The following is a 72,089-nucleotide window of genomic DNA, read 5'->3' on the forward strand; positions in this document are numbered from 1 at the left end:
TCCAACTTCATCCAATTTACTGAAAAGCTCCTCTGTTCCAGGCTCTGTACTAGGTTCTGATCATATAGCAGTGACCAAAGTCACATCCCTGTCTCAAAACGTTTACATTCTAGTGAAGGAGAAAGACACAAATAATTAGAGATATTGGAGGGAGATATGAAGAAAAAGCAAGCAGAGTAAGGGTATGTAAAGTGATGACGGTGGTATTATTTTACCTTTTTTTTTTTTTTTGGCCACACCATGCGGCATATGGGATCATGCAGGATCTTAGTTCCACAGCCAGGGATCAAACCCGTGCCCCCTGCAGTGGAAGTGCAGAGTCTTAACCACTGGACCGCCACAGAAGTCCTAGGTGGTATTATTTTAAACAAAACAGTAAGGAAAGTCAATCTCTAGAGGTTACACTTGAGTAGAGATCTGAATAAAGTGGGAAAGTTCTGGGTGAAAAAGGAGTGGCTAGAACAGAATGGTGAAGTGAGGTAACAAGGGACTAAATCATGTACGTCCTTATAGGCCAAAGTAAGGAGTCTGGCTTTCATTTTGTGTGATATGAGATCACTGGGGAGAGGAGTATTGAATAGAGGAGGGATATGATCTGACTTAGATTTTCTAACAAGATCCCTCTGGCTGCTGTGTTGAGAATAAACTATTGGGGACACGGGCAAAGGTAGAAGGACCTTTTAGGAGGCTACTGCAATAATTCTGGCCAGAGTAAGGGTGGCTTATTGTAGGGTAGGGGTGAAGATGGTGAGAAGTGCTCAGGTTCAGTATATATTCTATATGTGAAATGAACATGATTTTGCAGTCAGAACAGATGTGGGCGTGAACAGTTGAGTGGAAAGGTTGGGTTTACAAGGGAAATCGGGATTATGGCTTCGGACACACAAAGTTGCCAATTAGACATTCAACTGGAGACGCTGATGCTGAAGAGGCTGTGGACGTCCCCTGCCGTATAAGTAAACATAAGGATTTTACAGCTATCAAGCCGTCAGTCACAGTAGCCACCCCCAACTGTGCACCCTGAGGGGGTTCAGGACGGAGAAAAACAGTTTACTAACCCTAGATAGTTAAGGTGCATATCAAAAGAATGATTTCAATGAGCCCAGACTCTTACATCTTCCCGTACATAGAAAAGTGGTAAATTCATTAACTTGAGATGTCTGGTTTTTCTTCAGTTAAGAGTAATCTTTTGATGTTAGGCTACCTGGGTTATTTTGTTTTCGTTTTTTCAAAAACTCCTATATATCCTGGCTCCTCCCTTACCTCTTCCCAGTAGGCCCTCAGAGCTATCTCAGAGGCTGTCTCCAGGTTTAAATCCTCAGCAAAATCCCGAAATAAAACACAATTCTCAACCTTTAGGTTGTGCTTTTTTTTTTTAGTTAACAAGGCTATGGCTTACATGAATCCAGAGTTCACAGGACTGAACAAAATTGCAGACAAACACTTGGGATTGGTCTGTGTGCAACGGCATTGAAAGCAATGAGCCTGGATGAGGCAATCTGAAAGTGCTGGACAGAATCCCACCTCCAGGAGCAGCGAAGGGGAGAAGAGGGGAGACTCGCTGGGTAACATGCTGTAATGGGGCCATGAGGGTTCCATGAGGGGCGCAGCTGCCTCAAAGACGAAGTGCCTGGGTCTTAAAGGGGCTCACCAGGAGCTTGGAGGCGGGTTGGAAACTTTCCAGGTAGAGGGATCCTCTTTTGCAATGACACCCGACTCAGGACAAGAGACAATGGGTCTGGAAATGGCGGAGGCCGCAGCTGAGGTCAAGAGGATCGCGCGCGCCGCCACTCCAGCCCACAGTGTCCTCGCGTCTCGAGGAACTTGGCCTCTCCGTGAATCTCCTCTCAGGCCGCGCGGGCACGGTGGCAACAGACCAGATCAAGCGCCGAAGCTAGAATTACTGAGGCTGCCGAGGCGTCCGAAACCGCCCACAGCCGGCCGAGTATCGCGAGAGCGCGGCCTCCCCGGCCCAGCATGCCTCGCGCCGCCGCCGCTGGTGCTGCCGCCGCAGCCGCCGCCGCCGCAGCCGCCGCTGCAGCCGCCGTGCCGCGGCTTGAGGGCGGGAGGCTGGGGGAGGGTAGCGGAGCCGGCGCTGCCGCCATGTTGGGTCTGAGGCGGCTGCTGTAGGCGCCTACGGAGCAAGCGGGCGTGCTGAGCGGCCACAGCGGCGTGGGATCTGCCTCTCTGCGAGCGGCCGGGAGCGGCGGCGGCGGCGGCGCCATGAGCGGGGGCACCCCTTACATCGGCAGCAAGATCAGCCTTATCTCCAAGGCGGAGATCCGCTACGAGGGCATCCTCTACACTATCGACACCGAGAACTCTACTGTAGCTCTCGCCAAAGGTATGCCGGGGCGGGCCTCTGGGTGTGGAGCCGGGCCTCTGGGTGTGGAGCCGGGCCGGGCGCTCGGGGTTGCGCCCGGCTCTCGGCCCGCAACCTCCTCGCTCCCTCCCTACTCCCTCCGCAGTCCTCCCGAGCGGGGCCGCCCCCTTCCCTCCTTCCGGGCCCAGGCGCCGCGGGCTGGGCCGGGCCGCGGCCTTCCCCGGGCTCCCAGGCTTCTGCCCCAAGGTCCGCGCCTTCAATCCGGGGACTAAGGACCGGGAGCTGGGCGGGCACGGCGGCCCTGAAGTCCGAGAACGGGCCGAAGAACACGGAGATACGCGTCTTCCGACTCCGAAATTCGGTCTTAGCATCAAACAAAGCCTGAGTAGTCAAAGAATTTCTCCGCCTAGTCTTAGTTTAAAGTGCTGATTTGTTGATTCTCCGGCACCCATTTTCTCGCGTTCTTAATTTCAATTCGCTGCATATCCCTCAGGTGAACTGTAAGTGATGTGCCCAAACTTTGGATTTCCTCTGCGACGCAGACAGTCTCGAAATGCCATTGGTACCATGGAGCAGATCACATCCCACTTGTCTCCTGTGTGGTACTTACCTGTTAGACCGGAATCCTTCTCCAAACCTGTTGTGCGACCATCTCTTTAAAAATGTTTGCTGCTCTCGTTTCGGCCTTGTTTCTGGAAGCCCGGGGGGAAGAAGTGTTTAAGCTTTTTCCGGGACCCTTGTTCACAAGGCAGATCTGAGTGGTCAGTGGGCGCTGACCGACCCCCATGCAGGCTCCCTGAGACAGAGTTCTGGGGTCGGGGAGGAAGTTGTTCTCCCCCAAATATTTAGCATCGCCACAGTCTTGTGGGTTTTGTTTCCGTTTACACGTCTGGGCTTTAGCTCCGCCGGGAAAGCAGGAAGAAAATAAACTTTAGCTCCTGATCTTGAAAGAAACCTCACAAGTTTTTGGAACACTTAGGAGAGGGAAGCAAGATAACTAAGGTATTGATAATTTTCGCAGCACATGGTAGAATTATAGAATGAATAGCATGGTAAGGAGAGAGGTACGGTGATAAGAAAAAATTTTTCTAAATCTATTTTTTTAAAAAAGATTAATCTTTGACCCAGGAGAGTCATTTCGCGGTATCACGCAAGTATTTAGTGACATTTTTTTTGGATTCTCTGGTACATCCTTTTTAATAGCACTCGTGTTGGGACAAATCTTATATCTGGGTAGGGAGCCTTATTTTATCTTAATTTTCTTTCCTCTCCCCTCCCACCGACCCCCCCGCGTGCATATTTAGCTGTATAATGTTTTAATTTTTGTGATTTTGTGAAATTGTGAAAAAGGTCCTCTAAAGTTCTTGGTGAGAGCCACATACAAGCTGAAAACAGTATTTCTCTTTAAAGTGGTTTAATAGCTTTTTAAAAAGGCATTGTTTTACCTAATCTGAATTTTAAGGTGTCTTGCCAGTTCCTTCACTCCTCACAAAGAAAAAAGTCTGTACATTGTAAAGATTTCTAATGTATTCATTTCAGTCTTTAACAAAAATCTGTATACTCTTTTATGCAAGAACCTAAAAAGTCTGTATTTTAATAACGATCCACATTTTTACAAATTATCCTTTCAACAGCTTCTAGGGTCAGTGAACATTTTGTTAGTCTGTAATAGTTAAAATCATATGCAAAACATAATTTGTCTTTTTTATCATGACTTGATAAATATGTTATATAAGTACAGCAATGAAAAGATTTTTTTTAATCATTGAATTTATGTCTCTACTTATGGCTTTGATATTTAACCCCACATACATAATATATTCTTTTTTCTTAAGAAATATGAGTTATTTAATGTGTAACAGAGGTTTGGGAATTTGTGTTTGCAAAAAATTGGAGTTATCAAATCTTGATATTATTCTACCTAGCGGTATCTAATCTAAAACTACTTTATAACTGTCCAGTCAACAACCGGGCACTTATTTCAAATTTCAAAATTAGAAGTGGGGTGTTTGGTCTTAAAATTTTAGAATTTACATGACTTGTTGAGTAATTTGATATCTGAAATTCCACCTTTTTCAAAATTTGGATGAAGAGTGGCAGTATAACAGATTGAAGCCAGAAGTTTATTCATGGATTTTAGAATACTGTATGTTTAGAATACAGTGTGTATTTGGATTTAGAGATCCTTGTTAACTCTTTTTAAACTATGGAGTGAGTTAATCTCTTTAACATTCTTAGAATTCTTTTTAGGATGTTAATTTTTTTCCCCTCTAGGGAGCTGTTTTTTTTTTTTTTTCTTATTGTGAAATATAACCACACATGTTGAAAAGATAAGTAGATAAACAAAGATCTTTAAACAAAGATCCTTGTAACTACCATCCAGGGTAAGACAGGCATTGCCAACAGCCCACAAGCCTTCCACCCCCTGCATCTTCCCATCAACTACTACCCTCTTAAGCTAGATATAAATGTTATTCTGACATTCATAGTTTTATCACTTAAGTTTACATCTCTGAATGATAGAGTTTTGTCCGTGTTTGAACTTTATATAAATGGAATCATCTTGTATATATTTATTTTGGCTTTTGTTGGGAGATAGTATTCCTTCATGCATATGATATGTTTATTAATGCAGTTGTTTTGGATATTCTGCAGTTGTTTAAATTGTTTACAGTTTTTGGCAATTATGAACAATGCCTTTGTGAACATTTGTGTTTGAGTTTACTGATGCATGTTTACGTAATTGTCTTTATGGTGTATACTTTGAATTGCAGGATCATGGGGATTGTGTGTCTTTATTAGATAATGACAAACAGTTTCCAACGTAGTTGTTTACTAGTTTTTATTTCAATTATTAGTACAGTATATGAAAGTTATAGTTGTTTCACATCCTTCAACAATAATATTTAGTATAAGGTATTTTATGTTTTAGTTCTATCCAATCTGGTGGGTATGTATTTGTACCTGGTTTTAATCTCCCTGATTACTGATGAGGTGAACACCTTTTCATATCTTGGTCATTTGGATTTCATCTTTTCGTGAAGTGCCTTTGAAATCTTTTGCCCATTTTCCTATTGAATTGCATGTTTTTTTCTAGAGTTCAATATTTAGAATATGAATCCTTTGCTGGATGTATCTGTTACAAGTATCTTTTCCCATTTAATGGTTTCTTTTGGTGAATAGAAGTTCTTTTAATGTAGACATGTTTATCACTCTTTTCCATTATGGCTAGTGTTTCTTTTCCTTTTTTTTTAAGGAGTTTTTCCCTATCCCAAGTCATGAAGTTACTTCGATTATCTTTTCAAAACTTTTTTATTCTGCCTTTTTGCATTTAGGTCTATAATATACCTGTAATTAATTTTGTATATGTTGTGAGGTATTTAAATCTTTAAATTTAGTAAGGGCATCACTTGGCTTATGTGATCCAGATTATAATTTAGATTCTTTACTTGGATGTTACTTACAATTTAAATCCATCTGGAACTATAAAATAGTCCTGAAATTTTGGACTATTTCTGTTTGATGTAGTATGTAATTAGGGTGACCATATGGCCTGGTTTGCCCTCGTGGAAAGTCCTTGTTTGTGCCTGTTATTCTGGCATAATGGTTAAAACATCCCTTTTCTCTCTTGAAAATGTTGCATTTTGGATAATAAATTGTATGGTCACACTGTATATAATCAAAAGCCCAATCCCAGAGGTACTGCTGAATGGGTGATGTCTTTTATTTTCTGCTAGAGATTTCACAGACTAGCTCTAGTTCTATAAAGTGAAATTGAGGTAAGTTTGATGAACTTTAATACTCAGTCTTCTAAATCAATGTCAGGAAGTTTTAAAGGCAACCTAGAAAGACTTTAATGTAGGTCTAAGTATGTTAGTAGATAACCTGGGCTGTAGTTTGTTTCTTATAGTCTTTGTCATAGCTCTGCATTTTTTTTCTTCCTAATACTGATCATGACCTACACATAATCATCTTTGTTTATTTGCATGTGTTTATTGTCTCCACCTTCGCTCCCCACGTAGAGTCTGAGCTCCTGGGATGAACGAATATTTATTAAATGAATGAATAAATGGAAGTTAATTAGCATTTTAGTTTATTAATCTTATAGAAGTCTCTTGGGGATATCTCCAAATTCCATGTTCACAATTGTATCTCTCTTTAAAATTAAAATACATAGGTATGTTCCCTCCCCCAACAGTAAGAAATTTTGGAGAATAGGGATATAAGAGGAAAAAATCTTATGACATGATTTAAATGACATTGTTGGGGAGACAGAGTTTCACCTTATGACTCAAGCTCAATTATAGTTTTCATTTAAAATTTAAGAGAAGAATCAGTTCAGGACATTTGAGGGAATTGCAAAGTGATGACATGCATCAATAGTTTGTGGGATACTTCCAATTGTATTTGCACCTCGGTTTGTGAATATGACGCCCAGACACATACTAGATCCTGGATACTAAGAGATTTTGCACAGAATGGAAGCTTCGTGAAGGCAGAGAGTTTTGTCTCATTCATTGCTCTATCCTCAGTACCTGGAATAGTGCCTGGCACATAGCAGACCCTTGGTAAATATTTGAATAAATGAAAAGGATACTTGTAGTTATTGAAGGTTTCTAATTATGGGAATCTCAAAGTTGGAGGAAGTTTACATTTCCTATAAGCATTATATACGTAGATTTTAAAAGTATTTAAATAAAATTAAATGAAATTCTTATGTAATATATATTTAGTTAGCTGTACCTGGATAATATACCCCTCAAGTGAAAACCAGGTTGCCACTGAATTAGGAAAAGAGACTTTGTGAAGAAGAATGATTATATAAGCCAGCTGCTTTAAAAATGATTTGTTTTTAAAATCAAGTGACTGGTGGAGGAATATAAAAGTGGGTAAATTGCTAATGGATTATTTCCTTACTCATGTGCTAAGTCTTGCCCATTGGCATAGCTTACCTACTTCTTGACTGTTGATTAGCCACATAGTCATAAACTTCAGAGAGTGCGAGAGTTTTATATGATGGATGAAATGCCTGTGAAGTGCTTTATTGATTTCTTGCATTCTCGCATGAGTTGGGGATCCAAATCTAGCAATTCACAAAATCACTACCTAGAACAGCAAAGATCCAGTGAAACTTAATGCTGCAATTTCTTTTGGTCGCCCTATTTAGTGAGGTTGCCAGAACTTGGAGCCTTGGAAACAGTTTGTTGTTGTTGCATACATAGTCCGCAGAAATTCTTGGTAATTCTGGGAGTCTCGGGTCAAGTGCCAAAAACTAACTGTACATTTTCCAGTGGAGTAAAATAAGCCATGACTTTCTGAATCAGAAGTAAAGAAAACAACGTAAAGCCTGAAGAAAATAATAGTAGAAGGAAGGAAATATTAAGAGTAAAGAGATCTTACCTGTGCCTGACACATAGCAAGAATTTTATATTTAACTCAGTGCCAAAGTAATAATAGCAGTAACTGTAGATAGTTTAACTTGAATTTATTACTCCATGATAGAAGGTGTTTTCTATAGAAACAATTTACCTTTTATTTTCTCTATGATGCTTTAAAGTAATACTTCAGTTAGCCATTTCAAAAACTGGATATCCTTGAAGTAAGTTTTTTTAATGGATGAAGTGTGAGTTAGTCTGTAAAATATTTTATTCACGAGGATTTTATTCTAGTTTTGTGAGGTGTTCGTGCCTGAAAGAAAATGTGACCCAAAAGGCCAGTTGGAATACTTAGTAGCTTTTTGACCTTGGACAAGTAATTTAACGTTAGCTTTAACTTCATCTTTTAAATAAGGATAATAACACCCATCTTTCAGAGTCATTCTCAGAATTAAATGAGATAATATCAAAAGTTAACTGTTGGGCTTCCCTGGTGGCGCAGTGGTTGAGAGTCCACCTGCTGATGCAGGGGACACGGGTTCGTGCCCCGGTCCAGGAAGATCCCACATGCCGCGGAGCGGCTGGGCCCATGAGCCATGGCCGCTGAGCCTGCGCGTCCGGAGCCTGTGCTCCGCAACGGGAGAGGCCACAGCAGTGAGAGGCCCGCGTACCGCAAAAAAAAAAAAAAAAAAAGTTAATTGTTTTATTGTAGGTGCTTAACAGAGAGTAGCTATCTCAGTGTTATTTCCAACCACTGTCTCCATCTTTGTCTAGGTACCCCAACTCCATCAGTCATTCAGATCTATTGTAGTCTATAGTCTGTTGATCTTACTACCTTTCACTGCCCCACACTCCCCTCATAACTTTACTTCCTGCTTTAATTCCACAAGGAGTTGTTACAGTCAGTACAGAGCATATACTGTCAATCCCCCTTTCCCTCTCCCACTTTCTTGTACAAGTGTCAACACAGACATGCTGGCCAATTTCACTGTACGTTTATGTTCACTAAGCCCAGCGGTCATGGCTACTTCCCATATATATATACTATATTTCCATAGTCCATTCGTTCCATTTTTCTGCATGACTATTCCATTCCTTGTTTTCCTCAGACTTCCACCACCTCTTCCCCCATCTTCACTTTCAGCCTGTGAACCTTGCTTCCTATTTAATTGAGAAGAGAACAGCAAACAGAAGAGAATTTTTATCAACTCATCCCACATGTACCTAGTTACCTGCATCTGCCCCAAACCTCTCCTTTTCTCTGGTCGATATAGATAAACTGTTCTCTCTAAGGCCACCCTTCCACTTGTGCAAGATTTCATCCCTTCTTGATGATTCAAGGACATTGCTCTAGCAGTTCTCTACTCTCTCTCTCCTATGTATTCAGTTTTTCTATCTCTACCAGATCCTTCCTGTCTACTCACAGATATGCTGTTATTTCACCCATCTTAAAAATAGCAACAACAAAAAAGCACTACTACTCTTAATGCAGTTCTTTGTTATCTACTGCCCCATTTCTCCCCTTCCCTTTGCACCAGAACTCCTTGAAGGAGTTGTCTACATTAAGGTTACCAAAGACTTCCATGTTGCTAAATTCAGTGGTTGGTTCCTATTCTCAGTCTACTTGACTGATCAGCAATATATGGCACAATTGATCTCTTCTTGTAACAGTTTTTTCACTTGATATTATCCTAGTTTTCTCTAATACCTCACTGGTTGCATCTCAGTCTCCTTTGCTGATTCTTCAACTCCTAAACCTCCAAATGTTGGAGCATGCCAGGGCTTAGTTCGTAACTTCACTCTCTTGTTCTCTCTGTCCTCTCTCTTTTTTCTTTTCTGTTGTTTACAAATTATTTCCTTATTTTATCATCTGCACTCTTCTCTTGATGACTCTTCTCTTCATGACTTCAAATACTATCTATAGATTACTGTTATTTCCAACCTGTACCCCTCCTCTGAACTCCTGACTTGTATATCCATCTGCCTCCTTAACATCTCCACCTGGAAGGATGTCTACTAGGCATCTCCCATTCAGCATGTCCCAAACCTGTTTCTCCATCTAATCGAATGACAACTTATTCTTTTAGTTGGTAAGATCAAAAACCTTTGAGTCATCCTTAATTTCTCTGCCTCTCACAGCTCATACGTGTTTCTGATTCTGTCAGCTCTAATTTCAAAATATATGCAGAATTTTACTTCTTACGACCTCTACTGCTTTACTCTGTTCCATTATCTCTCACCAGTCTATTCAGAGACATTCAGGGATTCCTGTTTCTTGTTTACAAGTTGACCTCTTAGTTGACTCTCTTTTTCCCCTAGTATTGCAGGGCAGGGGTGGGAGGATGTGTGGGTGGAAAATTTTCTTAGTGAACCTATCTTTTTGTTGATTACTTGGTTGGCTGGCTATATTGTTACAAATTCAGAGTTTTTTTTCTATGAAACTTTGAAGTTATTGGAATGTTGTGTTCTCACATGCTGGTGTTGCTGATGCCAGTCTGATTCTCGGTCACTTTTCTCTCTGGAAGCTTTATTCTTGAGTTAAGAAATGTTGCTACACTGGCATGTTTCTTTCCTGAGTGATTCTCTGTGGATCTTGTAAATCTTGAAAAAAAAACTTTTTTATTTTTTTAATTGGGGTATAGTTGTTTTACAATGCTGTGTTAGTTTCTACTGTACAGCGAAGTGGAGTTCCCTATGCTATACAGCAGGTTCTTACTAGTTATCTATTTTATACATATTAGTGTATGTATGTCAATCCCAATCTCCCAATTCATCCCACCCCTCCAACTGCCACTTTTCCCCCTTGGTGTCCATACATTTGTTCTCTACATCTGTGTCTCTATTTCTGCCTTGCAAACCGGTTCATCTGTACCATAATAAATTTACTGTAATCTAATAAATTTACTCTCTCTGTCTGACTCTCAGATTAGTTTCTCTTCCACCCCGGTGTTTTTTGTTTTGTTTTTTAATTCCTATTGGATACATTTATTTTTAATTAATTAATTTGCTCTTAGAAATATTTTTATATCTCTGTCTGTGGGTTATATGTTTGGAAGATTAAAATAGAAAAACCAACCACAAGGAAGAATGCCCAACAAAGCAAGCTTAGAGAGTCAAGATTAAATTTAGACTGCAGATTGGACATGCTTCTACTTTTTCTTCCTGTTTATAAGTCCTACTAAAACTACATGAGAAGGCCTTTTTTTAAAGACATAAACCCATAAAGGACAAAGTAGATTTGGAAAGGAGACAACAGCCACAAAATTTTGGAGGCTGAAAACAAATGGATGAGTTTAAATGTCTTCTTAGCAGTATTTAGAAAGCTGCAGACTAAGTAGGCAGTGGGTAAAGCCACAAAGTAAACCTGATTTGCATCCAAACTCCTAAAAGTCTCAGGAATTGGCATCATTATGTGCAATGGAAACAAGGACTATAGTAATTAGGGAAGATAGAGGTAAAAACTGGAAGATTAACTTGAAATTTGTTTCAACAGTGGTCAGATTTCCAAAGCCCGTTTTACACAACTGGATAGCCATTCCTTTCCAACCCTGGTGCTCTCTGGTGAGGGTAAACTAGAGGTTCTGGAGAAACCTTAGCACATATGGGAGCAGAGATACCTACCACACTAAAGACAGCATGGAGCACATGGGGCATAAGGGAAGCTTGTATCTGCCTGGTGCTTATTATATCTATTCAAGAGAATTACTGAGCGCCTACTATGACTATATGTTAAACACTGTGCTAGGTGCTAGTAAACAAAAGAGAGCAACAGAGACAAGGTTCTTGAGGACCCAGCAGCTAAGTTAGGGCCTGACAGATAGTCAGAATTAGCCACTTGAAGAGGATATCTAGGAAGAAGTGTCCAGTCCTTGGTCACAGGGGGTTTGCAGTCTGTCAGAGAAGTGAACAGAGACAACTACAACACAAAGTCCAAGATTTACCCTTACCCACAACACCTTGCAACTCACCTAAGGTAGGACCACACTAGTTGTCATTTAGGTCTTCAGATCAGTCAAGTTCCTTCAGATTTGTGGCCTTTTCACAAGGTTCTCTTGACTGGAATGTTCTTCCTTCTTACATGGCTGTTGAAGAAATGGAACAAAGCAACAGATTGATAATGAAATCACAAACGAAAGAGAAGGACTAACTGCTCTGGAAGGCTCAAGTCCCAAGGAAAATGTGTCAGATGACAGATTCAAGCACTCCGTCCCCTTTTATTTTGCTTCCACTGCTACATTTATCTTTGTTTATTCCGTTTGTCATTTGAATGACATGCGAACAAGTCTGAGTTTTCTTGGTGGATTGTAAGGAGCCACGGAAAGTTTTTGGCCAATGAAGTGATGTGTCAGAGTCCAGGTTTAGGAAGTTTATGCTGACAGCATTGTGCAAAAATTGAGGGTGAGGGACAATATGAGTGGACAATATTGAGTTCAGCTGGAATATTTTAAGAGTTTGGGAAAGAAGAAATACAGACCTAAACTAGTTAAAATAGAGAAGAAAGAGCAGATGCATGAGAAATTAGGAGAATGGGTTGGCCTTTAAAGAATTGAACAAGGAACAGGGAGGAATCGAATGATGGTACCTATAATGGTTCCTAGTGACCAAAATTGGGAATGGATCAGGAGGGAATCAGGTTTATACTCCTAGATTCTGCTTCAGTATCACCACCCCTGCAAAGCCTTCCTTGATTACCCTAGTCAGGAAGTGTTCATTGCATCTTCTGTGTTCGTGTTTTACCTTCTATTTTCTTTTTGTGCTTATCAAGCTTTTCTTATTTTTCATTACTAGACCTCAGCATCTTTCCCCCCCTTGTGTTCCTTGTGCATAGCAAATTAACTGTTGATCACATAAAGAATTATTATTTCTGAAAATTCTCCTCGGTCAGAAAATGTGTGGTTGAACTTGACATTTAATAGGAAAAGACAGTATGATAAATTAAGACAGTATTGAGAATATTTTATTCTCTCAGATTAGTAATAATAAGTATAAACAAATTTTCTTTTGCCATCCTGTGCTTTATAGAAATGTTTCAGGATCTACAATTTCAAAGAGGTCCTTATTTGTGTGTTTTGCATTATTACTGTTGTTTTGCATCACCATCTAAATTTTCAAATTGCTTTCTGGTTTTACAATTCTCTCTTCATGGCACTCTTTCTAAATTCTTATTCTCACTAGTCGTTATTCCCTTAAGCTCAGTCTGAAATTCTCATGGTTGAGCAAAGATATGTCTGAGCAAATCTGCATGTATTAGTAATCCAACAGGAGGAAGCAAGTGAAGTTGCAAGTAAGACTGAGCAAGGTCTCAAACCTATAATCGTGGAAGATGACATTGGGTTAAAAGAAAGGTATGGGTCTTACTTCCCCCAAGACTGCAAGGAAGAGGGGAGAAGATGAGTGAAGATAATGAAATGTATTAATGAAAAAGACAAGACCATTTGGAGTCTTTTTAGTCAAACAGGAGTTTACTTTTAGAATTGAGTGATAAGGAGTTGGTTTTAAGAATATGTTTGAAAAGGTGAGAGGAAAGTCATCTGGGCTGTGAACTCTTATCTTAGAGTCACCAATGACTGGCATGCGACAGTGCTGAGGAGATTGAGAATATTGTGGAGAGGTCAGTAGTAATGTCTCTATTAGGGATGACAAGTATATAGTGGGTACAGGAAGAGATTACAGAGGCTGGGGACAGATGTTTTTATTCAGCACAGTAATATTCCCTAATAGAAGGAAAGTAGTGTGAAGAATGGACCAAAGGAGAAAGTGCAGGTGTGCAGAAAGCGGAGGTTTGTGGTGACAGGCTGTGGTGTGATTCAAAGTCCAGGCCTGTGGAATCTTATTTTTTAAAGCTCCCCGCCCAAGTAAAAAAAATCCAGAGCCTGCTTACTACTGTCCTGCTGTCAGGGTCTGTGCAGGGTAGTACGTTGTAGAAGAGATAGCTTGATGAGTGAAGATCTTTTAATATTTAAAAAATTAAACCTTGTATTAAACCCTTATACAACAGCTATTCCAAATATATAGTATCTCAAATAGTTTCAGCAAAAGTTTATATATGATATTGGATTTGCACCAAGAACTGTACTTAAGGATAAATATCAGAAGGAGAAAAAAAATACCAAGTGCAGCTTTTAAATCCATGTGCTGTTTTTTCTGTTTGCCCATCCTATTGATGTCCAGCTATTTCTTTTTGCTGTAAATAGTCATTTTCCCATTTTATTCTAAGTAGGTTTATTGTGTAACTTAATTCAATTCCTTTGGTATTAAACAATGCTCAGCAATTTTGGAAATAGCTTATTTAGTAGCTTTTTCCACTGTGGAATTTATTCAAGAAATATTCAAAATCAAAACTACCATGAGGTATCACCTCACACCAGTCAGAACGGCCATCATCAAAAAATCTACAAACAATAAATGCTGGAGAGGGTGTGGAGAACAGGGAACCCTCCTGCACTGTTGGTGAGAATGTAAATTGATACAGCCACTATGGAGAACAGTATGGAGGTTCCTTAAACTAATAATAGAACTACCATACAAACCAGCAATCCCAGTACTGAGCATATACCCTGAGAAAACCATAATTCAAAAAGAGTCATGTACAACAATGTTCATTGCAGCTCTGTTTACAATAGCCAGGACATGGAAGCAACCTAAGTGTCCATCGACAGGTGAATGGCTAAAGAAGATGTGGCACATATATACAATGGAATATTACTCAGCCACAAAAAGAAACAAAATTGAGTTATTTGTAGTGAGGTGGATGGACCTAGAGTCTGTCATACAGAGTGAAGTAAGTCAGAAAGAGAAAAACAAATACCGTATGCTAACACATATATATGGAATCTAAAAAAAAAAAAAAAGTTATGAAGAACCTAGGGGCAGGAAATAAAGACGCAGACATAGAGAATGGACTTGAGGACACAGGGAGGGGGAAGGGTAAGCTGGGAGGAAGTGAGAGAGTGTCATTGACATATATACACTGCCAAATGTAAAATAGATAGCTAGTGGGAAGCAGCCGCATAGCACAGGGAGATCAGCTCAGCTCGGTGCTTTGTGACTGCCTGGAGGGGTGGGATAGGGAGGGTGGGAGGGAGACGCAAGAGGGAGATTTGGGAATATATGTACACATATAGCCGATTCACTTTGTTATGCAGCAGAAACTAACACACCATTGTAAAGCAATTATACTCCAATAAAGATGTTTAAAAAAAAAAAGAAATATTCAAATGTCAGCAATATGTAGGGCACTGTGTTAGATACTGTGGTAGTTACAAAGATACAGATCTTTGTCCTGAAGATCTTTCACTTTTAGAAGAGGTAGGTATATCCAATGGTAGAATACTGTGTGATTTTTAGAGGAAGAATGTGTTACTTCCATCTGGGAATATCACTGGTGGAGTTGTGTGATGGCTAGTGTTGTGTCAATTTGGCTGGGCCACAGTGCCCAGATATTTGGTCAGATATTCTGGACCTTTCTGAAGGTGTTTTTTAAACCAGATTAATATTTAAATTACTGGACTTTAAAGCATATTTACTCTCCATGATGTGGGACGTGGGTGGGCCTCATCCAGTCAAGTTGAAGGCCCTAACAGAACAAAGACTGACCTCCTCTGAGCAAGAAGGAATTCTGCCAGCAGACCACCTTTGGACTCAAACACAACTCTTCTCCATGTCTCCAGCCTGCTGGCCTACTCTGCACATTTGGGATTTTCACATGAGCCCGATTTCTTAAAATAAATCTCTCTGTGTCTGTGTGTGTATACGTGCATCCTGTTGGTTCTGTTTCTCTGGAGAACCATGATGAATACAAGTAGTATCCAAGCTGAAATTTAGGATAGGTCAGATGTGGGGAGGAGTTTTGGTAGAGGACAGAAAACCTGCTCCGTGTATGGAGAATAATGAGCTTGGTTGGAACTTAAGTTTGGGTAAGTGTCTGGGACCAGGTCTTACAACTGATACTTGACAGGAGTTTTAACTTTAAGACTACATCATGGGGATTCCCTGGTGGTGCAGTGGTTAAGAATCCGCGTGCCAATGCAGGGAACACGGGTTCGAGCCCTGATCTGGGGAGATCGCACATGCCGCGGAGCAACTAAGCCCATGTGCCACAGCTGCTGAGCGTGCACTCTAGAGCCTGTGAGCCACAACTACTGAAGCCCATGTGCCTAGAGCCCGTGCTCTGCAACAAGAGAAGCCACCGCAGTGAGAAGCCCATGCACTGCAACAAAGAGTAGCCCCTGCTCACCGCAACTAGAGAAAGCCTGCGCGCAGCAATGAAGACCTAACGCAGCCAAAAATAAATTAATTAATTAAAAAATAATATATATTTTTAAAAACTACACTATAAATGTTATTCTAGATTTCCATTTGAACTTAGCCTTAGTTTCACAACTAACTTTTGGACATTTCTTGAATAATTCAACCTTTTGTTTATTGCTCTCCCATTTTAGTATTCAACAGACTTATTTTTCTTCTTCATCAGTCAGTATTAGAGCCTAATTTATAATTTTTAGTTTGTGTCCAAAAGTTAAGCCTTGGGACTTCCCTGGTGGTCCAGTGGTTAAGACTGCGCCTTCCATTGCAGGGGGTGCAGGTTCAATCCCTGGTCAGGGAGCTAAGATCTCACATGCCTCAGGGGGGCTGAAAACCCAAAACATAAAGCAGAAGCAATATTGTAACAAATTCAGTAAAGACTTAAGAAAAAAAAAGTTAAGGCTTTTGGAAAATATTAATGTTATTTTGAGGATGGTAACCATACTTAGCTATGGACATATTTATCATTTAAACTTAGAAAGCTTTGGTATTTTATAATGGACGTATTGTATTGGGAATTTGGTCACTATAGCTCTTCCCTGTAGTCATGTACTGTGACTATGGGTATGGGTATTAATATACTGTTAACCAGGTTTGACAATGTGATATTTGAGCTTGCCTTGATTTAGAGATAGAGATATTTTAGATAAATGATTTTGCCAGAACTTTGACCCTATCTCTTTTTTTAAAAAAGAGTATCATGGTATACATTTTTATTAATAAATCTTTGCTATTTGTAGCCAGAGTGGGGAATTGATTATATTCTTTTAAGACTAATAGAAAAAAAAAAAGTATTTTCCCTACTTCCCCCTCTTTTGAACACTGGCCTAAAATTTGGGCTTTTCTAGTTTGGGGAATAAGAAAAACTAGAATACTTATTAAAGCAAGGTAACAACATGATGAAGTTGAGAATATAGAGGACAACCACACCTAGTTTTAACATTCTCATCCAACTATTATTATCATTTTGTGTATTCTCTTACCAGCTATATTTGTAGGGATGTGTGTGTGTGTGGTTTTTTGTTTTTGTTTTGTCTCACCGTGTGGCATGTGGGATCTTAGTTTCCGAACCAGGAAGACCAGGGCTTGAACCCGTGCCCCCTGCAGTGGAAGTGCAGAGTCTTAACCACTGGACTGCCAGTGAAGTCCCTGTGTATGTTATTGATGTGAAATTCATATAACATACAATTAACCATTATAAAATGTATGTATGATTCAGTGGCATTTAGTTTAGTCACAGTGTTGTGTAACCGCTACCTCTCCTTAATTTCAAAACTTTTTCATCACCTTGGGAAAATATTACCCATTAAGTAATTCCCTCCCCATTTCCCCGCCTTTCCTCAATAACCACTAATCTGCTTTCTGTCTCTCTGGCTTTTCCTATTCTGGATATATTATATAAAAGGGATTGTATAATAGGTGACTTTTGTGTCTGTCTTCTTTCACTTAGCATAATGCTTTGGAGCTTCTTTCTAGCTGTAACATGTATCAGCATTTTGTTTTTTGGTTGTTTTTTTTTTTGCGGTACACGGGCCTCTCACTGCCGTGGCCTCTCCCGCTGCGGAGCACAGGCTCTGGACCCGCAGCCTCAGCGGCCATGGCTCACGGGCCCAGCCGCCCCGCGGCATGTGGGATCCTCCCGGACCGGGGCACGAACCCGTGTCCCTGTGTCCCCTGCATCAGCAGGCGTACTCCCAACCACTGCGCCACCAGGGAAGCCCTGTATCAGCATTTTGTTCCTTTTTATGGCTGGATAATACTCGTTTGTGTGTGTGTGTGTGTGTGTGTGTGTAAAAAACACAATTTGTTCATCTGTTGATGGGCATTTGGTTTGTTTCCAACTTTTGACTATTATGAATAATACTACTTGAAACATTCATTTCTGTGTGGACATAGGTTTTTTATATATGAGTGAAATTGCTGAGTCATTCGGTTATTATATGTTTAGTTTTTTGAGGAACCACCAAGCTATTTTCCACAGCAGCTGCACTATTTCACATTTCTACCAGCAGTGTGCAAGGATTCCTATTTCTCCACATCCTCGTCAATATTTGTTATTTTCTGATTTTATTACTAAAGCCATCCTGGTAGTTGTGAAGTGGTATTTCATGTTGGTTTTGATTTGCATTTCCATAATGACTTATGATATTAAACATCTTTTCATGATCTTGTTGGCTATTTGTATATCTTCTTTTGAGAAGTGTCTCCAAGTTTTTGCTCATTTTTCATTGGATTGTTTGTCTTTAACAATTTGTTGAGTTCTTTATATATTCTACATATTAAACGCTTATATATGACTTACAAACATTTCTCTTATTTCATAGCTTGTCTTTTAATATTCTTAATACTGTTTAAGAAGGGGTTTAATTTTTATGAAGGGTTTAATTTTTATGAAGTCCAATTCATCTGTTTTTTTCTTCTGTTGCTGTTGCTTTTAGTGTCAAATCTAAGAATCCGTTGTCAAATTCAGGGTCATAAAGATTACTCCTATGTTCTCTTAATATTTTTATAGTTTTGGCTCTTATATTTAGGTCATTGACCCACTAAAAGAAAAATTCTGTGTTTCTCTTCCATTCTAGCTTCCAAATTGTGGATGGGTGGGGGGGTTTCCCACATCAATCAATTCTCCAACTCCTTGGGCACCAACTGGGTGTCCTACAATTTAACTCAATTCTGACACTGTCTATCTGAAGTTAGTGTCAGATACCACAGGTTAAGGGCTCAGTTCCATAAGACTTCCCCCCACCCACTTCCCACACCAGTCTCAAGGCCCAGCTTGTGACCTGTATTTTTAACCAACTGGTTATAAATTGGGGGTTGCCACAACCCCTTCCTTGGTTTGATCATTTGCTAGAACAGCACACAGAACTCAGGAAAACAGTTTACTTGTTAGATTACTGGTTTATTATAAAAGGATACAACTCAGGAACAGTCGGATGAAAGAGATGTAGAGGGCAAAATGTGGGAAGTGGTGCCGAGCTTCCGTGCCTTCTGTAGGTACATCACCCTCCCAGCACCTCCACATCTTTACCAACCAGGGAGCTCTCCAAACCCCACAGTTTACAGACTTTTATGGAGGCTTCACCACATAGGCGTGATCAATTATTAACTCAATCTCAAGTCCCTCTCCCTCCTTAGAGGGTGGGAGGTGAGGCTCAAAGTTTCAAGCTCCTTATCATAGCTTCGTCTTTCTGATGTCCAGCCCCCTTCCTGAAGCTATCCAGGAGTTCACCAAGAGTCTCCTCATTAGAGCAAAAGATGCTCTGATATCACCCAGGAAATTCCAAGAGATTTAGGAGCTCTATGTCAGAAGCCAGGGTCAAAGACCAAACATTAGAGCAAAAGATGCTCTTAGTACCTTTATCTCTTAGGAAATTACAGAAGTTTTAGGCACTCTGGCCAGGAGCTAGAGATAAAGACATATATATATGTATTTCTTATGATATCTTAATATCACACCCACTTAGGGATAATTTTTGTATATGGAGTAAGGTACGATTTCACCCTCATTCTTTCACATTTATCCAGTTGTCCCAGAACTTTTTTATTATTTTTTTATTATTATTATTATTGTAATTATTTTTTTTGCTGTACACGGGCCTCTCACTGTTGTGGCCTCTCCCGTTGTGGAGCACAGGCTCCGGACACGCAGGCTCAACAGCCATGGCTCACGGGCCCAGCTGCTCCGCGGCATGTGGGATCTTCCTGGACCAGGGCACGAACCCGTATCCTCTGCATCGGCAGGCGGACTCTCAACCACTGCGCCACCAGGGAAGCCCAGAACGTTTTTTGAAGAGACTGTTCTATTATCCCTGTTGAACAGTCTTGGACCCTTGTCTAAAATTAATTGGTCATAGATGTTTGGGTTTATTTCTGGACTCTGTATTCCATCCCATAAATCTATATGTCTGTCATTATGCCAATACCACACTATTTTGACTACTGTAGCTTTGTAGTAGATTTTGGAATCAGGAAGTATGAGTCCTCCAATGTTTTCAAAATTCTTTTGTCTATTCAGGCTCCCTTGAAGTTCCATATAAATTTGAGAGTTAGCTTTTCCATTTCTGGGGGAAGGGGGAAGGCCATTGTAATTTTGATAGAGACTGCACTGAATCTGTAGATCACTTTGGGTAGCATTGTAATCTTAAGTCTTCCAATCCATGAACCTGCGATGACTTTCCATTTATTTAGGTCTTCAGTTTCTTTCAGCAACATTTTGTAATTGTTAGTGTACAAGTTTTTTACCTCCTTGGTTAAATTTATTCTTAGATATTTTATTCCTTTGGATGCTGTTGTAAGTGGGCTTGTTTTCTTAGTTTCCTTTTTGGATTGGTCATTGTTGATAGGTAGAAACACGGCTGATTTTTGTGCTGATGTTGTACCTGTAACTTTGCTGACTTCATTTATTAGCTCTAGTAGTTTTTTAAAAAATAGATTTTATGGACTTTTCTATATATGGAATCGTGTCATCTGCAAAAAGAGTTTTACTTCTTTCTTATTTGGATGCCTTTTATTTCTTTTTCTTGCCTAATTGTGCTGGCTAAGACTTCTAGTACGTTGTTGAATAGCAGTGGTGAAAGTGGACATCCTTGTCTTGTTTCTGTTCTTAGGGGAATGTTTTCTGTCTTTCACCATTGAATGTGATGTTAACTGTGGGTTTTTCATATATGCCCTTTATCATGTAAAGTAAGTTTTCTTGCTTTCCTAGTTTGCTAAGTATTTTTACCATGAAAGGGTGTTAAATTTAACAACCGCTTTTCCTGCATCGATTGCAGTAAACCTGTGGGGTTCCCCCCTACCTTGGTCTATTAATGTGGCATATTACATTGAATTTTTTTGTGTGTTAAACCACCCTTGCATTCTTAGAATAAAATTCCAGTTGGTCATGGTTTATAGTCCTTTTAATGTACTGTTGGATTCAGTCTGCCAGTATTTTGTTGAGGGTTTTTGTGTCTGTATTCATAAGAGATACTGGTCTGTAGTTTTCTTACAGTATCTTTGTCTGACCTTGGTGTCAGGGTAATGCTGGCCTAATAGAATGTGTTAGGAAGTGTTCCCTTTTCTTCTGTTTTTTTGGAGAGGTTTGAGTAGGATTGATGTTAAAATGTTTAGTAAAATTCACCAGTGAAACTGGACGTGGTTCTTTGGAGGTTTTTGATTACTGGTCCAGTCTCTTGTTGGACCTGTTAAAGATCTGTTGAGATTTTCTATTTCTTCTTGAGTCAGTTTTGGTAATTTGTATGTTTCTGGGAATTTTTCTTTTTTGTCTAGTTTATCTATTTTGTTGGCATACGTTGTCTGTAGTATTCTCCTGAGTCTTTTAATCTCTGTAAGGTTGGTAGTAATGTCCTTGCTTTCATCTGATTTTAGTTATTTACATCTGCTCATCTTTTTCTTTAGTCAGTCTGGTCTAGCTAAAGGTTTGTCTGTTTTGTTGATCTTTTCAAAGAACCAATTTTTGGCTTTGATGATTCTGTTTTTCTGTTCTCTATGTTGTTCATCTCAGCCCTAATCCAGTATAATTTCCTTCCTTCCTTCTGCTGGATTTGGGTTTAGTTTGCTCTTTTTCTAGTTTCTTAATAAAGATCATTTGAGATTCTTTTAGTATAGCATTTATAAATTTCCTGCTTGAGTATGGCATTCTCTACATCCCCTGATTTTGGCAGGTGGTATTTTCTTTTCCAATTGTCTTCAGATTTTTCTTAATTTCCCTAGTGATTTCTTCTTTGACTTATTGGTTCTTTAAGAGTCAGTTTAATTTATACGTACTTGTGAATTTTCCAGTTACCCTTCTATTATTAATTTCTAGCTTCATTCCACTGTGGTCAGAGAATACTTCATAAAATTCAATCCTTTTCAATTTATTGAGAGTTGGTTTTGGCCTAAAATTTGGTCTGTCCTGAAAAATGTTCCATGTGCAATTTAGAATAATGTACATTCTGCTGTTGTTGAGGTGGGAAAGGATATGCTAACTCTTCTAAATGCCTTCACCAGCACTACTAGGGAAGCCACTTGTGCCCTGCCCTTGAGGGTTGAAACAATGGCCAGCCTCTGTGCTGGCCCCTCAGTGAATTTTCAGGCAGATCATGTCATACAACCCTAATTTTTTGGAGGACAGGATCCCTGTTGCCCACCTGGCATCAGCAAGCTGCACCAGAAACATGGGCCACTGTCCCCATAGCTGCCCTTGACAGAGATGGGAGATGATGAATGGTAATAGCCAGCCGCTCTGCAAAATGCCAAAATTCACCAAAGGTTACTGGCCTCTTTCTTCATTAGATGCTCCCTTGGATGCTACAGGCATTTGACTAGATTCCATAGTTCCACAAAGGTTAATTCAGACTGTTTGCCAGCCCAATAGTTGCTTGGGTGGAGGGACCAATTCCTGGATCTTCCTACTCTACCATCTTCCATGATGTCACTCACATATATATTTTTATTTTAGATAGTTGTAATCTTTTGAAAATAATAGTTTTATAATCAGCCTCATACATAGCATGTTTAATGTTATTGTATATTTACCTAATATACAATATATTATTGTATATCAAATATATTATTTGATGTAACAAATAATATAGCAGTCTATTTTGAAAAAAAGTGGACAGAGTTGTAGAACTCTAAGTAAGAAATTACATTTGATAAATAATGTTATATTTTGACCTCCTTCTTTAGGTACCTTTTCACCAGCACTTGCCCAGTAATTTCCAAACTGCTCTTTTTGATTTTATTTTCCAAGTCACAGAAGAAAATATACTGGAGGATAGTGGTTGCCAGGGGCTACGGATAGGAGGAAATGATACACTGTGGTTCAATGGGTATAAAGTTTCAGTTAAGCAAGGTGGTAAAGTTGTAGAGCTCTGTTTATAATTAACAATACTGTGATGTACACTTAAAATTTTGTTAAGACGGTAGATCTCATGTTATGTATTCTTACCACAGTTAAGAAAAATAGGGAATTCCCTGGCAGTCCAATGGTTAGTTAGGACTTGGCGCTTTCACTGCTGGGGCCCAGGTTCAATCCCTGGTCCGGGAACTAAGATCCTGCAAGCCAAGTGGTGTGGCCAAAAAAAAAGAAAAGAAGAAAAAGAAAATGAATGGAAATGATAGCATTAACAAAAATGCTGGTGAAGTATACCTAACAATGAAGTCGTCTGCCAGCTTGAAAGAAAAAAATGTAAGGTAGCCTGATGGAAGAAGGTATAAAAAAGAGTTGAATCTGCTGTTGGAGGCAATGAAAGAGTGCATCAGGATCAGGGAGAACCATGCGATAAGCACTTATAAGACTGATTACATAGCCAAATTGAGCCAAGAGGAAACTTGGGGTGATTGAACATCATATACTGTTACTCTGTGGCTTTCTGTGTTTAGCTGCTGCCCCCTAAAGTGCAATAAATAAATAAAAATAACAGGTTAAAAAACTTAGGGATGAAACAATGTGATTTTTGACTGTACTGACATAATTCCCTTACTAACCAGTTGCACATGAGCTAATTCATGTATTGAAATGTTTTGTAGCAGAATAGTACTAGTAATTTTCTACCTTTTCTGTGTTTGTCCGGCCTTCTCTCTTTCTACTCACAATGTCCAGGTTTCAACCTTCACCACCTCTCATTTGTTCTGTTATCTTCCAGACATGTGTTCCCTTCTGATTGCTCTTCTAATTAACTTATTCTTCATAATGCTACAAGAACTGTCTGTTGAAAACATTAAATCTGATCAAATCGGTTTCCATCATTAGAGCCTGTTTCTCAAACTCTTAGTGTGTGCAAATCATTCTTCATGGTCTCTGTTTTCATACTTTTTCATTTTCCCTCTTTTGCTGTATGGTAGCTTTTTTTTTTTAAGAGAACTTTTATTTTTATTTATTTATTTTTGGCTGCATTGATCTTTGTTGCTGCGCTGGCTTTCTCTAGTTGCGGTGAGCGGGGGCTACTCTTCATTGTGGTGCGTGGGCTTCTCATAGCAGTGGATTCTCTTGTTGAGGAGCACGGACTCTAGGCATGCGGGCTGCAGTTGTTGTGGCACAAGGGCTCAGTAGTTGTGGCTTGCGGGCTCTAGAGCTCAGGCTCAGTAGTTGTGGCTCATGGGTTTAGTTGCTCCGCGGCATGTGGGATCTTCCTGGACCAGGGCTCGAACCCGTGTCCCCTGCATTGGCAGGCAGATTCTTAACCACTGCACCACCAGGGAAGCCCGGTAACGGTTTTCTTCATACCATATTTTGGAAAGTATGCCTTTAGTTTTCAACTCTATTGTTGGTTACCTTTAGGACTGCGAATAACAAATTTTTAAGCCTACATATGTTAATTTATCAACTTCCCCCAAAATGTTATGAGGTGACTCCTACTATAAAAGATGAGTATTAATTTATGAATTTCCTTTTGTGTTTCCTCTGTTTCTTGTCATTTTCATCTCCCAATTTTTGTTAGAATACTGTGTGAAATAGGTACCATCCTAATTTTTGCAACACTTTGTAGTCTTTTTCAGAACTATTAAATTTACATTCTATTCTAGCACCTTAGTAAATTGTCACGTATATTTATGTGCTTAAATGGATTTGTTGTCCATCTCTTATTTTTTGATGGCACTGTTTCTGTGAGTTCTTTATTTTGATGTAGCAAAGGATAAGTCTGTATGGCTTATAGTGCACTAATTTTTCTTTTTCCTGGAAGTACAATGAAACCTGATCAAATTTAGGTCTTTATGTCAGGATACTTGTTATATCTTTAGTTACATTTTCTCTTATTTGTTCTGTTGTCTTTCTCAGAGACTGTTCTGCTTATTGTTGATATGTTTTATTAGTTCTGCTGTTATATTTGCCTTGTCTATTTTTTCTTTCCTTAACTATGCTACCTTTTCTTTTCAGTATCATTTTGATCATAAGAGTTTTATTTTTCTTGAGAATGTAAAGCAGTTCTTTCTGAAATTTTCTTCTGTTTCCTGTGATAAATATTAATCCTGAATGGATTTTTCATCTTTCTTTAGACTACATGGGTATAGTTTGAATGGTTTTGTTATGCCTTAGAAAGCCTAGTAGAGCTTCTCTTTGGTTTTGTAAATAGATGGAAGACCTTTAACCCCACCCCACCTGCCTGCAGCTTCAGGATGAGCTAATCTGTTACTTTGGAGGTCTGGGACTTTATAAAGCATTGTATGCTGGCGATAGTGTCGGTGCTAAGTTTAGGAGTGAGATTGACCTACTTGTAATTTTATTAGTCTTGCTTTTTCTATTCTTTTTGGCCTTCCTTTTGGTTAAAGGACAAGATGTAGGACCTTGTCACTTGCTCCCGCCCTGATAAAGTATTGGTCGGCCACCAGAGGAAGGGATGCTTCAGCTAGGACGTCCTACATCTTTTCCTTTATCACATCTGTGTCCCCGTCCACCTGGTTGGAGGGTGCCTGGGAAAATTGCTCAGCATGCTACATGTGGATTCTGGAGTTGGTCTTCTGGTTTGTACTAACTTATTCAGTATCTGAATGATAGTTTTTAATAAAGCTTTATGGTATAGGTTTGAGGTATTTTCCTGGTTTAAGGATATTTTAACTTTTTAATTTTCTTTAGTTTTTAGGGAGGCATATTCTGCAAACCTACAACCATGCCATCATCTTTCCTGGAAGTCTCATAAGTACTAGAAAGAATTTTTAGGATTTAAAAAAAGGCATTATTTAAACTGAAATCTTTATTTTCTATCTAGCTGTGGATCAATTCTGCAGAAAAATGCATACATTCAAAACTTTGCACAATGTTAAGGTGTTTACTTCCTCTAGGACACTCTTTAAGTGAATAATATCTGATATTGAAAACTTTCTTATTTGGAGTTTCTATAGGGATGTCAACATCAGAAGTCTCCTAAGATAGTGAACCTGAAACTTTAGTATTCATAAGAAACTCTTGAGGAATTGGTTTAAAATGCAGATTTCTATACCCTCTTCCCAGAAGATTTGAGTCAGTGGACTTGAGAATCTTTCTAGCTTACCCTGATGCAGGTGGTCCACAGTTCACCTTTGAGTAATGTTAAAATAATCAGATTTAATTATGAGATAGATATTTCAGGTAACTAGGGCATTTCAGGCTATCCCATGGAGCTGAATAGTTTGACAGCTGCTTTCCTTGGCTTCTAGAGGACGTACTATTCACCAAGATGGATATTCTTTCCATTTTCTTCTCTTAAACCCGAAGCTCAGTTTCCAAAACTTTGGGATTTTTGTAGATTGGGAAAATCTTCACATCTTCACTTACCACACACACACACACACACACACACACACACACACGAAATGCTGCCAGTTTTTTATTTTGCTGAATGAGGGCATTAAAAATAAATAACAATGAAGGACATTTTTAACACCTCCTCTTATCACAACCACCAAAGATATAAGTAAATAAAAATGTAGGAAGAACACAACCTCATAATACCGATAGTCTTGTTTGTTTTTTTAAAGATAACTTTTTTTTTTTTTTGCTGTGTTGGGTCTTTGTCGCTGCGCGCGGGCTCCCTCTAGTTGCAGTGAGCGGGGTCTACTCTTCGTTGCCATGCGCGGCTTCTCATTGCGGTGGCTTCTCTTGTGGAGCACGGGCTCTAGGCACGCGGGCTTCAGTAGTTGTGGCTCACGGGCTGTAGAGCACAGGCTCGGTAGTTGTGGTGCACGGGCTTAGTTGCTGCGCAGCATGTGGGATCTTCCTGGACCAGGGCTCGAACCCGTGTCCCCTGCATTGGCAGGCAGGTTCTTTTTTTTTTTAATATATAAATTTATTTATTTATTTGTTTTTGGCCGCATTAGGTCTTCATTGCTCTGCGCAGACTTTCTAGTTGCGGCGAGCGGGGGCTACTCTTTGTTGTGGTGCGCAGGCTTCTCATTGCAGTGGCTTCTCTTATGGAGCATGGGCTCTAGACGTGCAGGCTTCAGTAGTTGTGGCATGTGGGCTCAGTAGTTGTGACTCGCAGGCTCTAGAGCGCAGGCTCAGTAGTTATGGCGCACGGACTTAGTTGCTCTGCAGGATGTGGGATCTTCCCGGACCAGGGCTCAAACCCGTGTCCCTTGCATTGGCAGGCGGATTCTTAACCACTGCGCCACCAGGGAAGCCCCGCCGCCCCGCCAATAGTCTTTTAAATTGAACACATTTAGCTCTATGCAAAACCCACTGTTTTCCACTTAAGAAAAAGAATTTACTTAGCTACAAATTAATGAATACTTTCTTATGGATGGCATTTAAGAACTGCTCTTTAGTACTTGAAACAGTGCATTGTAAGAGGCACTACCTGAATACAGTGAGTAGACATGTATCTCATATCCTCTGTTTTCTCACCAGTTCGGTCCTTTGGTACAGAAGACAGACCAACAGATCGTCCAATACCACCTCGAGATGAAGTCTTTGAATACATTATATTCCGTGGGAGTGATATTAAAGACCTCACTGTTTGTGAGCCACCAAAACCACAATGTTCTTTGCCTCAGGACCCAGCTATCGTTCAGGTAACATAGTAAATTTGTCTTGGAGTTCAAGTAAATTTCATGCACATAACTAGCCTTGGATTTTGCCTCTCCTTGTTTTTTAAATTTTCTCGATTAAATGTTCATATAAGCTTATTACTGTTTTCTAGTTACCTGGATACCCAAAATAACTGGATAATGTTCTCACCCAGGTTTTTCTCTTTAGATAATAAGTTGGGACTAAATAGATTAAGAAATAGCTGAGGAATTAATTTTTATCATAAGATACTTTCTGATTTCAGCAATGGTTAAAATAGCTAACATTTATTGAGATCTGACTTTATAAGAAGCACTATTCAAAGCACTGCACATATAATAGGGCAATCCTCACAGCACCCTCTCAGCTTGGTGCCAGAGTTATTCTCATTTTTATAATCCTCATTTTCATAAGTGAGGAAATTGAAGTAGACCCATAATTCGAACAGACCCAGGAATTCTGGCTCTAGAATCCAGGATCCATGCCACTATACTATTCACACGTGGATCATATTACAAACCAGGGTGGTGATGGCTACTCTTAGGTAAGATGACTAAGTTTAACGAAAAAAATGCTAAATCACATTATATATTATATGTTTGTTACATAGTATACATGCAATGCAAAAACATAAAAGGATTTTAACATGTACGGATACGTTGTTCAATTCCCAAATAAAGTATTAAAGACGACGATCCTAAGTATTCTCATTAAGAGAAGTTTTTTTAAAATCAGTTAATTTATTTATTTGTTTTTATTTTTGTCTCTGTTGGGTCTTCGTTGCTGTGTGCGGGCTTTCTCTAGTTGCGGCAAGTGGGGGCTACTCTTCGTTACGGTGCACGGGCTTCTCATTGTTGTGGCTTCTCTTGTTGCAGAGCACGGGCTGTAGGTGCACAGGCTTCAGTAGTTGTGGCGCATGAGCTTAGTTGCTCCATGGCATGTGGGATCTTCCCGGACCAGGGATTGAACCCATGTTCCCTGCATTGGCAGGCGGATTCTTAACGACTGTGCCACCAGGGAAGCCCGAGGAATTATAAAATTTGTGTATTTTATTTAAAACAGAAACACATGATGTCTAAAAGATTGTAAATTATGAATTAAAGAAGATGTTCATTATAGTACCTGTTTATATGTTAATTGGAAGCACATAGAAGCTCTGAATTTCTACTAGAGCAGCAGAGGAAGCAGGTTAACATGAGTGTTTTTAGTTACTGGCATAGATGATTAAAAACTTTGTGGCCCCCATATGGTTTTCCTGCTGAATCCATTTTCTTCTCAAGTTTTTTTCTTGTCAAAAGTCTTTGGTCATTTGCAGTAAAATATGCTTGTTGGTTTTTTTTTAACTTCCTCTTTTTTATGCTGTGAGTGATAAAAATCTTAGGTTTTCACAAAACTGACTATTAAAATATATATTATCTTGCATAGAATGTGCCTTCCAGCTATTAAAAGGAAATACCTAATGAACTCTTCTAAAGAAAATATTAAGTACTATATAAAATTAAAATGGGGGAAAAAAAGAGAAAGTACCTTTTAACATTTACTTACTATTTTTCTGAGTATAAGATAAGCTTTTTAAGAAATAATAAATTTGGTTCTTGCAACATAAACTGGAGAAATTCTCTACTCTTACCTATCCCCTGCTTTTTAAGTCTTACTTTTGAGGAATTAAGTCTGAAAGAATCCTGAGAAAGTGCGAACTTCTTAAATGGAGGGAGAGGAGACACATTCTCATAGAAATAGCTGCCTACACCAAAGAGCGATGTTATCGGACTCTCATATCTTTTGATAACTCTCCAGAGAACAACTTATTTAATCAGTCAGTTTTATGGAATGACAATAACCTAGAGAGCACAATTCAAAATGATTTTTAAAAACTTCTTCCAACCACTGTAAATTTTGGCTTTTGATCTTTTGATTCATTCGTTCAGTAGTATTTATTGAATACCTGCCATGTGTCTGATACTAGCAGCAAACATACAGACAGGGTTCTGCCATCAGTGAACTTGTATCCTGGTGGCTGTTAGTACACTTCATATTTATATTATCAACATTTTATGTTAAGATAAATTAATGTATATGTATACATATTAATATATTTATATATATGTATTTTAGGTTTAGTAAGAAGCTTTTTATAAAGTGCTCTTTAACATAATAATAACTGTATTTAAAAGTGTAAGTAGTAAGTGGTTTTGTACAGGATAGTTTGTTTCTGCATTTCTTTCCCATAAATTTAATAGTATAGTGTTTTAATAGTGATTGAAAATAAGAGTAAAATCAAAAGTGAGATGTCTTACTTATGTCACCACCAGACTGAAACTTAGTACTATAACGAAATTTGGTTGTTCTCATATTTTTTCTTTAAGCAAAGTTAGTTTACTTATTCGGGTAACTTTTCTTCGGTTCTTTCCTAAATCTGTTGTAAAACTGAACTCAGAGGAGGAGTTCATTGTAGAAAAAAGCATTTATAAATCACATTGCGTACAATTGACACATGTATATAAATACTGCAATCAGGTTATTCAGCTGTTTTAACGTTAAATGCATGTTGCAAGTTGTTATAATTGCTTTTGTGTCTAGTAGTTGTAATTTAATAGTTTTCTTTAAAATGTAAATATCCGAATTTCTTTCCATTATGTACATATTGTTTAGAGCCTGGAAAATTAACCCATGATCTTTTCTTCAGTCTTCACTAGGCTCATCTACTTCTTCATTCCAGTCAGTGGGCTCCTATGGACCTTTCGGCAGGATGCCAACATACAGTCAATTCAGTCCAAGTTCATTAGTCGGGCAGCAGTTTGGGGCTGTTGGTGTTGGTATGTTGTGCTTTTTTCCTTTTTTTTCTTTCTTTTTTGTATATTTCCCTGTCTTTACCACAAAGATACATAAAACCACAAATTTTCAGGCATATTGTTTGGTGTTCCTTTTGTAGCCTATTATTTTAAAGACTTTATTTTAATGTCCTTAATGATTAGTGGTTCTATAAAGGCCATCTCTTAGAATGCTAACATTTAAAAAAAATCTAGATATATCCAATTACCAAATTTTATTGAATGTTATTTTAAATTTACATAAGATATATCCATTTAAAATAAGCATTTTTTCCAACATTGTGGGTTTTCAAAAAGGGAAGTAGAGATAATGCCATTATTAGGGAGCAATATCAATATATAACACTATAAGGAGAAAATATAGGAGGACTAGGCTAATAACAGTCCTATTTATGATTGGAGGACAAAGGTTATCATGTACAAAGGCTAGGTATAATCAGATCAGATTTTTTTGTGTTTATTTTTATAGTTGTGCATTTTAGCTCTTAAGTACACCTTCATTGAAATTTCCACAATAAAGAAGAGTTTTAAATCTCAAGCTCTAGCCCTTACTCTTTTTTAATTCCATTGAAATAATCACTTATCAGTTTATTTCACTGATCACAAATCCAGTTTCAGGTTTATCTTGAAACTCATTAGTATGTTAACAGGTTTTGTTAAAATTAATTCCTTTCTATGAATATTTTTTATATAGTTGTGACTTTCCAAGTATGTAAATGTTTTACTTATTCACAAAATAAAAAACAATGGGAAAAAAGTGAATCCAAAAATTGAATGAATACAAACAGAAACAACTATATCAGATAACATAACCACACAGAAATAAGAATTCAAGTAAATTTTTACACTCTTAGTAAGATATATTGTAGGAATAAATACAACTATTAAAAAAAACTTGACTTAGGGTTTATTATTGGTAGTGGTATTGGTGGTTTTAATTTTGAAACTATTTTGTATGTATTATAGGATAGGGCAAATGAGTAATATATTGATGTTGTTGAGAAATGGTATTCTTACCTTGGAGAAGGGAGATATAAATATGGAATGGGGAAAGGTAAAGAAGAATGCTGTGGTGGTGAATGTGAATTGGAGGTATGGGTGTGAACTCATTTTTTAAAAACTGGTTGTTTCCTGACTCTGTTCATAGAAAGGACCTGGAAGCAATGATACCCAGTAGCAAAGAACATGTATAAACCCAGTTCTTGCTTTCTAAATACCTCTCCTCCCTAAAAGGGATCTAGGCCCCTTTTAAAAAGAAGAGGAAAAAGAGGAAACAATGCTTTTAGAATAACACTAGCTAATAAATAGAAAGAGTGGTGGACATAGAAAATCACCATTTTGTAATCTCTAGTGAAATAATTAACAAGGATTATCAGTGGATGCTAAAATCATTGGGTGAATGGTGTTGGAACAGGATATTTAAACGATCTTAAAAGTATCATCCCACAGTTTACTTATTAATTCCAAAGGGAGAAAATGTGCCTTTATAATGGAGACATCTGATGGTCACCATCTTAATTAAGTCGTCAAGTTTGGCATTGCCATAATTAATGATTATATGTCTGCTGATGTGATGATATGGGGGAAGGGGGGTAAACAACTTCACTTCTGTGGTATTCTTGCTGAAAATGCAGGCTCTAATCATGAAGAAATTGAGATATATATTCAGAATGCCAGGCTCTTCAAAGGATTCAATGTTGTAAAGAACAGAGGCAGCGGGACTGTTTATTTTTTAATTGCATTCGATCTTTATTTTATTTTATTTTAATTAATTAATTTATTATTTATTTTTGGCTGTGATGGGTCTTTGTTGCTGTGCGTGGGCTTTCTTTAGTTGCGGCAAGCGGGGGCTACTCTTCCGTTGTGGTGCGCGGGCTTCTCATTGCGGTAGCTTCTCTTGTTGAGGAGCACGGGCTCTAGGCGAGTGGGCTTTAGAGCGCAGGCTCAGTAGTTGTGGCGCATGGGCTTAGTTGCTCCGCGGTATGTGGGATCTTCCCGGACCAGGGCTCGAACCCATATTCCCTGCGTTGGCAGGCGGATTCTTAACCTCTGCGCCACCAGGGAAGTCCTGGGACTGTTTTAGACTTGGGAAGACTGAAGAGACATAGCATCCAAATATAACATGTGATTGGATCACAAGTTTTAGGAGAAGTTGATAACAAAGAATGTTTTCGGACTACTGAGGAACTCTGAGTAAGGACTAAATGTTGGATGGTGTTATTGTTTATTTTCTTAGATGTGGTAATGGTATTGTGGTTAACCATATAAGAGAATGTCTGTTTTGGGGAGGTGATTTTGAAGTATTTAAGGGTGAAGAGGCAAACTGATTGTAGTCTATATAGGAAAAAGAGAATTGTGTATATCACAACATGAAGAAATGGAATAGGCGTGGCAAGATGTTAGCAGTTGGTGAGCTAGATGGAGGAATATATTGATATTCAGTGTACTCCTCTTTCAATTTTGACACAGGTTTGACATTTTTCAAATTTATTTATTTTTGTTGGGGGGTGGGTTGTAACCCAGACATTCATCCCTAATCAAAATTTAAATATTTACTTACTTTCAGATTTATTGTTGGATTGGTGAAATAGGGTAGCTTTGGTCCACATACCTTCTAATACTAGTCAAGTGAAGATCAATGTTGCTTATACATGTTAATCAAGATATACTCTACGTTAGTTATAACTGTTAGAATCCTATTCTGAGGATTCAGATAAGGGACAATTGCAAATTATATTATCCTTTTGAGACTCCTTTCACTAAGTTGAATAGTTAGCTAACATTTGGATTATTGTACTTACCTTCTACATTACTGTGAAGTTTGCATAACTTAATATGTATAAAACATTTGAACAGGGTCTAGCACAAAGTATCTACATAATAAATACTGCTTCTGCTATTCTTCACATCCTGCTCCTCTAATCAAAGTATTTTGTGGTGGTGAAATATATATTCCTTATAAATGCTTTTATCTAATTTTGATATTGGAGGTTGCTGGTTTAGTGTTCTTTGGGTGTCAAAAAGGTAGAAGGTTTTGCTTGTGCTTTCCATGTGGGTAGACTTAATTTTTGCAGTGACAGATTATTTTTTTTTGTTTTTTTGTGGTACGCGGGCCTCTCACTGTTGTGGCCTCTCCCGTTGCGGAGCACAGGCTCTGGACGTGCGGGCTCAGCGGCCATGGCTCACAGGCCCAGGCGCTCCGTGGCATGTGGGATCTTCCTGGACCGGGGCACGAACCCGTGTCCCCTGCATCAGCAGGCGGACTCTCAACCACTGCGCCACCAGGGAAGCCCTGACAGATTATTTTTGATTGTTTGATTTTCATACTGGCAGAACAATTTTTGGAGTCGCTAATTAGAGAACTATATATAGTATTTAGAAGAAGTAAAACAAGGAGGAGGAAAACTGTAGCATTGATTAAGGTGGCAGATGTATTTTAGAAACGGAATTAACTTAGATATAATTTGTGTTGGTAAAATTAAGCCAGATTTTAATTTAAGCCTCTTGTTTTCATTTTCTGTGCCTAATATTCTGATGTAAAGAGAAAGTTTAAATAAATCAAGATTACACTATTGCTGTTTGGGGGGAATTTTTTCTACTTTAATTTTCATAGTTTTATTTGCAATTTATATCATGAAGGGTTAATATCCTGAATATCTAAAGAGCTTCTAAAAATTAAGCTCTACAATCCAACAGAAAAATTTGTAAAGATTAGAAACTGACTTTGCCTTTTTCAGAAAAAAATAAATACAAATGGCGCTTAAACATGGAAAGATGCTTAAATCTTGCTCATGATAAGAGATATACAACTTAAGTCATCACCAAGACACCATTTCTCACTATCAATTTGACAAAAACACAAAAGTTTGAATATATTCTGTTTTGGCAAGATTGTGAAGAAAGAGATACTCTCATACTTTGTTTTTTTTAAGCTGATGCACAAATAATTTTTATGTACAAAGATTAGGTCATTACTGATGTTAATTAGGAAAAATTAATTATCTCACAATAAACTGAAGCATCAAAATAGCCATGACATGCTAAGCCTCATACTACTCTTGTGGGCAAGATGGAGGCATATTGGCTGAACATGGGTTCAGCCAGTGGGTACATTTTAGCTGCTTAAATAACAGAACCGTATTGGACAGTGATTCTCTTAGGTCTCTAGTGTTTTGTACACGTTAATTTTTAATCACTGAGTTTAATGAATACTTAACATGCTTATGAACTTTAAAGTTAGCATAGGGACTTCCCTGGTTGTCTAGTGGTTAAGAATCTGCCTTCCAATGCAGGGGATACGGGTTCGATCCCTGGTCAGGGACCTAAGATCTCACATGCCGCAGGACAACTAAGCCCACACACTGCAACTACTGAGCACACGGGCCACAGCTAGAGAGCCCGCATGCCACAACTACAGAGCCCACATGCTCTGGAGCCCACGCGCTGCAACAAGGAGCCCACGCTGCAGCGGAGGATCCCACATGCTGCAACGAAGATCCCATGTGTTGCACCTGAGACCTGACACAGCCAAAAATAAAATAAATAAATAAAGTTAGCATAAACCAGGAGGGTGTTTCATGCATTAAGGATGACAGACAAAGGATTGTTAAAGATGAACTTGGGGGCAATTCCCTGGCAGTCCGTTGGTCAGGACTCCCTGCCTCCACTGCAGAGGGCACAGGTTTGATCCCTGGTCAGGGAACTAAAATTCCTCATGCCACGTGGTACAGCCTAAATAAATAAATAATCTACTTTGGTAATGTATAAAGGAATTAAACATTCCAGTTAAAAAGCAGAGATCATCAAACTGAATTTTTTTTAAAAAGACCCTGCTATGTGATGTTTATAAGAGATGAATTAAAAGAAAGTTAAAGAACAGAAAAAGGCATGACATACCATACAAACACTGATAACAAGAAAACTATGTTAGGAAAATTAACATCAGACAAAGCAGCTTAAAGATCAGGAGTACTGCCAAAGATAAAGAAGGATTCTTCATAACAGTACATCAGGAAGCTGTAACAATCCTAGATGTGTATGTAACTTTTATAAAATAGTACACCAACACCAGCAATTGCAGAAAGTAGATTCTTAAGTAAATATTGATCAATCAATGGGATAGATCAAATCCTGGTCCATAAAATGAGTTACATTAAATTCAGAAGGATTGAAATCATATGTGGTATCTTCTCAAACCACAAAGAAATTAAATTTGGAATTAATAAAGATAACTTGAAAAATATACAAATAGTATATTTCTGTTTGCTCAATATAGAAATTGAGCAAACTTACAAAAATCACTAATGAAGAAGAAATCATAGGGGAAATAAGATATTTTTAAATATAATGATCATAAAGCACAGCATATCAAAATTTGTGAGTGGAGCTTAAGCATTGCTTAGGGGAAATTTCATACCTTTAAATACATATATAAGAAAACAAGAATTTTTTTTTTTTTTTTGCGGTACGCGGGCCTCTCACTGTTGTGGCCTCTCCCGTTGCGAGCACAGGCTCAGCGGCCGTGGCTCACGGGCCCAGCCGCTCCGCGGCATGTGGGATCTTCCCGGACCGGGGCACGAACCCGTGTCCCCTGCATCGGCAGGTGGGCTCTCAACCACTGTACCACCAGGGAAGCCCCCAAAACAAGAATATTTTAAAATCAGTGCTCTAAGCTGCCAGCTTATTAAGAAGCTAAAAAAAGGAAAGAAAATTAGCCCAAAAGTACTAGAAGGAAGAAAAAATTTAAAGCAGAAATCAAGGAAATAGAAACAAGTCAAAAATATGTATATAATATCATCAAGCCAGGAGCTGGTTCTTGGAAAAATTTCATAAAATTAATGAGCCCCTAGCAAGACTAAACAAGGAAAAAAAGAAGACTCAAATAGGGCTTCCCTGGTGGTGCAGTGGTTGAGAATCTGCCTGCCAACGTAGGGGACACGGGTTCGAGCCCTGGTCTGGGAAGATCCCACATGCCACGGAGCAGCTAGGCCCGTGAGCCACAACTGCTGAGCCTGCACGTTTGGAGCCTGTGCTCCGCAACAAGAGAGGCCCGTGCACCATGATGAAAAGTGGCCCCCGCTCGCCGCAACTAGAGAAAGCCCTGGCACAGAAACGAAGACCCAATACAGCCAAAAATAAATTAATTAATTTTAAAAAAATCAAAAAAAAAAAAAAAGAAAGTGTAGGCATCACTATAGATCCTAAAAGGATAATATGAAGATATTGTGAACAACTTTATGTCAACAGATTTGACAGATGAAATAGACAAGTTCCTTGAAAATACAACTTTCCTAAACCAACACAGGAGGAAGTACAGTCTCAGTATCACCCTGTTAAAGAAGTTGAAACTAATTTAAAATCTTCTGTAAAGAAAATTCTAGACTATTTGCTTTACTGATAAATTCTACCATTTAGGGAAGAAATAATTTTACCCATCTTACACAAACTCTTTGAGAGAATAAAAGAAGAACACTTCCTAACCAGATAACCAAGGCAAGCTGAGATACCAAAACCTAAATGGTATCTAAATGAAATCAATACAAGAAAATAAAATTATAGCTAATTTCCCTGAAGATATATGTAAAAATCCTTAACATAGTATTAGCAGTGGAAGCCAGCAGTTCATAAAAAGGATGTTACATAATGACATCTCAGGAATGCAAAGATGTTTTAACGTTTGAAAATCATTAGTAATTTACCACATTAACAGAATAAAGGAGAAAAACTGCAATCCCAAGAGATACAGAACAGGCATTTGGTAAAATTCAAACCCCTTTATCAACAACTAAGGAATAGGAGGGAATTTCCTAATCTGATCAGTGAAATGAAAAGCTTACACACAGGGTTTCCCGGGTGGCACAGTGGTTAAGAATCCGCCTGCCAATGCAGGGGACACGGGTTCAAGCCCTGGCCCGGGAAGATCCCACATGCCACGGAGCAACTAAGCCGGTGCACCACTAGTGAGCCTGAGCTCTAGAGCCCACAAGCCACAACTACTGAGCCCACGTGCCACAACTGCTGAAGCCTGTGCGCCTAGAGCCCCTGCTCTGCAACAAGATAAGCCACGACAATGAGAAGTCTGCGCACCACAACAAACAGTAGCCCCCGCTCACCGCAACCAGAGAAAGCCTGCGCACAGCAACGACGACCCAACAGAGCCAAAAATAAATAAATAAATAAGTAAATTTTTTTTTTTTTAAAAAAAAGCTTACACACATAATGGTGGGATAATGAATGCTTTTCCCTTGAGGTAAGGAATAAAGCGAAAGAATTGTCTTGTTTCATGTAGTGTTGTTCTAGAGGTCCTAGTCAGTCCAGTGAGGCAAGAAAAAAATAAATAAATAAAAGATTTAGAGATTGGAAAGGCAGAGCTAAAAATGTCATTATTTGAAGGTGACATGATTATGTATGTAGAAAATGCAAAGGAATATTCAAGCTACTGGAATGAATAAGTGAATTTAGCATAGTAAGGGAATACATGGTAAATATACAAAAATCAACTGTATTTTTGTATTCAGAACAGACAGTTTGGCAAACTGTGTGGCCTGTGGACCAAATCCCACCAGCCTCCTGTTTTACTGGAATACAGCCATACCCATTTATTTACATGTGGTCTGTGGCTACTTTTACACTACAAGGGCAGAGTTGTATAGTTATAACAGAGCATATGGCCTGAAAAACCTAGAATATTTTATTTACCATCTGGCTACTTGTAGATAAAGTTTGCTGATCTAGAACAAATTATTGGTAAATGAAATATAAAGTGCAACAAAGCTTACAATAGCACCAGTAACATCAGATACCCGGGAATGAATGTAACAAAAGATAGTATTTTAAAATCTCTATGTGGTTCTCAGTGGAGGGGAGTTCATTTTACCCCCCTCCCTCAGGGGACATTTGGTAATGCCTGGAGACATTTTTGTTTGTCACAACTGGGTGATACTACTAGCATCTAATGGGTAGAGGCCAGGGATGCTACTTAACATCCTACAATGCATGGGACAACCCCTCTCAACAAAAAATTATCTGGCCCAACACGTCTGTAGTGCTGAAGTTGAGAAAACTCTGCTCTACAATAAAAATCACAAAACACTGCTGAGAGAATTTAGAGATCTAAATAAATGGAGAGTTAATCCATGCTTATGGGTTAGAATATTCAATATTATTTTTATGATGACACTTTCCCCAGAATTGGTTTACAGGTTGAACACAATCCTGATCAAAATCCCATCACACTTTAAAACTAGAAATTGACATGCTGATTCTAATATTTGTATGGAAATACAAAATCTATAATAGCCAAACTACTCTTGAAGAAAGAGGAAGTTTGAGGTATACACCCAATTTCAAGATTCAGAACAGGGAATTATTGATATAAGAATACACAGATATACCAGGGTAAAGAATAGAGAGTACAGAAATAGACCTACTTAAATGCTGATTTAAGACAGAGATGCCAGTGCAGTTCAGTGGAGAAGGGGAAATCTTTTTTGTTTTGTTTTTTTTGTGTGTGTGAATGATGATTATAAATTTCACTTTTATTTTCCTGTGGATAGAAGGGGAAATCTTTTTAACAAATGATCTTGCAGCAGCTAGATATCTATTTGGAAAAAATTAACAATGACCCCTGCCTCACACTCTACATGAAAAATAACTTGAGATAAATCAATAGCAGCAATGGCACGAGGGAGGTGGGTGTAATATGACTGGGAAGTCAGGAAAGAGACGGAGGATGTAGAAGAGTTTGCTCATGGGGCTGGGTGGCGGTGGGGAAGCAGGCACAAGCAGTGGGAGGTTGAGTCAGAGCAGGATGGAGGTTGAATACACATCATCAGAGTGGTTTATGTCTTGGTCATTACCCAGAAATACTAGGGATAATGGGATAGATTCAGCATCCCACAGAATTATTGAGAGCAGTAGTCTCAACATTTCTGGGGATGCTGTGGGAGGCTATGTTAGGCCTCTCCTTAGCTGGCTGGGACTGCAGCCTGAATGGATTACACCTCTAAAGGAGTCCCATTCATTCTTATTGTCTGAGGTACTTTGCTGAGTTCTGATGCCCCGTTTTAAGAGAGATATGAACAACTAGAATTCATTAAATTAGGAGAAGTCAAAAGAGGCAAGGCTTAAAGAGCATGTGAAGGTGAGTAATTGTTGAAGGAACTAGAGTTGCTTAGCTTGGAAATTAGAAGATGTGAGGAACATGATCATAATCTTCAAGTAATTTAAAAGCAGGTAGTTAAACTTCTGTTGTGGAACAAAGAGGTGTAAATGAGTAATGAGAAAAGAGGTAGGCAGATAAGGGGGAGGACCTTATAAACTAAGGTAAATAGTTTGAACTTTTTTCTTGAGGGCAGTGGAAAGCCATCAGAGAGTCCTAAGCACTGTAGTGATGTGATTATTTTTCTGTTTCATAAAAGATTATTCTCAGTACCACTTTCATATTGGATTTAGAGGTGGGGGAAGAGGGGCTATTGAAACAGTTCCTGCTAGAGAAAACCTATGTAGATTAAATATTAAGAAGAGAGCACAGCATATGGAAAGTGATTGATCCATAAGTTCTGAAGAAATGTAGAAAAGAAGATTGACATAACCTAGTATAGCAAAGGTCCTTTCCTCATATTACCAGAACTTGTTGTGGTTGCTTTAGGCAGAATGCAGCCCACAATACTGTACTGAGGGGAGGCATTAAAATGGACTGGAGTCCATTGTCCACTGCCTTGGAAATGCTGGAAAAGCTCTTCATAGACCTGTCTGCTGATTTGGCTATTTGTGCAGATACTTGGTGTGAAGATAATTGAACCTTAATGTTGGTATTGAATGTACCATTTCTGCTACTTCTCTATCTGATGTACATCCTTGCTGTCCCATCTGTATAACTGTCCAGGAGAGTATTGCATATGTTAAAAAAATTGTTTGCATCCAAAGATGCTGGAGTATATATGGGCTTGCTTTTTATATATTGTCAAAAATTTCTCAAATTATTTTTTGATTCAGTTTCATTAATTTCCAGTATTATTAATTTACACAAGTGCTATAGGGAGGGACAATTATCATTAAAATGCTGTGTTACTTTATATAATTGAAAGGTTTAAAATTTTTGTCATTCAAAAAATTTTCTTAAAGCTGGAAGCTCCTTGACATCCTTTGGAACAGAAGCATCAAACAGCGGTGCCCTATCCCAAAGTAGTGCAGTTGGTTCTGCCTTTACACAGGATACAAGATCTCTAAAAACACAGTTATCTCAAGGTAAGCTGTTTTTTCCTTCAAAATTTTCCATTCTAAATTTCTATAGATAGTAGTCTTTCTCTGAATGTAAGAGCTTTTGCAGCTTGTAACTCACATGTATACTTTCTACTTAGTTCTTTAAAAAAAATTTTAAATTGTTGTTCAATAAGTACATTATTGAATGACTTCCACTGTTCAGACTTTTTATAATTCTTAGATCATAAAACTGAAATGGTGAACATTGTCTAAGTTTGACCTTTTTTTTTTTTTTACAAAGCAATTATATTACTTGTATATAATACTTAAATATTACTGGTCAATCTCAGACTCACCACTGAGGATGAACTATCCTTGATGAATTTGAAATAGTAGCTGAGGAAACAAACTATTCATTATGCTGTTGCATCTTTCCTAGCATCCTCATAGAATCTAGAGCAGTGGCTCTCAGTGTGGACCACTCACAATCAAATCATCTGATCTGGAATGCTTCTTAAAAATGTAGGTCCTGAGAACTGCTACATCAGAATCCCTGGAGCTTGGAGATCTGCATTTTAATAAGCTTAAAGGATCCTGTTTCATTTCTTTTTAATTCTGTTTTTCCACCAACCAGTCTCATAACCTTCAGTGGTCCCAGGATTCTTTATCTGCTGCTAAAGTGGGTGAAACTGGCCCATTGCTTTATATGGATGTTTACTTTTAAATAAAACAATGTAAAGTCATTTCAGAAAGATGCTATCATGATCAGGACAGTATTTTTTAAAGCACTTGAGGGTAAAATCAAGCCAATGCTAAACATAATCCTGTGTATCTCACTTTAGATATTTTGAAATAGTTGTAGTTACTTTTATTCATATTGATTTAAAAAAAACTTAATTTTTAATTTTTTAACATTCTAAAGATTTTTTGTAGGTAAATTAGAAATACACTAAGCGCACTGTATAGCACGGGAAGCTACATTCAATATCCTGTGATAAACCATAATGGAAAAGAATGTATATATATATATATAAAATATATATGTGTATATATATATTATAACTGAATCACTTTGCTGTACAGTAGAAATTAACACAACTTTGTAAATCAACTATACTTCAATAAATTTTTTAAAAAAGAAATACACTAAGCATAGGAAGAAGATAAAAATACCTATAATCTCACCACCCAGAAATAACAAATATTTACATCCAGACTTTCATCTAGGTTAACATAAGTGTATATTTGTGTGTGTTTGTTATTGGTTTGTTAATTTTTTTAAGATTTCCTTCTTAGAGAAGATATTTAATCTTTTTAAGCTTTAGTGTTCCATACTATAAAACAGGACTTTAAATTTTTTGAAATGTATCAGTGTCCTTAACATAATGCCTGACACATAGAACGTGCTCAGTAGATGTTAGCTATCTTAATTAATAACCAACATTAACCTTAATATTGAAGCACCAGAAGGATTCTTATTAAAATCATAAGTAAGGATTCCCTTTCTCATTGCTAGTCAGCATTGTTCTGGAATTTTTAGCTATGTCAGGAATACATGAAAAAGAAATAAGAAGTATTAATATTAGAATAGCATTATTTGCCAATGCTGACTTCCTACTTGGAATTGAGAATTCACTGAAAAACTAGAACTAATATGAGACTTAAATTAGAGAGAGGTAAAATGTAGAGAATAAGTATAAAAATCAGTAGATGTCCTAGGGCTTACCCCATGGCTCAGTGGTTTAAGAATCCGCCTGCCAGTGCAGGGGACACCGGTTCGAGCCCTGGTCGAGGAAGATCCCACATGGCCGCAGAGCAGCAAAGCCCGTGAGCTACAACTACTGAGCCTGTGCTGTAGAGCCCGTGAGCCACAACTGCTGAGCCCGCATGCTACAACTATTGAAGCCCATGTGCCTAGAGCCCATGCTCAGCAGTAAGAGAAGCCACAACAATGAGAAGCCTGTGCACCACAGCGAAGAGTAGCCCTTGCTCACTGCAACTGGAGAAAGCCTTTGCACAGCAGTGAAGACCCAATGCAGCCAAAAATTAAATAAATTAAAAAAAAATAGATGTCCTAAAACCTAACCCACTGATTATTAATGGGGATAAAAGAAGATGTTCACAATGATGAGAAATAGAAATTATATGTAAAATACATAATAGGAAATATGGCCAGTCTCTATGATGAAAGATACAAAATATAATAGAGGGACATAAAAGAAGTTACATGTAATCAAAGAAAGATATCTTATTCCTAGATAAAAAGATTTAGTATTAGGAAGACTTTATTTCTCATAATAATTAAATTTACTGTACTTTCAATAAATCTACATGGAATAGTAAGAGAACCTAATAAAACAGATACACAGACTATCTTAAAAATAAGCATGCAAGTATACCTAGATATGTTTTAAGAATAAAAGTAATGAGGACTTCCCTGGTGGCGCAGTGGTTGAGAGTCCGCCTGCCGATGCAGGGGACACGGGTTCATGCCCTGGTCCGGGAAGATCCCACATGCCGTGGAGCGGCTAGGCCCGTGAGCCATGGCCACTGAGCCTGCACGTCTGGAGCCTGTGCTCCGCAACTGGAGAGGCCCACGTACCGCAAAAAAAAAAAAAAAAAAAAAAGTAATTAGATAGGGCTTACCTCCTTAATAAAGTATACATAAAATAAAGCAGTACAGGAATAAATTTAGAGATGAATAGAGCAAAAGTCAGAAATAGATCCAAGTATAAATAAGTAATTAGTATATGATAAAGATATTATTTTTAAATTAGTAGAGAAAGACTACTAAATGATCCGTCCAATAAATGATGTTGTGAACAGACAACTGCCTGATCACTTGGAAAAGTAACTCTAGAATCCTTCCCTCATACTTAAGGCTAAAATAAGTTTTGAATAGATTAAAATTTTTTTTTAAATTTAATTACATATTTATTAGAAGAAAGAGGTATGTTTAAATAAAACAATGGGAGAGGCGGCCTGGGAATTTGCATTTTGATTTCACCAACTAAAATTTTTGAAGTTTATAAAATTTTAACACCTAGAATTTTCTTGTAACTGTAAGAATAAGAATGTGAAGATAACTCGAGGGGGTGTGTTTATTATAAAAGAGCTTTTGAGTTTATTCCTAATATGTCCAGTATCACCTGTATTTCCCTATTTATAACAAAATTGCCATCATGATGTAGTACCAGACTTTAATTACAAAGGTTTTCAAAATACAGGGACTTACCTGTGGCTAAGACTCCGTGCTCCCAATTCAGAGGGCCCAGGTTTGATCCCTGGTCAGGGAACTAGATCCCACATATTGCAACTAAAAGATCCCGCATACCATAACTAACACCCAGTGCGGCCAAATAAATAAATATTAAAAAAAAAAAACACACAGCAGTGAGTTATTACTTACTGTGATTGCCCTATCACTTGCAGTTCTGTAATATTGTGAGTCACAGGATCTTAAAGAAAAGCCTTAGTGAAGTAAAGTTTTGTAAGTTTATAAGATCATTTAATGTACTATTATAAAATTACCTAAACAATAGGCTTTTCCAAAAACTTAACACTTGTTTGACAAATAAATCTGTTTATAAGGTGATAAGTGATTACAAAATGTTTTCTCTTAGACCAAAACTTGTATAAACCACTATGATTTCCCATTATAATCAGTGGGAAAATTACAGCGTTTCTATTAATGGCAGAGTAAACTTTGTCATTAATGCTGGAAATGGTGACACACATTTGTAATTGCATACTTTAGTTAACCATATATTTGGGGAGTATTACTAATAAACAGTCCCTGAAGCACCTGGTGCACAACAACCAATGTGCTGTCAGTACTCACCAGTTCCCCAGTTTGGAGCCTGTGCAGATAGCACAGGTGGGTAGTAACATTTGCAGCATATTTGGGAATATTTTTTTTTTACATAAAATGAGGACAATTTTTTAAAGCAAAACCTATTTTGGTGCAATATCATGGGATGTGAGAGCATCTTGAGCGGAGATTTATGGCAAACATTAGAGACAAAAAGCATGATGGGAGCGCCCAGTGTTACATTCTTCTGTTCATACTGTGACCAGGCTCTGACCTCATGGAAGAAAAAAATGGAATTTGTAAGTACAAAACCCATATTAAGCAAAAATTTGCCAAGTGATCATTCAAACAGCAAAGGGTGAGTATGGCTACTGTGTAATTATCTGAAGGGTTTATTTGTTGCTGGCCTTTTAGTATTGATGTTTAATTACCCAAGACTCTAAGGAATCGAAGAACTTCACCTGACTTTCTAGTTCTTTACTTCCTTTATAATAGAAATTTAATGCAGATAATACTTATAGATATAAGGGTATCACTTTAGACATATCTTCAGAAAGTACTAAAAAAGTTAGGACTTCCCTGGTGGCACAGTGGTTAAGAATCCGCCTGCCAAAGCAGGGGACACGGGTTCAATCCCTGGTCTGAGAAGATCCCACATGCCGCGGAGCAACTAAGCCCGTGCGCCACAACTACAGAGCCTGCGCTCTAGAGCCTGGAGCCACAACTACTGAAGCCTGCGCGCCTAGAGCCTGTGCTCCACAGCAAGAAAAGCCACTGCAATGAGAAGACCGTGCACCACAAGGAAGAGTAGCCCCCGCTGTCTGCAACTAGAGAAAGCCTGCACGCAGCAAGGAAGACCCAAAGCAGCCAAAAATAAATTTTAAAAGAAGTTAAAGCCTCTAGAAATAATGGCTAAAGTCTCAGTGTAAGCTGGTGGTTGTGGTTATTGGGGAAAGCCTACATCTGACCTGCCTAAATTATCTTTCATAATATTCCTGGGGGATTTTGTACCAGAGTTTTTTTGTTTGTTTGTTTTGGGGTTTATTTTATTTTATTTTATTTTATTTTACTGATCAAGTGACCAGCCCACTAAAGATAAACAGTTTTAAACTCTGGTCTAATGAGTAGATGGATTCAGATTGTGCTGAGGATTTGAATTGGTAGAAGTAAAACTCTAGACCTATTTTTAGGATCTAGGTGATTTTGAAACCCCCAGAGGATAGTGATAGTTTCTTATCTTTTGGTTACGTTTCAGGTCGTTCAAGCCCTCAGTTAGACCCTTTGAGAAAAAGCCCAACCATGGAACAAGCAGTGCAGACAGCCTCGGCCCACTTACCTGCTCCGGCACCTGCTGGGAGAAGGAGCCCTGTATCATCAACCAGGCCTTTACCATCAACCAGCCAAAAAGCAATAGAGAATCAAGAGCACAGGCGAGGTAGAACTTTAGCTATTTACTATTTTTTAATTGACTGGTCGACATCTTCCATTCAACTTACTTTCATTAAAAACATTTACTCTATGTAAATGATCCTAGACAGTTTAAACTGAACTTGATAGAATGTTCAGTCTTTCAAATTTGACTCAAAGTAGTGATGGTGGTGGGGATATATAGATTTTTGGTTTTGTTCTGGGTTTGTTTGTTTTTCCATTTCTAACTTTCCAGAAGTTCTTGATTATGTGTCCTAAGTTAACTGTCACTTTCTGTGTGTTCTATAGCTGAAGTACACAAGGTTTCAAGACCAGAAAATGAGCAACTCAGAAATGATAGCAAGAGACAAATTGGTAAGTTGTTACTTGGATCTGAAAGCCTTATCCTATGCTTTTCAATAGAGAACATTTGAAATGTATGATGCATAATTACTATAAAGAAAGAATAGCAAGGGTTGGTGACTATAAAGGAGTAGCACAGGGGAGTTTCATTGTGGTAACAGACAGTTCTTTATCTTATGGTGGGGGTACTGTGGATCTGCATACGTAGCAAAATGTCATAGAACTGTACATAAAGACATACGAAAAAATGAGAACATCCAAAACTGTTGAAATCTGAATATGAGATCTATAGTATAGTTAATTATATTGTGCCAGTGTCCTGGTTTTTCCCGGTTTTTGATAATGTACAATAGATAATCAAGATGTAACTGTTGGAGGGGAAGCTGGGTGATAGGCACATAGGACCACTCTACTTTTATTTCAATTTTTTTTAACCTAATTATTTCAAAAGATTTTTTTTTTTTAATCACGTGTCTGGAATAAACCCTACTTGATGGTAGGCAGTTGTCTATTGATATATTCTTGAATGTTATCTGCAAGTAGGACTTGTATATTTATATTTACATTGTTTTATGGCTTTCTCTTTTGTACTGTCTTTTGTATTTTTTTATGTTTTTGTGTCAGTTTCATGTTAGCATTATAAAATTGTTTTCTATGCTTTTAAGAATGGAATTGGGAGTTCCCTGGTGGCCTAATGGTTAGGACTCAGTGCTTTCACTGCCATGGCCTGCGTTCAATCCCTGATCAGGGAACTAAAATCCTGCAAGCCGCGTGGCATGGCCAAAAGAAAAAAAAGAATGGAATTATCGGGAACTATATTCAATATCCTGTAATATACCGTAATGGAAAAGAATATGAAAAAGAATATATATAACTGACTCACTTTGCTGTACAACAGAAGTTAACACAGCATTGTAAATCAACTATGCTTCAATACAATAAATGTTTTAAAAAAGAATTGAATTACCTGTACCTTTAAAATTGAGAAGTTTTCTCATTAAAATTAAGGTCTGGGCTCCTTTTTTTTTTGAAGTAATTATTCAAGGACTTTAACTTTCTTTCATTATTATTGATTTAATATGACTGTATACTTTCTTTATCTGTTTTGTAATCTATGACATTTACCCCAAATCCATCCATTTTATTCTTCTCTAATTTATTAGCAGAGAATAAATTATAATTATAAACTCTTCCAAATTAAAAAATAAAAGCAGTGTGTGATCTCTTTAATTACATAATAATTGGAAGATGCTCTTTCACTTAATTTTAGAAAGCTAGGTACAATTTTAAATGTATAAACACTTTATTTCTTCTGTACATTTTTATATGTTTATGTTTTTGTTTGTTGTTTTTTGATGTGGACCATTTTTTTTTTAAGTCTTTATTGAATTTGTTACAATATTGCTTCTGAGTTATGTCTTGGTTTTTTTGGCTATGAGGCATGTGGGATCTTAGCTCCCCAACCAGGGATTGAACCCGAACCCCCTGCACTGGAAGGCAAAGTCTTAACCACTGGACCGCCAGGGAAGTCCCTATATGTATTTTATTTGTGCTGTGTGCCATAGAATTACAGAGGTTTTGGTTTGGTTTACTATGTTTCACTTTTTTTAATTTGGAAAAAGAACCCCTCTCTTCTCAAGATAAAATAATTGCCATGCTTCCATCATTCAAAAATCGTGTAAAGTAGTGCATGCTTTGGCAGCACATATACTAAAATTGGAACGATACGGAGAAGGTTAGCATGGCTCCTGCACAAGGATAACGTGCAAATTCATGAAGCACTGCATATTTTAATATAAAAAGAATATGTGTATATATGTGTGTGGTGTGTGTGTGTGTGTGTGTGTGTGTCTATCTGAATCGCTTTGCTGTATACCAGAAACTAATACAACATTGTAAATCAACTATACTTCAATTTAAAAAATAAAATATAAATCATGTAAAGCAATAAATAAAAGTATCTGTCACTGCCCTTCAAAATTTAAGACAGAAATACTGTGCTGTAATTTCTGGCTTTTGGCCAAGACATTTTCAGTAGTAGAGCTGAATATTTAAACATCCTGCTTGTCTAGATTTAAGTGTCTGGATATACTGCTGTGGGTTTTTGAGGTTTGTTTTCTCAAACTTAGACAATTTGCCAAATTTTAGTGAACAGTGAGCACAAACCTGTCTATTACTCTGTAGTCACTTCTGATCTTTATCAGTATGTGTTAAACATTTCACATAATTATAATCATTGAAATCATAGTGCTTTGTGCTCTATATTTTTCTGTTAACCAACATCAAATACTATTCCATGTTTCTCTTTTAATTTTTTTCTTCTTAACTGTTCCTCTTGTGTTGGATATTTGGGTTCTCAAGTTTTCACTATAATTTATGCTACTTTGGTATTGCTTTATCATACCTCATAAATCTTGATATTGTATTAAATTGTAGAGAAAAGTAGATACAGGAAGACTTGAAAAATATGGAGCCATTTAGAGGGAGACAGTAAAGGTGAAGCAGGAAGTGGTTGGAGTGGTTGAGACCATGTACGTCTTTTCTTTTTTTAAAAAAATATAAATTTATTTATTTATTTTTGGCTGCGTTGGGTCTTCATTGCTGCACGCGGGCTTTCTCTAGTTGCAGTGAGCAGGGGCTGCTCTTCATTGCACGGGTTTCTTATTGCAGTGGCTTCTCTTGTTGTGGAGCACGGGCTCGAGGCGCGTGGGCTTCAGTAGTTGTGGCACACGGGCTCAGTGGTTGTGGCTCGTTGGCTCTAGAGCACAGGCTCAGTAGTTGTGGCTCACAGGCTTGGTTCTCTGCGGCATGTGGGATCTTCCCGGACCAGGGATAGAACCCGTGTCCCCTGCATTGGCAGGCAGATTCTTAACCACTGCGCCACCAGGGAAATCCGAGACCATGTACTTCTTCTTGTCTTTTGTGTTATCTTGCAATTTGTGCTGCTAAATGTTCATCTATTTTTCTCACTATAAATCTTGATTTCTATGATCCTTTCCATAAAAGTCTTCCTGAATTTTGAGAACCCAATATATATTTGACATTTTGTAGGTATTAGGGATATAAGAAGAACAAAGTAATTTAGTACAGAAGTCTCCCAAATTGTTTGGTTGTATACTGTATCAGTAGCATGTATGAGTGTAAACCCCATAGATATAAATTTCATGTGTGCCGTTTATAAATTTTATATGTGCTCTTCTCAGTCTATTATGTATTAAATGTTTGTGAAACTTCATCTTTTTTATATTAAAAAATACAAATATCATCATGTGTATAGAGACTTGTAAGCATTTCTCTTGTTGACCATAAAGACCACAATAATAGCTTCTGCTCTAAACCAGCTTGTTCTTTCTTTATTAATATAGTTCCAGGTGCTCCTTCAGCTCCAAGGAGAGGGCGTGGGGGTCATCGAGGTGGCAGGGGAAGATTTGGTATTCGACGAGATGGTCCAATGAAATTTGAGAAAGACTTTGACTTTGAAAGTGCAAATGCACAATTTAACAAGGAGGAAATCGACAGAGAGTTTCATAATAAACTTAAATTGAAAGGTGAGTTTTTATTTTTCTATTCAAAAAATACTCTTATTTGACTTGTGAATTATGGATGTTTAGTACAAGTCTTGACTTTTATGGTATGTGCTTGTTTTTCATTAGAAGATAAACTTGAGAAACAGGAGAAGCCTGTAAATGGTGAAGATAAAGGAGACTCAGGAGTTGATACCCAAAACAGTGAAGGAAATGCAGATGAAGAAGATCCACTTGGACCTAACTGCTATTATGACAAAACTAAATCTTTCTTTGATAATATTTCTTGTGATGATAACAGGTACAGTCTTTTAAGCTGCTCTTATGCTCTTAGGAGGTTGAAGTGTGAAATGAATTCTTATAAATTCACAAAGTTTAATGAATACTTAAAAATATCTAGGGACTGCCCTGGCAGTCCAGTGGTTAAAAATCCGCACTTCCAATGCACGGGTTCAATCCCTGGGTGGGGGGGCCACGGGTTCAATCCGTGGTCGGGGAACCAAGATCCCGTATGCGGCAATGTGTGGCCAAAAAAAAAAAAAATCTAATGACTACAATTGTTTAATGATTTATTTTGCTAAAAGAAAATAATTTATACTAAAATTTTAAATGATATTGCTCTTTGAGAAAAATAAATAATCATATACTTTTGTTTGGGGATGCATTCACATTTGAAAATTAGTAAATAAAAATAGAGGCATTCATCTAACACCTAAACACCTTTTACTTTACCCCTCTACAATGTAGTTCAGATGAAGTTTGCTGATACAGTAAAGCTCTGCTATATTGCAGTAAATGTGGATCCAGAAAACTGGTTAATTAAAGGATCCAACATAACAAACTAAGAGTTCCAGGGTTTCTGCTGCCTGATCCTAATTGTCCTCCAGGCTGCAGTTTGGTGCCACCTGGTGGCAGTTTTGTACTTCACTTTAAACGTGGACGGGGATGATTCTGAATCCTCTGATTATCTGGGCTGTGGGCCAGCAGCAGCAATTCAGACGCTTCAGGCGTCAGGTTCAGAGGTTGGGCCAGGAGCGTACTAGGAACTCAGGGATCTATCCTCCATCTCTTCACATCCTGAGACAGGGTTTCCTTTCCTGGCTTTGCCCTTTCTTCCTTTGGGACTGATTGGAGGGTAGAGTCAATTGCCAATCCCATTTATTGGGGCTGTTGTCAGTTTCTTTGTATTATCAACTGCGTTTGCAAGAAGCTTAATACCAGTCATATTTTCACATGAATTATAGGAACATATTGCCATGGACAGCTTGTGATGACTTAGATAAGGTGCTTATTTTTATTTGATTCTTAGGAATTACTTAGCCTTAATTTGGGAATCAGTGCTGCATAGTTTTGCTGGAAAATGTTCTTTAAAACTTGATACACTAAAGATTATTTGTTCTCATAATAGAGAACGGAGACCAACCTGGGCTGAAGAAAGAAGATTAAATGCAGAAACATTTGGAATCCCACTTCGTCCAAACCGTGGCCGTGGAGGGTACAGAGGCAGGGGAGGTCTTGGTTTCCGTGGTGGCCGAGGACGTGGTAGCGGCCGAGGTGGTAACTTTGCCACTCCTCGAGGATTTCGTGGTGGATTCAGAGGAGGTCGTGGGGGCAGGGAGTTTGCAGATTTCGAATATAGGGTAAGTATTATGTGCTTTGGGGTTGGCTTGCAGTTGTATGAAATTCAAAATGTTTTAAACTCTTTATCTCTTAGAGGTGAATATTTTTAGGGCATTTGTATAACTTCCATTTGACTTTTCAGTGGAGGATGTACCTGATTAGGATATTTATATAATTTTAAGGAGCAGTAACTTCTTGGTTAATGCATCTAATTCTTTTTTAACTATTTTCTTTTCAGTTGGAGGAAGTAAAGAGATAGAAATGTGATATTCTTTTTTATCTTTCTGTTATAAAACCATGATTTCAGATTTAATGGACTGGTAAAATTTCTTCCAAAAACCTGTTAAGAGACTGACTTAGGATTAATTTCTTTTCCTTAAAAAAATTTTGTTGTTGTTGTTGGAGGCACAGGGGATCACTAAAAGATATTATACGGTACAGAAAAGAGCCATATTGTATCACCTTTATTTCATATTACAAAGTATGCTTCAATACCAAGAGAATCTAGGAAGAACATATTTAAAGGGGTCTTTAAGTCAGTGTTACTATCCTAGTCATCGATTTTAGGGATAGTGGAGAGGAAAGTATATAATCAAAGAAACGATCAAAATCCTATCATAAAGAAGTCTACTAGGAATTACATAGGGCAGCTAGAGACAAAAAGACCAGGACTTCCCTGGTGGCGCAGTGGTTAAGAATCCGCCTGCCAGCACAGGGGACATGGGTTCAAGCCCTGGTCTGGGAAGATCCCACATGCTGCGGAGCAACTAAGCCCGTGCGCCACAGCTACTGAGCCTGCATACCACAACTACTGAAGCCCGCACACCCTAGAGCCCTGCTCTGCAGCAAGAGAAGCCACCGCAGTGAGAAACCCATGCACTGCAATAAAGAGTAGACCCCGCTTGCTGCAACTAGAGAAAGCCTGCGCACAGCAACAAAGACCCAAAGCAGCCAAAAATAAATTTTAAAAAAAAAATTAAAAAAAAAATAAGAAAAGGAAAAGAAACAAAAAGACCTACTAGCAGGAATTTCATTATTCAATATTTAAAACTGGTCATTGTTGAGATCCCTCTTGAAGGGTCATTGTTAGTGGCTTTTGGATCTGTTCTGTTAATTTTGATGCCTTTAATATTGTGTCATCACATCCAAGGCTGCTGAAAATTAGCCTCAAGTCGTTAGCTCAGGGTACCCAGCCATGGTGGATGCAGCCTGATGTAGCTTCAGCACTTCTAACTTGCAAAATGGCCATTTCAGCTAGGGGACTGTGTCTTAGGAACTACAGAACTCCTCTTCCTTGCCACTATTACTCCTCTTGAGGTTGCCAGTGACCTTTGCTTATAGAATTCAGTAGCCTTTTCACAAATATTTGCCCTTAACTACTCTGCAATATTTGACACTGATAACTGCCCACCCAACGTGGAGTCTTTCTTCCTGCTTTTTGTTTTTTTAACACTTTTGATATTTCTCTCTTTATAAAAATAACGTATGTTCCTTAACACAGCCTATAAGGTGCTTCATGATCTGCCTGTTTCTCCAGATGAGAGGTCTAGTACTTGCTCTAGATCTTGTTGCCAGTGGGACTGCCCTTTTCTTCATTCATTCTGCTACACATATGTGGGTCTTCTTGCTCTTGTTTAGTGCCAAGCTTATTCCTATCTCACGACCTTTTTACCCATTCCTTCTGCCTGCAATGTTCAGTTTGCTCCATTGTGTTCATGTTTGCACTCTAGCATAGGCTCAAGCTTTCCCTCTCTCCTCTCCTGCAGCAATTTCCCCCTCCCCTTTCTGAGCTTGTCTATTCATAGCTTCTAATCAGTTTTTCAACTTGGACCTTGTATGCTTTCACTTACATTTTTCTATATTTACTTGCATTGTGTCCTGTGATTAACTTAAACTTAACCTTCCTCAGAATGTCCTCCTCATCTTCTCACTTTCCCATCATCTCAGTTTGGTATTCTTTTGTCTCCCAGGCTGTGGAGGTATCCATGATCATGGGCCATTTCCACATCACCACATTCATTCCTTTGAGGCGTTTCTGCCAACTACCATAATAACCCACTGATTGGTGTTTAGACCTTCAGTTTCTCTTTACCTCACTTCAGGCATATCAGCTACCTGTTGAAGAACCTATGGCAACTCCTGTTGAAGACCACATTGAGTCAGCTTGGTTTGAGAAAAAGTACGTTTAAATTAGACCTTGATCCTGATGAGAATTTTAGTAATTTTTGCTAGTATGACCTCAGTTGAGTTGTTAAACCTTTCTGGCCCTCAGTTTTGCACAGTTTTATTTCAGACACACCATTAAAGTCTCAGAGTTGGAAAGCATCTGAGAGTTGTGACCTCCTGGCCAAACCAAAAACCTCTTCTGTTGGTATCCTTTATGAGGGCTGGGAACTTATTACACTTTCTAAGAGCATCCATCCCACCCCAAGGGTGCTCTAATTATTAGGATTTCACAGACACACACATAATTTGAACAAAATCTTTTTCCCTCTACCTTCTAAACTTATTAGTTTAACTCTACCCTTGTCTATACACAGAATATACTCTTCTTCATAATGATTTTTCATATATTTGAAAAAGTTAGCTGTCATGTTGTGTAAGACTGGATCATTAATTCCCTTTATCTGAGCAGTCATCAGTAAACCTTTGAGTAACCACTGTGTGCATAGAATATGCACTTATTAATGCAAACCTTCGTTTTGAGGCCGTGTCTCACTATTCAGCCATTTTGAGCCTTTAGTTAAAACTCCTATCATATATATTGTAGAATTAGAATGCATTGTAGAGGTTGTCTGCATGAGTCTTTATCCGCACTAATGTATCCCTGACAGATAGTTCAACCTCTGCTTGGGTGTTTCAAGGAGTGATAGATTCACTAGACCTCAGGCTGATGGCTAGAAGGTTCTAATGTGACATTGCACTGCCTGCTCGTTTTACTCTGTAAGGGTCCCACTGGATATATCCAGCCCCATTTATTATTATCCTTTAACCTGTCCGATTCAAGCAGTTGACTCATGGTCATCTCTTATACACACTGCTTGATTCCAACTCTGAGTTCATTCATTGACCAAATATATTGAATTCTTCGTATATGCCAAGCTCTATGCTGGACATTGGTGGTAACAAAACACATGCAGTCCCAGCCTTCTTGATGTTTATGGTCCAGTGGGAAGACAGACCCAGCTGAAAGACAGGGGCTTCCTTTCAATCTTGCCTAAGGTTTGCTCTATCCTTAGAAACTTCTCTTCCTTCCTCCACTGATTTCTTCCTTTTCTGACCTCCTGTGGTATCTGCTTTCATCACCACACATTTTACATATACTTATATTCCCTATTTCATGTGTTTTGTTTTGTTCTGCATCGCCAACTAGATGGGAGCCTCTTGGCATTAGTGAATATGTATTTTACTTTTCTTTCCACCAGAACACCTATCTCAGCATGGAGCCATAGTGGGCTTGAAGTAAGTACTTAGCATGTTGATTAGGAATAAGTTACTTCAGTGAGGCTGAAGGTCCATCAGTATGGCTAGCCATTGCTTGTCCATTCCAAAGTTGAATGATCCTTCTGTCTGCCACTAGATCCCAGACCTTCTCAGCAGCCTGTTCCTTCTAAATCATAGCATCTGGCACCTTTAAAGGTGGAAGTAGTGATTGACCACTACTGCATAAAGGAAATTTACCTTCTAAGATTATACTTGTTTCTGAAGCATCTAATACTTCTCAGAGATGAAGTACAGTGGCATTTGCAGCAGCCTTCATGTAATGGGTTAGCTTTGTTCTTTATGCTCCACTGACATGAACATTATAAGCAGATCTGGTTGTTTAATGAAAACATGGGTAAAGATAGGATCATATATATTTTTTTAGAACTCCTTAGAAATATCAGTCAAACTAGAACTTCTCTCCCACCCTACTCCAATAGATAGTTAGGAAACCAAGGACCCAGAGGAGTTAACTCTCTTGATCTAGGTATAAGCTTAGCCAAAATTTACTCTTCGGCTTCTGAGTTTTCCTTAGGATAATGTTAGAAACATAAACTTGTGGTGAGTTTGGTCCTATGGTGCTTTTTCTTTTCTTTCTTTTTTGGGGGCTGGGAGATCAGGCTGGGGCTAATGAGAGAGTGGCCCACTCCTATTTTATATGCTGCTGCTAAGGAGGTTAAGCTGCCATGGTGGGTGAGACAGGTTGCCTTTCATTTGAGTCTGTGTTTCTTCAGAGAGGGTCCAGAGACAACAAGGTATCTGAAATGACTCAGCATGGTACTCTCTCCCTTTCCCCTTTTATTTTCTCCTTTCCTTCCTGCTACTTCTCTGTTTCCTTCTCCCCTTTCCCTCCCTCTTTCCCTTTCTATCTCGCTTTCTTTTTTTACCTTTCAGAAAATCACAGCTTTTGAACCCTAAAAGGTCTGGATTGATCATACAGCTTTCTGAAAGGTAAAAAAAAACACAGGGCATGTGAAGGTTGGCATCGGTGGGGGACAGACATCAGGATCATCTTCAGCTTATTTCTTTCTGTATCAACTTACACCATGCCGTTTGTATTCTAACTTAATAACATTGTACAAATGGTTTGGTGTTGTATACACAGATAAAATTAAGTTTTTAACATAGGCAGTGTGTATTTCTAACAGTCAGGGTGAGAATCAGCAGTAAAAATCAGGTAGCAACTAGTCCTGAGGAAAAGAGAAGCCCTTGGCTCTGTGTACAGGCATTTGGTTTAGGATTAATCTCACTGGAAAGCTAGAGGCTCCTTGAGATTTTTATTGCTTTCTCCCTGGTTGCTTTTAAAAACATTTCCCAGGCAGCGCTCTGATTTTCAGAACTTATTTCAGATTTAAAAGTTGTCCTTTTAAAATGAATTTCCAAATCATTGCTTTCTCCTGACATGAAACTGTGGAGAAGAGAAATGTTATTTTACCACCTGGATATTTTATTGCTTAGTAAAGATATCAAAGACTCGGGAATTTTATTTATCTTCTTCCAAAAAATGTTGTCAGTTGTATTTGATGAGTTTGACTACTATGATGAAGGCTTAATTTTTTTTTTAATTATTAGGACAGCACCAAAGGTAGTAGGGTGTGCCTATATCTTAGTAGGGGGCCTTCTTGCTAGGACAAGCCCACAGCACCACTGCTTTAACCTCTACTAACTGGAAAATACACTTAACAAATAATGAGCCACTGCTGGGTGTGTAAGTTATAAAAAGTGTTTCCTGGAAATCAGTGAAACGAGTTTATACATGAAAGTAAGAGGAGGATATATTTAAAGGTTATGAAAAATATACTTAAAATAAAGCAGATTTAAAAGAAATACTTATTAATAAACCCCAATAGTTTGAAACATGAGCTAATTTTTTTTTTCCTTTTTAGAAAGACAACAAAGTTGCTGCATAGTCTGCAAACAAGTCTTTGAAAATAGATGGATTTTTAGCTCTTCGTGGTCCTGAGAATTGGTTTCAGTCTTTGAGAAGAATGAGAAAGTGAATTTGCTGTATATTTGTCACCAGCACTGGGTTTTTGTTTGTTTGTTTGTTTGTTTTTCTGCTTAATTTCAAAGATACAATACAGTTAATTTTGGGGGTGGGAGGGAAGGCTCATCTTAATAAATGAGCATTAAATATATTTGGAATAGCAGAAGGTTAAGTGATTTCTTATGTATAGTTAAACTAAAGCAGTACTCCAGTGGAACTTATAAGTATTTTTTCATCACTGAAAGGATTTTTCTTATCACTAAATTGTATTTGGCAATTATTGTGAGTTGCCTGCAGATAGGGCCGTGATACTGTTTTGAGCCACAGAAGGAAGGGTCTGTGTGTCTATGTGTCTGTCTATATCTTTCTTTTTCTTTCTTTCTTTCTTTCTTTCTTTTTTTGGAAATCCTGTAATAACCCTTCTGAGGTAGCTTATTTCGTCAATTAATTAGGGTGCTGGATGGTAGAGAATTTTGTCAGTCAACTATGTACACACAGTAAATACTGTTTCTTAGGCAAAGGTAACTTTTTTATATAGTTGTAAAATTCCATTATATTCCATTGCCAAAGAAACATTAAGAACTTTGTATAGCTGTATAAAAAGCAACTAATTTTTTAAAGAATAAACATTTTAAAGTCAGCAAACATACTGTGTCCTTGCAGAAGTTGATGTGCTGAGGAGCAGAAGTATGGGTGGGTCTTTTTTTCATAGCTTTTCAGGCTTAAGATTGTTGATTTTGATTTTTTTTTTAAATGTTTGGAACGTAAATGAAGATTTGATACATTCTTTCATTATCTAAAAAGGGTAAATTACTTATGCTCATTGTAAGAACTTTATTTTGTAGCAAATGGCATATCACAGGATTTATCCACATAATAGATATTTTCAGTATACAAATGTAAATAATCATAGATAAGAATGTACTTAGCTGTATTTTCAAATAAGTAACCCCCCCCCTTTTTTAAGACAATAAAACTAGGTGTCAATTAACCTGTTCTTCCTGATATGCCTGGAGTTTTGTTGTGATACCTTGACTCTTTCCATTATATTTCAAGATGATTCAGAGTGTTAGAAATTATTTTGGCAACCTATAAGATATCATAACACTGGTCCTTAGGCCTGTGACCCACAAATGACTCAGTATAGAGTTAATTGCTAAAATTATTAGTAAATCTTTTTGATATTTTAAGCTATAGTGGAAAAAAAATCTGGCCACTTTGTGTTTTTATGAAGGCCGTGGAATAAAGTCCAAAGATTAAATATTTTTATCTATTTTGATTTTTGTTAACTTTCTCCTTAAAATATTCAGTAGTGATAAAGATATGGAAAATTGCACTGTAGGAGAATTGGAGTATATAAAGGTGGTTGATAATTTTAATTTTATATCTTTTGTGTAGCTCTACAAGAAAATGTTTTGTAATTTGGTTTCATTATTAAGGTCCAGTATTTGGCAGCCATAGTTTAGATAATATTGTTTAATACTGTTTGCTCGCATGTTAACAACAAAATCTTTTGGAGGACCCATAAATCATGGCATTGAACACATTTCTGAGGCATTCTGAACATCAAAGCAAGTGCTATGGCAATACCTGTGTAGACTATTAGAGATGTCCTGGGCTGATTTGAAAAAAAAAAAAAACTGTAAATACCAGTTCTACACGCTCTGAAAGTATGAATTCATGCATTTTCCAAGCCCTCTGCGTCATTGACTAGGGCATTTGGTACCCCAGTAATAACCGGCAGCGTGACATACCTGCAGTGCACCTTACAATATTAAAAAGGTTTTTATTCTAAGACAGAATAAAACTGTTCAATAAAAAAGGTTCGTCAAAGTTCTTTCTCTTTAAACACTAATATTTTCTTACAGTAGAAAGAAGTATAGTGAAGGGCATCTTTAACATGTAAGAATGGAATTATGGTCATGTTTATATTCCCTAAAATAGCTAAATTAATTTCTGTTTTCCTAGGATTTATACAGTGTTGTGTTTAAAGCTGGAAGCCCTTTCTCCCCCTCCTAGAGTACAGAAAGCTCCTGAGTTACCATCCACGACATGAGGAGACTAAGCCAACCAGGCACAGGCCAAGCTGGAAACCTTAGGCTAGAATGCACCCTCTGTGGGCAAGCACATGCAAAAGACAAAAAAGGGAAGGGCTGATTCCGCTGAAACTTGTCTTTGGATAGACCATTTCTCCTTCCAAAAGCACGGCTTAATGTGAGGGGTAGGGAGAGTGGTCAGGAATGTTAATTCAGCTCAATGGATCTTAATCAGGGGTGAACTGCCGTCCAGGGAGCATTTAGGAATGAGAAAGCAGGTGTTTTGGTTATCACAATGACTCGGGGACCACCACTGGCTTTTAAGAGTAAGGGCCAGGATGGTAAATGTTCTGTGCTATGCTAGACAGTGCCATAATTGATTATCCAGCCCAAGTGCAGCAGTGACCCTTCCACTTTGAGAAATACTGACTAAAGTCCCTCTACATGGAAAGACAATGAGTGGGGAATTAATTTTTCCCCAAAAATTTTTAATAAAACTTTACTAAAGAATCTTTACATGGTATATGAAAGGAAAAGGACCTTACTTGCAGGAGTACTGTCAACATTTTGGAAACTCATTTATCATCACATAGGAATTACCATTTCATCCTGTTCTCTGTCAGTAGTTCATAAATCTCATACCAGAAGCACCTGAGGAGCATTTTTTAAAGTACAAATTCCCATGCCCCACACTTGGAGAGTCTGATTCTGAAGTTCTGCAGTGAAACCCGGGAATCTGCCTAAGTCCCACCAGTAGTTCTGATCAGCCAGGTTTAGAAAGCCAATTTTAAAACATCACAGCTGACTCATCTAATCTAGCCCCCCCTCCTTGTAAGGGTCTTGGTGATGTTTCCATGTAGAACTATTTTATCATTTCTCTGTCCTTCCAAACTCAGTATATCTAAGTTGTGACTCCAGCACGAAGAGTGGGAAAGAACTAAATGGAGCAGGGGTGCATTTCTGCAGGATAGAATCTAAGGGGAAACAGGAAAATTGAGACTTGTTTCCTCTAGGGTTTGGCTGCTTTGAGTACCGAGGCTCCGTTCCTAGCATGTAGGAAATGAGTGTGTGTTGTTTCTGTGTCTCAGTTTTACATAGTTTTTGTCCCTGTCTCCATGGGTTGTCAGTCTGAAAGAAAAGCTGCTCTTTCTGCACAGCCCTGTGGTAATAGCTCACATCTGATCGTGTCTGGATTCATTGTTACAGGATCCCCCTGCCCTATTAGTTCAGAGACTAAAAGCTGGTTTAAGTAGTGACAGTGGGGAGAGTGTCACAGAATAAAGTAATGAAGGCGAGTAAGCTCTTAGAGGAGCTCAGATGTCAACCAGTTTGCTTAGTTTACCTCCTTTGACTGTGATTTTAAAAGATGACAAGTATGAGTACAATCGGAATCAAACTTAAGGAAGTAAAGTAGCACCGTTAATCTCTGAATCTGGGTGTGCTTAATGGGGATTCGCTCAGAGCAGGCTGCCTTCGCTTCTCCCAGTATAGAGACACTGGGACAACTTCTTGGCATAAGAGCTAGTCAGGTGAGGGAAGTAAGGGAGAGTGTAGCTTTGAGCAGCAGAGCCCTGGAGGCCAGCAGCAGTCCGTCGGCCAGCTAGCGTGTACACTGGGAAGCTGAAGATGCAGGCCCCAGGCCCTGCTGTTGTGGGGGTCAAACCAACCTCCTGAGGAGGAGTGACGCAGAAGTTTTTATCCTGTTTTTCAAAGCCACGGTTAGTAAAAGCGAGCTTGTGGTTTTTGAGACAGTTTGAAATCTGGCTCCAAGAGCACATGATGAGACTGTGAATCTAATGTGGTTTCTGTTCTCAGTGATGGTGCCAAGCTGTGCCCGTTATATGGGTGTTCTTTAAATTCCAGTTCGGTTCGTATTTTAACAGACTTGGCTGACTGATAAAAGTGTTTTCACGTTTAGCTCATAAACATATCAAAATCAACCTGAATCTGATTCTAGTTCATAATGAATGTTGATTTTTAGGGAAATGCTTTAAAATGCACTGGTGTCTGTATTGTGGTTTATAAAGAAACAAAGCAGCTCTGTGAGGCCAAAGCATATTTCAGTTTAATAATAAGGCTTTCATAGAGTGACTCATAGTTTAGGTGCACAGAAACAACTGAGAGCGGCCAGCAAGGAGCTCATGGCCCAGAAAGTCTTGCCTTTGCCTCTAAACTTGAAGAGCAGCCTGGGAGTGGAAGAGCAGAGAGCCAAGAATGCCAGTTTGAGGAGGTGTGAGAAGCCTGGGCCAAGGCGAGATTGTAATGAATTCCAGTGAATGGTTTACAGTCATCCCAGCACAGAGAACAGGAACATGTTTACTAGATGTCTGGAGTGTGCTTCTGTTATCCTGGTACTCACTTAATCCTTATAATCCTCGGGTGCTGGCCTCACACAGGATTGTTGATGAGAATGCAAATCCCAACATTGCAGTTCAGGATTTTGCTTGTGCTGAAATTGTTTTATAAATTTCTTTTACTGGGTTAGTTGGGTGACAGTTATCCCTTACTCCATTCCCCAGTGTTTAATAGCATTTCTTTTGTCCCAGAATGGGTTTTGGAGCTTTGCAGATTTCAGTTTACAGAGGAGTGAGGTATAGTTTCATTTTTGTATAAGTAATACACTGTAAAAAGGATATGGGCAGTATGGAAGATGGTTTTTAAAAATAGATAAATAAAAGAAGAAAGAAAATCTACCATCCCACCATTCAGGGCTAACCATTGGTAACACTATTTGGCTATATATTCAACCTGGCATTGTTCTGTACCGGCATGTGCTTCTCAGCAAAGATAGATTCATAGTATACGTACTGTTGTGAAACTTGCTTTTTTCACTTCGTGTATTGAGTAGCACTGTTTTGTTTTAAAGTATGATTATGCACACAGAAAAGCACACATATCATGATTACTTATGCAAACAGTACCCAGAAGCCCCCTTAAAACTCCCTTCCAGGGGCTTCCCTGGTGGTGCAGTGGTTGAGAGTCTGCCTGCCGATGCAGGGGACACGGGTTCGTGCCCCGGTCTGGGAGGATCCCACATGCCGCAGAGTGGCTGGGCCCGTGAGCCATGGCCGCCGAGCCTGTGCGTCCGGAGCCTGTGCTTCGCAACGGGAGAGGCCACAACAGTGAGAGGCCCGCGTACCGCAAAAAAAAAAGCAAAACTCCCTTCCGGTAGCCCCCACCCCATCAAGGGTAACCACTATCCTGACTTCTAACAGCTTAGATTGCTTTTGCTTGTGTTTGTTCTTTACATAAATGGAATTAAACAACATATATGCTTTTGTACTTAGCTTCTTTGCTCAACATTGTGTTTGTGAGATTCATCCATATTGTTGCATTTGGCTGCGGACCGTTCGTTTTCGTTGCAGTATAGTATTCCATTGTGTTAACAGACCATGATTTACCCATTCTGCTGTTGATACCGCATTTGCATCATTTCTAGCTTTTGGCTGTTAAAAAAATGCTGGCACAGTTTTTTCCTCCACAAGAGAAGCTGAAGTTAGAGTGGGTAAGAGGAACGCGGACTTTGAATATTGTGACAGATAGTAGTGCCCAGCTATGGAGCTGTTCCACACTAGCGTGCTGCTGCAAGGAATTTGTAATGAAGCAAAAAGTACCAGCAAACTATGATGTGCTGTAGATGTAGACATAGGTGTGTGTATTAGAGCAGATGCAGGGTTAATCCTCCTCTGTGGGCCTAGCCTTTTCCCGAAGGACGCTGCTCCACCTACCACCCTTCCCAGTGGCAGCACTGGAGTATTTCTTGCCCTGCAAACTATGTTCAGGATGTAGACTTCGTGTCCTTGTTCCCTCCCTTTCTGGTAAAACCCCTACTTAACTCCATTCAGGCTTATGTGATCCTCTCACTCTCCTGGTTACCTGATTACTCCCATCTTAAAAAAATTATTCCTGCCTTTCTCTTCCTCTATACCTCCATCCTTCCATATGACTTCATCTGTGTGGCTTACCCATCTGTGTTGGGAGTCCCCAAGATAATCATACTGATGGCGATGATTCTTACAGCACAAAGATGCAAAGCAAAATTGAGCAAAGGAAAGGGTGTATGGGCGAAGTCTAGAGTGAACCAGGCTCAGACTTTCAGAGGGGACTTTGAAAGTGGTGTCACAGAGTATGTCCTTCGTTCCCCCAGCAAAGAATTGTTCCAACATGTGTGGAATGTTGTCTACCAGGGAAGCTCACCAGCAGCTGAGGGCCCAGGGTTTTGATCGGGGTCTGGTTATTCAGGCATCTTCTGCGTGGCACATACTAAAACCCCAGACTCCCAGAAGTAAAGCACAAATACACATCATTGACTGTACAGTTTAGGCACAGTGAGCCACTCTTATCAGTTCTGGGAATGATGGAAACCCTCCTCAAATCCTAGTTTCCAGATGTCAGCCAAGGGCCAAATTTGTAAGCAGTCTTTATAAAGGATAGGAGTCAGGCCTGCTGTGTTAACTTTCCTGGACCCATCCTACACCCTGGCCCCTGTTCCTTTCCCTGTGACCTTTTCTTCTCACCTCCTCCTACCCAAACCTGTAGACACACCTGGACCTTGTCTATCAACCTCAACTGCATCATTTCTGAATCATGGATTTAGACACCCTACGCTTTGATCTTCCAACTGGCTTGCTCAAGAAATAATAAGTACATACACACATAGAGTGACCTAACCACTCCTTTGCTCAGTAACTGCTTTTAGCTTGGTGCAGACCCCCAGGTCAGGAATCTTTCTACTTTGGATTCGTTAGCTTCCATCTTCTACTTTCCCTACCACCATCTCCAACCAGCCTAGACTCCTTGAACTATCATTATCTTACAAATAACCTTAAACTCCCTTGCACCTCTTTTGAGCTTTTTGTGCTCTTGTTTAGAGAAACTTCAACCCTGAAAGCATCCAACCACCCACATGATCAGTATTCACTCAGAGGGTTGTGTCCTACAGAAGAGAATCACAATTGAATACATTAGTACCACTGTAAATCTGATTACTGCTCTCTCCTGGCCCTCAACATTGCCAGCAAAACTTAGTACTTTTCTGTAATCACCTCTCTGTAGTCAGCAAATGGCCCTGCTATCCATTTCAAAGAGAACTAGAAGACATTGGATGGAAACTGCCTCAGGCACTTAGCACACTCTCTAACATATGCATCCAGCCTTGTCCTGGCTGTCCTTTAAAAACAGAAAATATCACGTATCAAAAAACTGCTTGTGCTCTGGCTCCCTAATTCCCACCGCTCCCGTTACTGAATTACCTCTTTCTCTGTGTCTTCAACTTCTTCCTTGATAAAGGATCCTTTCCATTCGCATTTAATTATAATGCTAGCATATTATATAGCATATTAATGTGTTAGTATTCATATATTTATATATACAGGCGTAACTTGGAGATATTGCGGGTTTAGATTGAGACCCCAGTAAAGCAAATATCACAAAGTGAGTCACACGAATTTTTTTCTTTCCTAGTATATATAAAGTTAGATTTACACTGTACTTTTGTCTATTAAACGTGCAATAATAGCATTATGCCTACAAAACAGTATACGTACCTTTATTTTAAAACAATGCTGTTGGGAAAATGGTGCCGATAGACTTGCTTGATGCAGGGTTGCCACAGAACTTCCCATTTGTAAAAAATGCAATATTTGCAAAGCACAATAAAACGAAGTATGCCTATAATTGTAACTATGTAGCATTTATTATGTTAGACTTCTTTTTTAAGAAAATTATCCTAGGATCCTACCTCCTACCAGTTCCTCCTTAGCTCTTGAACTATCTAGATGCCTGATCTCCCTTTCACTTCTTAACCCACTTGTTCTACTTCATACACCGCTAAAACAGTTCTTGGTAAGGTCACTAATGATCTCCAGTGAGCCTTTCAAAGTTTTCCTCTCTTACTTGTTTTACAGAAGCATTCCATGCAGTCTGCCTCTCCCTTCTCAAAATACTCTTGTCTTCCTGGCTGCCAGATCCTCGGTCTGCCCAATTCTAATTCGTCAGTCACCCCATTTTGAAATAATAATGTTCCTCAGGGTTCAACTTTAGCTTTTTTTCCTTCTCCCCGCTGCTCCCCACACACAACACTACCACAAATTATGCAGTGGAGTTTCCCACATTCTTGTTATCTCTCCTGCCAGATAAGTTTGCTTTTTTTCCCCCCTCTTTTTAAGCTGCATACTCTCTCTGGCCTTAACTACATGGAGTTATTCTCACATTCACTTATCTAGCACAGATCTTTTCTGAGTCTGGATCTGACTTTTCCTTTGGCCGAGCCGCAAGGCTTGCGGAATCTTAGTTCCCTGACCAGGGATTGAACCTGGGGCCACAGCAGTGAAAGCGCTGAGTCCTAACCACTGGACCGCCAGGGAAGTCCCTGGATCTGACTTCTTGATACCTGTGCTTGAAGGTCTTATAGTAGCCTCTCAAATGTAATGTTCCCCAAACTGAAGTGATGATCTTCCCTCTGCTTTTCTTCCAGTGTTCTTGATCCAGTTATGTAGCAACACCATCTACTAACCCGACTGTGCTGGAAATGTGGAAGTCACCTTTGACACTCCATTTATCTTCAGTTCTGCACCAGCTTCATGCCTGTTACCAACTTCTATCAATTCTTTCTCTTTTTTTTAACTTTTATTTTATTTTATTTATTTTTAGCTGCATCAGGTCTTAATTGTGGCACGTGGGATCTTTCGTTGTGGCACTCAGGCTTCTTCCTAGTTGGAGCCTGTGAGCGCGCGGGCTCAGTAGTTGTGGCGTGTGGGCTTAGTTGCCCGACCAGGGATCAAACCTGCGTCCCTTGCATTGGAAGCCCCTGGGAAGTCCCAAGTTCTACTTTCTCAATATATCTAATACCTCTTTTATTTTTAAAACGTTTAATTATTTTGGTAAGAGATGTGTGTGCATGTATTTTAATCTAAATGCTTCACAAAGGCTTATAATGAAAGCCCTCAGTCATGCTAACAATCAATCATCCCTTGCTACCCCTAGTCTTTTGTTTTTAGTTTTACTGATTTTCTGTGGAAAAGGGGAAACTATTTATTCAACAAATCTTTATTGAGCCCTTATGTAGAAGAGATATAGTTCATTTGCAGGGTAAGCAACAGTGAACAAAATAAACCTTGGAGCTTGTATTCTGGGAGGAGAGAAATGAGTAAAATTTATATAAAGTATGTTAAGAAGATGCTTTAAGGGAATTCCCTGAAGGTCTAATGGTTAGGACTCTGCGCTTTCACTGCAGGGGCCCTGGTTCAGTCCCTGGTCGGGGAACTAGGATCCTGCAAGCTGTGTAGTGTGGCCAAAAAAAAGATGCTTAAGTTCTATGGAGAAAAAGCCAAGAAGTGGGGGACAAGAAAGGGTGTGTGGGCTTGAGGGTGGATTGCTGCGTGAATTTAAAATAGGTTAGGAAGCTGATTTGAGAAATGACATTTGAGAAATGACAAGAAGCTGATTGGATGTTCAAGCAGAAGAAATTTTAGCTGCAAAGACCCTGAAGCAGGAGTGAACCTAGTATTGCTGGAGTGGAGTGAGGGAGGAGAGGCTTGTAGAATGTGAGGTTAGAGTGTCAGTGGAGACTGGACAGGGAAGGAATAGTGGAGTCCACTGTAATGATTGTCATTTGTTCCGAGATGGGAAGCAATTGTAGGGTTTTGAATGGAAGAGTGACAATCTGAATTACATTTTAAAAGATTCTCTGGGACTTCCCTGGTGGTCCGGTGGGTAAGACTCCGCACTCCCAATGCAAGGGGCCCAGGTTTGATCTCTGGTTGAGGAACTAGATCCCGCATGCATGCCGCAACTAAGAAGCCCGTATGCCGCAACTAAGAAGCCTGCATGCCGCAACTAAGAGTCTGCATGCCGCAACGAAGATCCTGTGTGCTGCAACTAAGACCTGGTGCGGCCAAAATAAATAAATAAATATTTTAAAAAATCATCGTCATCATCATCTCTGGGGAATTCCCTGGTGGTCCAATGGTTAGGACTCGGCACTTTCACTGCTGTGGGTCTGGGTTCAGTCCCTGGGTGAGGAACTAAGATCCCGCAATCCTCGAGGTGCAGCCCCCCCAAAAAATTGGCACTTCTGCTACAACTGTCAGTGAATCTCTTCCAAATGCACATCTTTGGATTTAAAATAAATAAATAAATTTAAAAAAATAAAAAGAATCTCTGTCTGCTGTGCTGAGAATAAATTAGTAGGGAGGCCAGTTAGGAAGCCAGTGCAGTAACCCAGAGTGGTTCTCCCTGCTCCCTGATAGTTAGAACATAATAGCCTAGCCTTCCAGTACTGAATCTGCTGCAGAGGCCTTTGTGGTTTGGTCTCCTCAGTGGATTGTTCCCCTGGCTGAGGCTTTAATGTATGCATTCAAACAGTTAAAAAATAATAGGATTTCCAATGAAAAGCTGCTTCCCTTTTCTCACTGTCCCTCAGACCTACAGTTACCCTCTTCACATGGAGCCAGGTTGTTTCCAAATTTTGCTAGTCCAAGCAGTGCTGGAATGACCCTTCATGAGTCATTTCATAAATAGATGAACATATCTGTGAGATAAACTAATAACTGGAGATTCTGGATAACTGGAGACATAACTTCATAATTCTAATGAATATTCCTATGTCCCTTTTGATAGAGATTATAGCAATTTACACTTCACCTGGTTTTTCAGGGTGCTTATTACCCTATATGGTCATCAGTACAGCATTAGCAAACTTTTGAGTACGTTTGCGAGTCTGATGAATGAAAAGTATTATTTCAGTACCCTGCGCATTTCACTTTGAGGGAGGTTGAACATTGTTAAATGAGTTTGGTATTAATATTTCCTTTTCTGTGAACTTTGTATAAATATTCTTTATTTGTCTCCTCTGATGTTAGTGTTCTTGGTTATTTACAGGAGCTCTTTTTTTTATTAAGGGAAAAAAGTTTTTCTTTAATTCAATAATACCTGTGCATAGTTACTACAAATGAAACAAAATAGTATAGAGTTTGTCTACTTCTCTTCCTTAAAGACAAATACTATTAACAGTTTATCTGTATTCTTCCAGAAAGTGTCCCTCTCCAGATCGTGTGTGTATATATGTGTGCGCACCATACCCACGTCCCCCCTTTTGTTAATGTGTCAGTAGGAAGAGCCTGTGTAAACTGTTCTTTACTTTGTTATTTTCATGTGTTTATCAACTACGGACCTCCTGATATATAGATTTACTCTCTTAATTCCCCCCATACACACACACAGAAATTCACACATCCTTGCTCTGTATCCTCTTAATATACTTACTGTAACACTTAATTGCGGCTAGGAATACTCATTACAACTAAGTAAATAATTTTTATGGATGAGCCAAGTAGCACAAACGCTGTCTGTGTTTCCTTTTTACAGAATGTTTTATTCTTCCCGCCACCAAAAATTGCCTTTTTTTTCACATGTTGATTGACTTTAAAAGCTGAAAACCAATAATATTCTGATATGATTTTATAAGAATTCTTCTGCACAGAGCCAAGTGATATGCCTTCTCTACAGTTCTAGAACCATAAATACTGTACCTTTCAAAAATATGTATTACTATGATCAAGATTAAATAGATTGTCTTTTTCTGGATTCCATCAGTTTCTTAAGATCATCTACATTTTAATTTGCTTCGTGACTGGACCTTGCCTTTTTTCAATTTTTAGATTGTTTTTCCTTTATCTTCTTCCTTTTTCACATTTAATACATGCAAAAGGATGTGTGACCCATAATATGAGTAACTGAACCTGTCACTTAACCCAAAAACTAGAGCATTACCAACAACCTGTATCTATGTATTACCACTCCCCTATTCCATTTCTGCTTCACCCAAAAGGAAACCACTATCCTGAAGTTTGTATTTTATCTTGGTTTTGTTTTTGTTCACAATATTTTTCCATAGAATTTTTTTTTTCTTTTGACTGCACCTAGCGGCATGCGGGATCTTAATTCCCCGACCGGGGATTAAACCCATGCCCCTTCACTGGGAGCGTGGAGCCTTAACCACTGGACCACCAGGGAAGCCCATCTGTAGAATTTCTGATTGGCTCTTGCACGTGTGTATTTGTTCTCTTGTGCTCTCTCACATATCCTCTATTAATTGGAATCTACTCCATTCTTCTTGAGCTCACCAATTTTCAAATCTCATTTAGACCACTTTTTCCTTGGACCATTATTTTCCCTACAGCTTTTCGATTTTCCTGGAGTTTCTGAATGTTCTTTTTTGCTTGTATTTGTTGCCTTCATCATATAATAAAGTTTTTCCAAACTGTTAACATTTGATTTAGTCTATGAAGTCTACTTTTTTCCTAGAGACTATTGTACTATAAACTTTCGCCATTCTGCAAAAGGCTATACAAACATGTTGCTTTCGAGATCTTCAGGAAACTTAGGATCCTGGGATTTCTCTTCATTGCTCTCCTGGGTTAGAGTCACAGTTTCCTGGATGCCATGTTTTCCATTTTCTTGTTAGAATTCTTACTTAGGGAGCTTTCTTAAAAAGTATACAGAAAAAAAAAAAAAGTATACAGGGCCAGATAGTAAGTTCTCTGTCACATCTTCCTCTTTTTTTTTTATTTAACAACCTTCTAAAAATATAAAAATCATTCTTAGCTCAACTGCTGACTGTTCATCTTACATGCAGTGGTGCCAAGTCTGATGCAAATTTGATTTTTTTTCCCATGATAGATGACGTGTTTTTTTCCTCTTTTTTGGGGGGGGGCAGGGAGGGGTGCGGCATGGCTTGTGGGAGTTCCCTGACCAGGAATTGAACCTGGGCCACAGCAGTGAAATCGCTGAATCCTAACCACTGGACCACCAGGGAACTCCCATGTAGACCCTTTTGACTTAAAGATTCGTATCTTTCCTTTAGCTCTTTCTCTTATTACTTCTTAGATAACTTCTTTGATGTTACCCACCCTGTTCTTTCACTAGATCTCCCTCTTACTCAAATGTTAAAGCTGTCCAATTGAGAAGGACTTCCCTGGTGGTCTAGTGGTTAAGACTCTACGCTTCCACTGCAGGGGGCACGGGTTCGATCCCTCGTCAGGGAACTAAGATCCTGCATGCCGCACAGTGCAGCCAGAAAATTTTTTTTTAATAAATAAGGTTAAAAAAAAAAAAAAAGCTGTTGAATCGAAGCTTTGTGTTTCTTAGTTTTTTTACCAAGGTTGTTAATCTTGGTAGTAGACTTCCTGTAGTAGACTTTATTCAAATATCTGACAATTCTTGGTTATCTCTTATTGGAAGGAAGCAGAAGAGTTGCCCTGGAGCTCTGGGTGTGGCCAGGATTTGTCATCTGACAAATGCTCTAAGTTGTGATCTCTATCTTTGAGGTCTCTGAGGACTTGTTCAGAGGTGCCAATGTTTCCAGATCCACAGAAACACTGTACCTGCAGGAAAGAGTCTTCCTTGTACTTGTTTGTTTTTCCTAGGAGTGTGTTGTCTAATTATAGGTCATTCTAACTCCAGTGAGAAACAAGATTGTTCACTGCTTGTTGTACAGACAGACCTTAGATTAGTTTTCCTGTTTTCAAGCCCCCTTCTCACGCTTGCCCTCTGTCGTACCTCCTGCTTCAGAGTCTGCAGCATTTCAGAGTTTCGGGCAAGTGGCTCCTCGTGTACAATAGCACCCCCGGGTGTGGTCCAGGTGGCAGCACCCTCTGTTCTGCCCTGGGTCACCGTACTTCTTTCATATGCTCTAATCAGTCTAGAAATTTGTTGAAAAAATACCTCACAGATTCCTCCCTGCCCAATTCTATTTATATTATAAATATCATCTTAGTCATTTACTGACAATTTAATGTAGTCTTAAAGGAAAAGGTGAACATTTGTAGTTGATTTACTATCTTTTTTTTTTGCGGTATGCGGGTCTCTCCCTGTTGTGGCCTCTCCCGTTGCGCAGGCTCAGCTGCCATGGCTCACGGGCCCAGCCGCTCCGCGGCATGTGGGATCTTCCTGGACCGGGGCACAAACCCGTGTCCCCTGCATCGGCAGGCGGACTCTCAACCACTGCACCACCAGGGAAGCCCTGGTTTACTGTCTTGAGCCAGAAATCTATTTGCCTCTACTCGAATGTGAAGCACCGTCAACCCTTTTTTTTTACACCCCCACCCCCCCACCGCGTTGGGTCTTTGTTGCTGTGCGCGGGCTTTCTCTAGTTGTGTCGAGCGGGGGCTACTTTTCGTTGCAGTGCGGGGGCTTCTCACTGCGGTAGCTTCTCTTGTTGCGGGGCATGGGCTCTAGGCGCGCGGGCTTCAGTAGTAACACACAGGCTCTAGAGCGCAGGCTCAGTAGTTGTGGCATGTGGGCTTAGTTGCTCAGAGGCATGTGGGATCTTCCCAGACCAGGGCTTGCACCCATGTCCCCTGCATTGGCAGGCGGATTCTTAACCACTGCGCCACCAGGGAAGTCCAGCACCATCAACTCTTGCCTGTACTACTGTAATAACGTCTTCGTTGGTCACCCTCCACCCACACTACACTCTTCCAATTCATTTTCTATGCAGTAGCCAGAATGAATTTTTGGGAATACAAATCTGACTGCCAGGTTATATCACGTGTCTTAGAGAAGGCATGTAATATGGAGGCCTCAAGAGATTGTGTCCTACTGGAAATGGTATCACTGCAACTACGGTCTGAAATGGATGTGATCATGGTGTCAAACAGCCAGACCCATGCTGCTCGCAAGAGCCAACCCCTAAGCAGGGCCTCTCTCTCCCCAAGGCCTCAGTCCTGGTCTAGACCTCTGAGTCACAGATGTAAAAATAAGTCGCAGGGCTGTGAGCTAGCAGGGCAGCAGCACACCTCTGGTTCTGTGGCTAGCTGGTGTTCAGCAGCCGTGAATTTGTGTCCAGCACTGCTACGGCTCCAGACAGCCTGGAGATCCAGCTCAGCTCCCACAGGGACTAGGCCTTGGAGCTGCTTGTAACCTGGCACTGGGTTTATCTGTAGTTGTGAATGATCAGAACCTCAGGCCTATTCTCTGCAAGTATCTAAAGGGCTTCTTGACAAAGCAAGAAATGCCAAGCCTGTCCATACTTCTTATCTCCTCTCCCTGGATGTGTTCCTGGTCAGATGCCTCTCTCTGTCTGGTTTCCAGACTGTCAGTGGATTTTCTCTGCAGCTTTCATCATCCCAGGTCATGACTTATGCTCAAAACATACCTAGTGTCTAAGCCAGCTTACTTTTTTCTTTCAGCTGCTACTTGGTTTAAATCTGGAAATCCTGCAGTCTTCAGACTTCCATTGAACGGAGATAGGCCACTGTCCTGGTGTCTATTCCTAGCACAGTCAGAAGATAGCTGCTTTTTCTTTTCCCAGGAATAGAAAGGAACTGTCAGACATGCTCATTTTTGCATTA

At 39.0% G+C, this 72,089-nt stretch overlaps 1 protein-coding gene and 1 non-coding gene across 5 annotated transcripts; both read left to right on the forward strand.

Moving 5' to 3' along the window:
• The first annotated feature begins 2,017 nt into the window (after positions 1-2,017).
• LSM14A (LSM14A mRNA processing body assembly factor) lies at positions 2,018-58,550 on the forward strand. 4 transcript variants are annotated; one of them, XM_029240109.1, is made up of 12 exons: positions 2,018-2,344; positions 27,314-27,477; positions 30,159-30,288; positions 40,429-40,551; positions 45,573-45,752; positions 46,034-46,099; positions 49,453-49,635; positions 49,741-49,912; positions 51,020-51,251; positions 53,334-53,410; positions 55,609-55,665; positions 56,601-58,374. In XM_029240109.1, the coding sequence occupies exons 1-12, from the start codon at positions 2,224-2,226 to the stop codon at positions 56,641-56,643; spliced, it is 1,548 nt and encodes a 515-aa protein (XP_029095942.1). In that variant the 5' UTR covers positions 2,018-2,223; the 3' UTR covers positions 56,644-58,374. The 4 variants fall into 4 exon arrangements, with proteins under 4 accessions (XP_029095942.1, XP_029095919.1, XP_029095926.1 ...); XM_029240086.1 differs by lacking the exon at positions 55,609-55,665; XM_029240093.1 differs by lacking the exons at positions 53,334-53,410; positions 55,609-55,665 and adding an exon at positions 54,657-54,693.
• LOC114890102 lies at positions 47,778-47,880 on the forward strand. The gene has a single exon (XR_003792239.1). It is a non-coding gene; the product is annotated as a U6 spliceosomal RNA (small nuclear RNA).
• Positions 58,551-72,089: the final 13,539 nt, after the last annotated feature.

This window comes from Monodon monoceros, unplaced genomic scaffold (assembly GCF_005190385.1).
Source record: "Monodon monoceros isolate NGI ecotype Baffin Bay Population unplaced genomic scaffold, NGI_Narwhal_1 Super_Scaffold_10, whole genome shotgun sequence".
Lineage (NCBI taxonomy): Eukaryota > Metazoa > Chordata > Mammalia > Artiodactyla > Monodontidae > Monodon > Monodon monoceros.

Excerpts from the sequence above, each read along its gene's own strand:
- LSM14A (XM_029240109.1), top strand. The coding sequence starts at position 2,224 with ATGAGCGGGGGCACCCCTTACATCGGCAGCAAGATCAGCCTTATCTCC. Across the intron at positions 49,913-51,019 it reads ATTTCTTGTGATGATAACAG|AGAACGGAGACCAACCTGGG; the intron begins GTACAGTCTTTT and ends TTCTCATAATAG. Across the intron at positions 51,252-53,333 it reads TTGCAGATTTCGAATATAGG|GCATATCAGCTACCTGTTGA; the intron begins GTAAGTATTATG and ends ACCTCACTTCAG.